General features: G+C 40.5%; 1 protein-coding gene, 1 non-coding gene and 1 pseudogene across 3 annotated transcripts; 2 read left to right on the top strand and 1 right to left on the bottom strand.

Annotated features, from left to right (window-relative positions):
• Positions 1-745: 745 nt before the first annotated feature.
• SF3B1 (splicing factor 3b subunit 1) lies at positions 746-46,765 on the top strand. 2 transcript variants are annotated; one of them, XM_024243192.3, is made up of 25 exons: positions 746-2,160; positions 14,847-15,013; positions 17,675-17,779; positions 18,270-18,384; positions 20,223-20,302; positions 21,882-22,052; positions 28,654-28,891; positions 30,087-30,299; positions 30,553-30,674; positions 33,225-33,422; positions 33,520-33,621; positions 34,970-35,149; positions 35,699-35,785; positions 35,912-36,182; positions 36,609-36,754; positions 36,846-36,992; positions 37,206-37,331; positions 37,795-38,016; positions 38,297-38,479; positions 38,565-38,676; positions 40,158-40,278; positions 40,623-40,754; positions 42,412-42,684; positions 45,557-45,773; positions 46,278-46,765. In XM_024243192.3, the coding sequence occupies exons 1-25, from the start codon at positions 1,668-1,670 to the stop codon at positions 46,434-46,436; spliced, it is 4,380 nt and encodes a 1,459-aa protein (XP_024098960.2). In that variant the 5' UTR covers positions 746-1,667; the 3' UTR covers positions 46,437-46,765. The 2 variants fall into 2 exon arrangements, 1 of the variants encoding a protein (XP_024098960.2); XR_010136070.1 differs by lacking the exons at positions 42,412-42,684; positions 45,557-45,773; positions 46,278-46,765 and adding an exon at positions 39,701-39,770 and having other exon boundaries at positions 2,051-2,160; positions 40,623-40,700.
• LOC112132476 (small nucleolar RNA SNORA4) lies at positions 33,841-33,977 on the bottom strand. Its single transcript, XR_002914242.1, has one exon. It is a non-coding gene; the product is annotated as a small nucleolar RNA SNORA4 (small nucleolar RNA).
• An 11,656-nt stretch (positions 46,766-58,421) lies between the features above and the next one.
• On the top strand, positions 58,422-59,395 carry LOC100446039 (nucleophosmin-like; annotated as a pseudogene).
• Positions 59,396-60,675: the final 1,280 nt, after the last annotated feature.

The following is a 60,675-nucleotide window of genomic DNA, read 5'->3' as shown; positions in this document are numbered from 1 at the left end:
GAGGGCGGATCTTCCCCACCTTGCCCACTTGTCCTCACACGCTAATCTCTGGAAACACTCATACAGACACACCACAAAATAGCTTTACCAGGTTTCTAGGTATTCCTTAATCCAGTCAAGTTGACACTTAAAATTAACCATCACATCTTTTTTTTTTTTTTTTTTGAGACGGAGTCTCGCTCTGTTGCCCAGGCTGGAGTGCAGTGGTGCGATCTCCGCTCACAGCAACCTCCGCCTCCTGGGTTCAAGCGATTCTCTTGCCTCAGCCTCCTGAGTAGCTGGGATTATAGGCACATGCCACCATGCCCGGCTAAGTTTTGTGTTTTTACAAGAGATGGGGTTTCACCGTGTTGGTCAGGCTAGTTTTGAACTCCTGACCTCGTGATCCGCCTGCCTCAGCCTCCCAAAGTGCTGGGATTACAGGCATGAGCTACCACGCCTGGCCAAAAATTTTAATTTATCAAATTTATTCTTTTACTGATGCTAATAAAAATCTGTGGTGGCTCATGCCTGTAATCCCAGCACTTTGGGAGGCTGAGGCAGGAGGAGTGCTTGAGGCCAAGAGTTTGAGACCACCCTGGGGAATACAGTAAGATCTCATTCTACAAAAAATAAAAATTAGCTGGGTATGGTGGCCCATGTTGGTGGTACTAGCTACTCTGGAGACTGAGGCAGGAGAGTCTCTTGAATCTTAAAGTCGAAGTTAGGGTCAGCTGTGATCGCACCACTGCCCTCCAGCTTGGGCAACAAACCAAGACTCTGTGTCAACAAAACAGAAAAAAAATCGTTTGTGTCACCTGATCCGAAGAAGGGAGGGAGTCTGGTGAGAGGGAAAGAGGGAGCAAGGCTGCAGGTCAGGAGTCACCAGGGACAGGTTATCTAAGCTCTCAGTCCAGTGCCATTGTGCATATATCTTCCACCTACCCCTAGCCTCAGGAAAATGGCTCCTCACTTTACCCAAAGTAGATGGGGTCTTCCTGCAAGAGGAATACACCCATACCATTTCCCTCCCTTCAAACGACCATACTGACCCATGGTATGGTTAGTATTTGGGTTGCAGGTTTATCACATAGCGAGGTACTCCTTTCTTTGTGATGGCTCTAACCTTGATAACTACCTGTTTTCCTGGGCTGCTTTCGGGACCCATCTTTCTGAGCCTTTCTTTCTTTTTCATCGTCGAAGTCCAAGACCAGTGTGACAGTACAAGGTTATATAATAATTGATACCTAGGAAAACAGACTGCCGTATTCTGATCTATTAAAATTCCTGATTTAGGAATACCGTCTAGGATTTAAGAGAAACATCTAATGAATGTTAATAATGACGATAAGTGGTTTTCTAAGAACCCATGAAGTAAAAGGCTTTAAAAGGGTGACAAGATTCTCACTGTGCAACTCAGTAACGATTTGTGAGGCTCAACGAAATTCCTACCCAAATTATTTGCAATTATTAAACAGAAAGAATGAAAAATGACCTTGAATTACAGGGCGAAAGATAAGACTGTTAAGACTGTCTTCGTAACTAAGCACTGTAAAGACTGAGGCAGCTGCAAGGGAAAGTTTTCCTCGAGCTCTTCCGGTCAATTTTGGGAAAAGGGATTGAATGTCTGAGGTCTCTTCCAGCTCTGAAACCGCAGTGTTTCGTACAGTGTTCATTTTTTTTTTTTTATGGGAGGGGTCTCGGGGTCTTGCTCTGTCGCCCGGTCTGGAGGCTTGAGTACAGTGGCGCGACACGATTACGGCTCACGGCTGCCTCGAACTCCTGGGCTCAAGCGATGCTCCCGCCTCAGCCTCCAGAGTTGCTGGGACTCAGTGTCTGTTCTTAACTCCCCTCGTAGAATCCACTTTCCTCCAGGGCAAAGTTACTCACTTAAGGACCTTACGGCTCGGCTCGGGGATTTCCTGGGTCACCACGCAGGCGGCTTCAGGGCCCAACCGTGTCTCCTCCCCCACCCACAATGCACCTCGCGGTTCCCTCTAGGTGGCAGCTCTGTCACGTGTCACCCGACGGAGCGCGCTCCTGTTTCGCGCACGCGCAGAGTGCAGCCCCCCCCGCTATTTTTCTCCGTGGCGGCGGCGACGAGCGGAAGTTCTTGGGAGCGCCAGTTCCGTCTGTGTGTTCGAGTGGACAAAATGGCGAAGATCGCCAAGACTCACGAAGGTAAGCGGTCTTTCCTTACTTACGTGTTTTCTTCGTTGCTAGCCTAATAAAAGCCTTTCTTCCTAGGATTCTGCCTTTTCCTATGGTTTCTTTCGTAGGAGCCGAGCCCGCGTTTCGGGGCCAAGGGTCGTCTCTTCCGCGCCAGCGGCGCAGGCCACTGCCCCGCGTAATGGCGTCCTCCTCTTACACCTCCGACAGGCGCTTTGTTCAGTATTTGGGACCTGCTACTTCAGAGTAGCTTCTCTTCTCTGACCAGAGGGCCTCGTTTAAGCGGCTTCCTCAGTAGGAGTCGTGGGCAAGGGATCGGGGAAGCGGGCATGGGGAGAAAGTCTCACTCGCCTCTCGACACTGTCGTCCGCATAGTTTGTGCAGAAGAGGGTCAGAAAAGCACTGAAATACGGCAGCCGCTTTTCCAGCAGACTGAATCGAATTTGGTTAAACCGAGATTCCGTTACTCCTACCCTTGTGTGTCTTCAAGCGTCAGTTACTTGCTTATTTTACTTGCACGAAACGATTTGGGGATAAAATCTGGTAGTTGTTTTCCCTCCCTTAGTCACTTTTAGTATAATATTGATCTTTTTCTTTGGAGACTGGTTATTGGAGGAGCAGATGGAAGAGGAAAAGATAAATTACTTTCATTAATGGCCGAAGCTTTCAAGCTAGTTGATCGTTTTATGGAATACAGAGTGTGCAAATTAGGAAAACGTTGGGAATAGACTGGAGTTCATTAGGAAGTATCCAGAGATGACAGAAAATGGGATCACTTTTCAGAAAAGACGAGGCATGAGAAGTTGGAACTGCATTCTTTGATTTCTGACTTGGAATCCGAGATTTTCACTGAGAACGAGACTTCTAAGTCACTTTTGTTTCATATGTTCTTTCTGGGTATGTGGCTCGGTATTAGTCTGTGAGAGGTAACAGACTGAGGCCATCCAAAATTTTACAGTCTGATAGGGGAAACAGATGTGTATGTCCTCATTCTCTCATGAGGCCAAATGCATGCTTAAGTAGAAGAACAAGCAACATGTTCTGGGAACCTGGGTAACGGAATGATTATGCTTAGTGTTATTTCACTGAGGAGGTTACATGTCCCTGTTTTAAAAGGATCAGTCAGTTTTAAATCGGGAAGGACATCTGAGCCTGAGAACATCTTGTAACAAGGTATTGAATCGTGAAAGGTGTGTTTGAGTAGCAGTCCACTGTAGCAGGAACAGAGGGTGCAAAGAGAGAAGAAATAAATGAATCTGGAAAGGTTGGATTAGGACCAGAATGTGAATGGCTTTGAATAGTTGGGTCACCCAGAGGACCTGAAGTCCAGCTTTCTGCTATTTATCAAACATGCTAATGAATTGGCAATGACTTTAATATTAGTATACTATTTTAGGTATTTAGGATTTAAATGCTCTCTTAGTATTCTTAGGCCTAATTTAGACTATCTCAAATATAACCTTTGCAAATTAAATAGAAAATATAAAGATGTGCCGTTTTTGTTCATTCAGGAGGTTATTCATTTGGGGATATTGAAATTATAGCTTTGATACTTACTTATTGGTAACTTCAGTATAAGATGCCCTCAGACAGGAAAATCAAAATTCTGATCAGTTTTCCTGAATTTTTTAGAAACCCAGCTAAAAGCTTTGGTCTATTGCTATTCATTGGCCAAACTTGTTATTTTTGAGATTATTCTATCAATGTGAATTAAGTGATGCCATAAGAAAATAGCAGAACATTCAATACTTGAGCACTGTCTGTGCTCATCCCTATGGGATATGTCAGGGGATGATAAATGTTTAGTAGAAATACACATAATACTGACATAGCTTGTTGCTTCCTTCCTAATGGAACTCTGGTTCTTCATGGTCCATCACTGTTTTCTCTTGTTAAGCCGTTTTTGATAAACTGAAGCAGAATTAATGCTTTTTGGGGCAGCGCCGCTATAGCACTCAGTATAAATGTTATATTGCTTAGAATAGTCTATTGTGTTAAGATTTTCTCTTCTCCTTAGCTCCAAGATTGAGATAAACTGGTAACTATTTATTTATTTATTTTGCTGTCATATTCCTTTCAAACATTTCTTTTTTTATTTTTTATTTTTTTTTGAGATAGAGTCTTGTTCTGTTGCCCAGGCTGAAGTGCAGTGGTGCAATCTCGGCTCACAGCAACCTCTGCCTTTTAGGTTCAAGCGATTCTCCTGCTTCAGGCTCCCGAGTACTGGTATCACAGGCATATGCCACCACAGCCAACTAATTTTTGTATTTTTAGAGACAGGGTTTCGCCATGTTGGCCAGGCTGGTCTCAAAACTTCTGACCACAAGTGATCCTCCCACCTTGGCCTCCCAAAGTGCTGGGATTACTGGCATGAGCCACCATGCCTGAACCCTTTCAAACATTTCTATTAGGATCAGGCTTCACATCCTCTTTAACCAATTTGATTATATTTTACCCTGGCCAATGTGGCTTATGCTTTCCAGGATTGAAATATAAAAAGAACTGGAATTACTCAAATCAGATAATCTTTTAGATCTTTCCGCATATTAAATTATGTCAGGTGTATGGTTATGAATATGCATTATCTTGCCATCCAGCAGTTCTTCAGATACTGCTGACTTTGGCAAACAGGGAACACACATTCTTCTCTGTTTTGTAAGGGGAAAATGGTTTAACCAGAAATCCTGTATATCAGCTTGTTTTGCCACTAATCCTTTGAATTAGATTTTTTGGGACATCACAAAGCTGAAAAAGTTTTTTCCCTAATTCTTTGCTTGATAAATGGCTGGAATAGTTATAGTTTTGTTATTGTGTATCTTGCTGATATATATATTTTTTCCTGTGTTTATTTTTGAGACCGGGTCTTGCCCTGTTGCCCAGGTTGGAGTGCAGTGGCGTGATCATAGCTCACTTAACCTACAATTGCTGGGCTCAAGTGATCCTCCCATTTCAGCCTCCTGAGTAGCTACAACTACAGGCGTGTGCCACCATGCCTGGCTAATTTTTACAATTTTTTTTTAGAGATGGGATCTCGCTATGTTACCCAGGCTGATCTGGAACTCCTGGGCTCAAGCAGTCCTCCTGCCTTGGCCTCCCACCGTGCTAGGATTACAGGTGTGAGCCACGATGCCTGGCCTTGAAATTTTTTTTCAATAGAATTAATCATTTAGGAATCAATTTATCAGTATTGTTTGTAGTGTTCAGTAAAATGATTTATATTATAGTTAGTTGTCCTATTGGAGTTTTGTTTAATGAAAAAGTTGAGGGTTGGGATTCAGAATATACTTCCTGTTTTTCTGTGATGTCTTTTAGAAGTCTTGTATTTGGGAAATATTTGTTCACCAGTTACATCTGGCTGAAGGAGAGTAGATATCACTTAGGGACCAGACTGAAAGGTGTACATGAGACATTAACATCTGAGGGCAGTATCTCTGTAACATGTAATGAGCAGTGATTAGAACACTGAAAATAATCCAGACGAAAAATGAAAAATAAAAATCGAGGAAGAAGTGCTACAAGTTGGGTTTAGCAGGATCTAAGGCTTAGAAAGAAGAAAAGGGCTAGGCACGGTGTCTCACACCTATAATCCCAGCACTTTGGGAGGCTGAGGTGGGCAGATCACCCAAGGTCAGGAGTTCTAGACCAGCCTGGCCAACATGGCAAAACCCCCTCTCTACTAAAAGTACAAAAAAATTAACCGGGCATGGTGGCATGCGCCTGTGATCCCAGCTCCTCGGGAGGCTGAGGCAGGAGAATCGCTTGAACCCAGGAGGCGGAGGTTGCAGTGAGCTGAGATCATGCCACTGCACTCCAGCCTGGGCGACTGAGTGAAACTCTGTCTCAAAAAAAAAAGAAGAAGAAGAAAAGGCACAGGAGGGGAAATCAGAGGGACAGAATTGGTGGGGAGCAGTTAAATAGTTTTATCAGGTATGAATTGTTTTTCTAAAGAGTTTGATATGTAGGTCTGAGTTTTAAAATACAGGAGGCCAGGAGTTGCTGACGCATACAATCCCAGCATTTTGGGAAGTCAAGACAGGAGGATTGCTTGAGACTGCAAACATACAGAAAAGTAGAGCGGCTGGCACTGTACTCCAGCCTGGGCAACAGAGCAGGACTCTGTCTCAAAAAAACAAAACAACAGGCCGGGCACAGTGTGTGAAGACAGGTTTTAATAACACTAGGGTAGGCTGGGCACGGTGGCTTACGCCTGTAATCCCAGCACTTTGGGAGGCTGATGTGGATGGATCACCAGAGGTCAGGAGTTTGAGACCAGCTTGACCAACATGGTGAAACCCCGTCTCTACTAAAAATACAAAAATTAGCTGGGCTTGGTGGTGCGTGCCTGTAATCCCACCTGCTTGGGAGGCTCAGGCAGGAGAATCTCTTGAACCAGGAGGTGGAGGTTGCAGTGAGCTGAGATCGTGCCACTGCACTTCAGCCAGGGCAACAGAGTGAGACTTCGTCTCAAAACAAAATAACAAAACGAAAAAGTACCGTGAGTAGTAAAATGAACCCCTCATATACTTATCACCTAGCTTCAACAGTTACAAGCTTAGGCCAACTTTGTTTAATTTGTACACTGGTCCCTTCTACTCTTCCCATTATTTTGAAGCAGATCTTAGACATACCACTTTATCCATAAATATTTCAGTGTGTATTTCTATGTAAGGACTTAAAAAGATAATACCATGATTACACCTAAAATTAAAATAATAAAATATCTAGTCAGTGTTCTGTTTTACCTATTCTTTTAAACTTTGTTTTTCAGTTTCAGTCAGGCTTCCAAGAAAACTGATAACATTTTGATTGGTTGGTTTCTCTTATATCTTTTTCATTTCACAGTACATTGTGATTGAATGATTTATCTCTTAAATCTTTTTCAGTTCATAGGTTCCTCTTGTCTCTTTCTTTTTCCTTGCACTTCATTTGTTGCAGAACCTTTGTCCTGTGGTTTCCCACAGTCTGGAGGAATTGGGGAAAGTGGCTGTCAAAACTGGATCCCGCCTTCCCATTACTGCTGCAATTAAGATGTTAGGGGGCCCACAAGCAATGGAAGCACCCAGAAAATTATTGGCTCTAAGTATGAGCATAGTTCTGAAATCATACTTCAGGTTTAGGTTGTGCTAGTCATGGGAAGGAAATTTTTTTTTTTTTTTTTTTTTTGAGACAGAGTCTTGCTCTGTTGTCCAGGCTGGAGCGCAATGGCATGATCTCAACTCACTGCAACCTTTGCCCCCCGGGTTCAAGTGATTCTCTTGCCTCAGCCTCCTGAGTAGGTGGGACTACAGGCACCTGATACCATGCTCAGCTGATTTTTGTATTTTTAGTAGAGACAGTGTTTCGCCATGTTGGCCAGGCTGATCTTGAACTCCTCACCTCAGGTGGTTCACCCACCTCAGTCTACCAAAGTGCTGGGATTGTAGGCGTGAGCTACCATGCCCGGCCAGGAAGGAAATCTTTTTTTTTCTTCATTTTTTTTTTTTCTTTTTGAGACGGAGTCTCACTCTGTCGACCAGACTGGAGTGCAGTGGCACGATCTTGGCTCATGCAAGCTCCTCCTCCCGGGTTCATGCCATTCTCCTGCCTATGCCTCCTGAGTAGCTGGGACTACAGGTGCCAGCCACCATGCCTGGCTAATTTTTTTGTATTTTTAATAGAGACGGGGTTTCACCGTGTTAGCCAGGATGGTCTCGAGCTCCTGACCTTGTGATCCGCCTGCCTTGGCCTCCCAAAGTCCTGGGATTACAGGCGTGAGCCATCGCGCCTGGCCCTGGGAAGGAAATCTTAAAAAGGATTTGCACATTCTGGTTCTCCCCCCACCGTAATTTTAGTGGCAATAAATATACTCTTCAGTTTTCTTTTCTTTCTTTCTTTTTTTTTGAGACGGAGTTTCGCTCTTGTTGCCCAGGCTGGAGTGCAATGGCGTGATCTTGGCTCACTGCAAGCTCTGCCTCCTGGGTTCAAGCGATTCTCCTGCCTCAGCCTCTGGAGTAGCTGGAATTATAGGCATGCGCCACCACGCCCGGCTAATTTTGTATTTTTAGTAGAGATGGGGTTTCTCCATGTTGGTCAGGCTGGTCTTGAACTCCCGACCTCAGGTGATCTGCCTGCTTCGGCTTCCCGAAGTGCTGGGATTGCAGGCATGAGCCACCATGCCCGGCCTACCCTTCATTTTTCTAACAAGCCTAACTGCTACCTGTTTTGTATGACACACAGTTATACACATATATTGAAAATAAGATGACCAATTTAAGAAAAACCTTATTCTTGGCAATATACCATCAAGGCTTTTCCTTTAGCATGGCTCTTTGGTAAATACAAGTCTGATATACACTTCACTAAGTGCTTTGATCTCTTGTCTAAGACATTTTTAAAAACTACAGTTGGATATGACAACTCAGGATTTTAAGGACTACCTGTAACTTCAGTTTTAGGATACTAAATATACCGTCAAGATAGGGAATCACTTCTTTTTAAGATTTCAGAATCAATAGCCAAGAGTCCTAGCATATATCCCTACCCTACCCCCAGTGAGTGGGTTTTACTAAAGATGGAGGTAGGGGAGAGGTTGAGGCAGGGAACAGAAATGTGGCTTTCCTCTAGAAAATCAGGTAGTTTAGGTAATCCATATCACCTATTTCTACCCCGTACTCCTTTTTCTGCTACTACATAATTGGAATTTTACTAACCTCACTTGTCCCAGCTTCTCTTTATCTTACTTGTTCCCTTAATCTCTATCCTCCATTTCATCTCTCAGAATTCTTCTTTTTCTGTTACACATTCTGCTCTCCTCTGCTCTTAAACTTGCAGAAGTAAACCCATCAAAAAGGCTTTCTAAGTTTCTTATAAAGGTAAACACTTATTTACTATAGGATCCAGCAATCCCATTCGTAGGTATAGATGTTTACCCTAGTGTTTTTTTGTTTTTGTTTTTGAGACAGAGTCTCGCTCTGTTCAGGCTGGAGTGCAGTCGCACAATCTCGGCTCACTGCAAGCTCCGCCTCCTGGGTTCAAGCGATACTTCTGCCTCAACCTCCCGAGTAGCTGGGACTACAGACGCGTGCCATCACACCCAGCTAATTTTTGTATTTTTAGTAGGGATGGGGTTTCACCATATTGGCCAGACTGGTCTCGAACTCCTGACCTCAGGTGATCCATCCACATCGGCCTCCCAGAGTGCTGGGATTACAGGCGTGAGCCACCGTGCCCGGCCTACCCTAGTGTTATTAAAACCTGTCTTCACACAAAAACCTCTAAACAAATGTTTACAGTAGCCTTACTTGTAATTACTGCAAACAGCTCGATGTACTTCAACTAGAGACAGGATAAACACACTGTAGTACAGTGGAATACTACCCAGTAATAAAAAGGCAGAAACTATTGATATGCACAACAGTGTGGAAATTGGAATATTTAAGGGTTTAAATGTGTTAAAGAGTGCCAGCTTTTGGCAGTTTTGTGTGGCCAATAGGAGGTCCTAGTTTCTTCTTGCTTAGTCACTAGCAGACAGTATCCCTTTTTTCTTTGTCTTCACATCTGAATGTATTGAACTGTGAGTCCAAATTGGGAAGGGATTAGGCTGGAACAGGATTTGTTCATGTTGGTCATAATTGAAGTTGGAAGAGATTATTAGCATAGACGTTTCTTTGCCTCAAGTCTTCATTGTTTTTGACCTCTGGTTACTCATTTTGGTATGTTCTCTCATTTTTTATTTTCATAGTTGCCAACCGCCCCCCCCCCTTTTTTTTTGAGGTGGAGTTTCACTGTGTTGTCCAGGCTGGAGTGCAGTGGCGTGATCTTGGCTCACTGCAACCTCTGCCTCCCGGACTCAAGTGATTCTCTTGTTGCCCAGGCCAGAGTGCAGTGCTGTGATCTCGGCTCACTGCAACCTCCACCTCCCAGGTTCAAGCGATTCTCATGCCTCAGCCTTCTGAGTAGCTGGGATTACAGGCGTGCCACCACCATGCCTGGCTAATTTTTGTATTTTTAGTGAAGACAGGGTTTCACCATGTTGGCCAGGCTGGCTTTGAACTCCTGATCTCAAGTGATTCAACTGCCTTGACTTCTCAAAGTGCTGGGATTACAGGTGTCAGCCACTGTGCTCAGCCAGTTGCCAAGCAGTTTTATGCATTGATCATTTGTTGTCAGAAATGATCTATTTGCACATTTTTAGTCAGTTTATATTTAAGAAATTATAGGAATACTTACACACCAGGCTGTAACTTAGTGTTGGCTTTGAAAATACGGAGTTAGAGACAACATTGTCATTCCCAGAGATACAAAATTTGAAGTGGAATTTTACAAACCTTGGCTGGCATGGATAGGGGAGAGAAAAATTTGGAAAATTACTTTTAATTACTTCTACAGGTTACCTATTTATTTATTTACTTATTTAGAGACAAGGCCTGGCTCTAACACCCAGGCTAGAGTGCAGTGGTGTGATCTCAGCTCACTGCAACCCCTGCCTCCTGGGCTCAAGCCATCCTCTGACCTCAGCCTCCTGAGTATCTGGGACTACAGGTGTGCACCTGTAGTGACTAATTTTTGTATTTTTGTCTAATTTTTGTAGAGACAGGGTTTCGTCATATTGCTTAGGCTGGCCTTGAACTTGTGAACTCAAGTGATCTGCCTGCGTGGGCATCCCAAAGTGCCCAGCCTTATTACCTTTTTATTAATTAATTAATCTATTTATTTATTTGAGATGGAGTCTTGCTCTGTCGCCTAGGTTGGAGTGCAGTGGTACGATCTCGGCTCACTGCATCCTCTCCCTCTGGGGTTCAAGCAGTTCTCTGACTCAGCCTCCCAAGTAGCTGGGATTCCAGGCACCCGCCACCATGCCTGGCTAATTTTTATATTTTTAGTAGAGACGGGGTTTCACCATCTTGGCCAGGCTGGTCCTGAACTCCTGACCTCGTGATCCACCCGCCTCGGCCTCCCAAAGTGCTGGGATTACAGGCGTGAGCCACCATGCCTGGCCCAGATTACCTTTTATGAAATATTTTAACATACAGAAGAGAATAGGACAAAATATAATGAACACTAACCCACTGCTCAGCTTTATCAGTTCTTCATTTTCTGCCGTATTTTTTCCCACCTTTTTATTTATTTATTTTGAAAATGAAACCTCAGATACAAAGTTACCTTATTTATGAATGTCATGGTAATAATTTGTTTGCTCATAAATATTTGGGTGTATTATGTTTGGTATTTTGGCACATAGTTTATTAAGAAATTTCTGAGTTTTTAGTTCTCTGAATTGCATAATAAGCTGCTGAGTTTTATGGAATCTGATATCTTAATTTTATGGATCGCATGGTGTATGTGTAAATGTGCTGCAGTTTGCAGTGTGTTAACAAAGCCCATTAGCTTTTTGGACTTTATATCCAGTTTCCAGCAGACAGAAAACAATACCTCATTTGCATATAAACATTTAATTGTACTGCCTATAAGAAGTTCAGTAATAAACTCCCCTTAGGATTAATTAACTACAAACAGCTGCATAGCCCCAGGAGATTTTGGGCTGGGTAATTTTACTAAATTTTAATAAGAACCTAGTCATGATTTACACAGATTTCATACCAACACTATTTAAGTATTTTATGAACCTTTGTAATTGGAAAACTCTGATGCTAATCAGCAGGTACATAAAATCAATAGGTAAAATTCAGTAGCTGAAATTAGTTCCTGAATAAGTGTTATCCAAATGAGGAACTAGTTGCTGAAACTTTAGGTTGGAAAAGTTCTTTAGACGGAAAATAAGAGAGATGCTTGATAAGGGGGAAAAAGCAAGTTGCACAATATGTGTAGTGTGCAGTTTTTATAAAACAGCACCCCTTTCCTATTTTTTAGTTGTGTATGAGGTAGAGAAAAGTATAAAATGATGCTCTAAATTGGAAAATTTGGTAGGGGGTGGGCTGGGGTTGGAAATGGGAGAGATGAAGGGCCAGGTAAAATAGTTTCCTAGGGTGTTTGTTAATGATGCAGAATCCTGGGCTCAGCCTGAGTTGGAGGTTCGGAGTTAATGTATCCAGGACCTAGGATTCCACCTTTGTAACAGATGCACCAGGTCATTTCTTTGTAGGTGGTCCTTAGACTAATGCTGTAGAGGAGATTGCAGACTGTTTGTCCTGATTCACCCATTTGTTTCTTACCTAAATCCTTGTGGAAGTAGCATTTGTGGTTCTTTAACAAAAACCTGTTTAGGTAAAAGTGATAAATGCACCTGTGGTTTAAAAAAAAAGCCTGAAGCTGGGCGTGGTGGTGGGCATCTGTAATCCCAACTATTTGGGAGGCTGAGGCAGGAGAATGGCTTGAACTTGGGAGGCGGAGGTTGGCAGTGAGCCGAGATCGAGCCACTGCACTCCAGCCTGGGCAACAAGAGCAAAACTCCGCCTCAAAAAAAGAAAAAAAAAGAAAATGCCCAAAGGGGGTGGGAGTGGGGCAAATGTAGATTAAATTTTTCAAAATATAAAACTACAAACAGAAATAAAAGTAGAGATCATAGTAAAAAGAACCACCCTGCTCGTGTGAGGATATTTCTGGCTGCCTGGGCTGCTGTAATGGTTTGGGGACAAAGTAACATCTGTGCACATGTAGTGGTGCTGTGTAACACAACACACTATAATAATTTTGAGATCCGATCACAAATGGGGCTGCTAAATTCAGCATTAAAACTATTCTATCATTTTGAGTTTCTTTCTTTCTGTTTCTTTGTTTCTGAGACAGTCTCTCTCTCATCCAGACTGGAGTGCAGTGGCAGCAATCGTGGCTCACTGCAGCCTTGACCTCCGGGGCTCAAACAGTCCTCCCACCTCAGCCCCCTAAGTGGCAGGGGACTATAGGTTTGCCAGCATACCTGGCTATTAGTATTTTTTGTAGAGATAGGGTTTTGCCATGTCGCCCAGGCTGGTTTTGAACTCCTGGGCTCAAGTGATCCGCCCACCTCAGCCTTCCAAAGTGTTTGGATGACATGCGTGAGTTACCGTGTCTTGCCTCCAGTTTCTGAGACCTGCTCCTGTTCCTTTCTTACGTGGAAATGTGACCCAGCTGTGCCTTAGACTAGATAAGGACATTTTGTTATCCTGCACATCTATCTTGAGGAACTATAGAGGGCTTTCTCCCTTAGCTGGGGGGTGGGAGGTTTTGCAAATACAGGATGCTATTTGAATCTTTATCTTTTGATTCATGCAGCTAGCAATTGAGCTTTTTTATTTTTTATTTTTATTTATTTATTTATCTATTTATTTTTTGAGACGGAGTTTTGCTTTTGTCGCCCAGGCTGGAGTGCAATGGCGTGATCTCGGCTTACTGCAACCTCCGCCTTCCGGGTTCAAGCGATTCTCCTGCCTCAGCCTCCCGAGTAGCTGGGATTACAGGCGCCTGCCACCATGCCCGGCTAATTTTTGTATTTTTAGTAGAGATGGGGTTTTACCACATTGGCCAGGCTGGTCTTGAACTCCTGACCTCAGGTGATCTGCCTGCCTCGGCCTCCTGAAGTGCTGGGATTGCAGGTGTGAGCCACTGCGCCTGGCCTAATTTTTATTTATATATTTATTTATTTATTTGAGATGAGTTTTGCTCTTTGCCCAGGCTAAAGTGCAGTGGCATGTGATCTCGGCTCACTGCAACCTTGGCCTCCTGGGTTCAAGCACTTCTCCTGCCTCAGCCTCCTGAGTAGCTGGGACTACAGGCGTGCGCCATTACACCTGGCTAACTTTGTATTTTTACTAGAGAGGAGGTTTCACCATCTTGGCCAGGCTGGTCTCGAACGCCTGACTTCAGGTGATCCGTCTGCCTTGGCCTCCCAAAGTGCTGGGATTATAGGCGTGGACTACCACGCCCAGCTAGCAAGTAAGCTTTTTAAAAGTGCCTGGTGTCAAAGGGCTTAATTCAGCATGGGCTGGCAAGAATTTAAACAGCTATTTGTCAGGCCATAGAAATCTTTTGCAATCGAAACTATTTCTTTATACATCTATGTATTATTTAGATTATTAAAACAAAACATTACTTTGCAAAATTAACCTGGTGTCAGGAAAGACTACAAAATGGAAGACTAGTCTGTATTTAAAGAAGAGCAAAGAGAGTGACAACTAAATGGAGTATATGGTGCTTGATTGGATCATGGGTTAAAAAAGAACATCTATAAAGGCTGTTACTAGGGCAACTGGGGAAATTTGAAGCTGGGTTATATGTTAGATGATATTTTGTCACGGTTTTTTTTTTTTTTTTTTGAGAGATAGAGTCTTGCTCTGTCACCCAGGTTAGAGTGCAGTGGTGTGATCTCGGCTCACTGCAACCTCTGCCTCCTGGGTTAAAGTGATTCTCCTGCCTCAGCTTCCCAAATACCTGGGACTACAGGTGCATGCCCCCATGCCCACCTACTTTTTGTATTTTTTAGTAGAGCCGGGCTTTTGCTATATGTTGGCCAGGCTGGTCTCGAACTCCTGACCTCAAGTGATCCACCCACCTCGTCCTCCCAAAGTGTTGGGATTATAGGCGTGAGCCACGCGCCCAGCCTATCATGGTTTAATTTCTAGAGCATGCTTACTGTTGTGATTACTGGTCTCTTATATGGTGCAATTATTGTACATTTTCTGTATTTAAGAGAGTATTTTGATAATTACCTGGTAAAGAAATGCATTGTGTTGGGAGTTCTTTTGGAAAGTGAAATTAAGAAAGTCTGTATTATCTTTTTATAGATATTGAAGCACAGATTCGAGAAATTCAAGGCAAGAAGGCAGCTCTTGATGAAGCTCAAGGAGTGGGCCTCGATTCTACAGGTTATTATGACCAGGAAATTTATGGTGGAAGTGACAGCAGATTTGCTGGATATGTGACATCAATTGCTGCAACTGAACTTGAAGATGTAAGTTACAAATTATGTACAAGAGTCAGTTATTTTTTTGATAGAGCAAGAAATATGAATAACTTTTGTTTCAGCCATCTGGTTTAATCTGGAGAAACATTTTTGGGATCTTTTAGAGGATAAAACTACTGGAGGTATCCTCTCTAAGGTTCAGAAACTTCACTGGAAATGCTTTGTTCTGAGAATTTATGGTAAAGACTAGTTTGTTTATCCAGTGAAGTACCTGCCAGCCATTAACGTTATAAAGTAAAGAGTAAAGTAAATCCCTACTGTTACTTATCAGCTCTATCTAGAGTAGCCTGTGTGAGAAGTGACTTAATTGTAAATAGCCATTTGTCCTTGTGATTTGATTACTGACTTGTACTTGATACTGTTTTTCTCCTGTTGGTATCTTAATGTGAATGGATTTTCTTTTCTTGTTTTTTTTTTTTTGAGACAGTCTCGCCCTATCATCCAGGCTTGAGTGCAGTGGACTGCAACCTCTGCCTCCTGGGTTCAAGTGATTCTCCTGCCTCAGCCTCCCAAGTAGCTGGGATTACAGGCGCCTGCTACCATGCCTGGCTAATTTTTGTATTTTTAGTAGAGATGGGGTTTCGCCATGTTGGCCAGGCTGGTCTTGAACTCATGCCTTCAGGTGATCCATCTGCCTTGACCTCCCAAAGTGCTGCAGTTACAGGCTTGAGCCACTGCGCCCGGCCTAGAATTTTTCTTAGTACTGATATTCATGAGCTTTTCATGTCTGTTTGAATTCCTATGGAGGAGGACTGCCTTTCATTTTGAAATCTGTTCCCTCAAAGCATTTTTTATGTATTCCAGGTAGCTTATATTTTATCAGACCATTCCAAACTCCAAATTTGGTGATTCAGTTACAGATAAACTTTATTTTGTGTATATAGATTATCAAACTGTTTTTTTTTTTTCGTCTCACTCTGTTGCCCAGGCTGGAATGCAGTCTCGGCTTACTGCATGCTCTGCTTCCAGGGTTCATAGCATTCTCTGCCTCAGCCTCCCAAGTAGCTGGGACTACAGATGCCTGCCACCATGTCCGGCTAATTTTTTGTATTTTTAGTAGAGATGGGGTTTCACCATGTTAGCCAGGATGGTCTCGATCTCCTGAGCTTGTGATCCACCTGCCTCGGCCTTCCAGAGTGCTGGCATTACAGGCGTGAGCCACCGCGCCCGGTTATTTTTTATTTTTTTAAATTTTTGGATAGGTGATGTATATATTTTTTTTTTTATTATTATGCTTTAAATTCTAGGGTACATGTGCACAACGTGCAGGTTACGTATATATACATGTGCCATATTGGTGTGCTGCACCCATTAACTTGTCATTTATGTTAGGTGTATCTCCTAATGCTATCCCTCCCCCCTCCCCCTACCCCATGACAGGCCCCGGTGTGTGATGTTCCCCATCCTGTGTCCAGGTGTTCTCATTGTTCAGTTCCCACCTATGAGTGAGAACATGCGGTGCCAAACTGGTTATTTTTAAGAAATTCAAGTCACATTTTACTTTATAGTTGGCTCTCTTCCTCTTTTTTTTCTTGAGAGAAATTTAAAAGTCCCAAAAGGTGAAATTTCTAGAAGCCAGTCATGGACTAGTTAGCGCTTTATTTGGGGGTCTCATACCCTAATTGTAAAAGAAAGTGATAGCTATATGTTTCAGAAGCTGAGGGGGAAATTGTCACTTTATCTTTAAATAAAATAAGTGAGGTGTTAAGATCTGGAGAATTACCCCGTGTTGCACTTTTTATTTCTTATTTATTTTTATTACAATAGAGAAGAGATCTCACTATGTATGTGGTTTTGTTTTTTGGAGACAAAGTCTTGCTGTGTTGCCCAGACTGAAGGCAGTGGCCAGATCATGCCTCACTGCAGCCTTTGCCTCCCGAGTTCAAGCAATTTTCCCACCTCAGCCTCCTGAGTAGCTGGGACTACATATGCACACCACCACACCTGGCTAATTTTTGTATTTTTTTGGTAGAGACAGAGTTTCACCATGTTGCCCAGTCTGGTCTTGAACTCCTGGGCCCAATTAGTCCCTCTCCTCGGCCTCCCAAAGTGTTGGGATTATAGATGTGAGCCACCTTGCCCAGCCGGGTCTCTGTTGCCTAGGCTAGTCTCAAAACTCCTACACTCAAGCCATTCTCCCACCTTGGCCTCCCAAACAGTTGTACTTTTTATACTAGAAAAGTAGCAGTATAACATTGTTCTGTTTAAACATACTACTAGGGGCAAATACATTTAAAATTAAATATTTGTTTCTATGGTTGTTAAATTGTGTTAAAAAACATGAGTTAGAAAAAGAAAGTAGAAAGTTCTAAAATAAGCTGTAGTTATCAAATTGAAAAAACATTTTGTCTTCTGTGAAAAAATTAAATGCACAGGTTTTTCTAGTCCATACCTACTTTATCTTAATTGACGTCTATAGAAAATATTCCTTGCTTAATCATATTAAAAGTAAAGATAACTTTACTGAATTGAATTTAATAGGTTTTTGAAGTGAAAGAAGACCAATTGTGTTTCTAAGTTTTATGAAGGAGGTCTTAGACATCACACTGTCAATAGATCTTTTGATTTCATGTTGAATCTTTGCATATTCTTTCTAATTTTTAAGTTCTAACATTTTGTTTGTGGCTTTTTGGGGGGTTTTCATTGCAGGATGACGATGACTATTCATCATCTACGAGTTTGCTTGGTCAGAAGAAGCCAGGATATCATGCCCCTGTGGCATTGCTTAATGATATACCACAGTCAACAGAACAGGTGACCTTTTATTTTAAAAGCATAGTTTATTCAGCTAAAGAAAAGTGAATGTCTGAGTTCCCATAGAAACCCATAAATTTTAGGATGCTTTAAGGATAATTATAAATAATAACTTATTTTGTAAAGGTGTAATCTTTTTTTTTTTTTTTTGACACAAGGTCTTGTTGTCTTGCTCAGGCTGGTCCCAAACTCCTGGGCTCAAGCATTCCTCCTGTCTCAACCTCCCAAGTAGTTGAGATTATACACACAGGCCATCATGCCTGGCTGTAATCATTTAATGAAGCATTGAACTATGGAAATGTGGATATGTATATTACCTTGTTTCCGTGTGCCTTATTTTTTTATATTAACATTTATCTGTGAAATGGTACAGAATATTAGTAGGCGTGTATTAAACGTTTGTGCTTTACAGTGTTCTGATTTTTGTTTATGATATTCTGCTTTGTTATTTTAATAAAGTGGATATTAAGTGAGACATACCTCTTTTCAGTATGATCCATTTGCTGAGCACCGACCTCCAAAGATTGCAGACCGGGAAGATGAATACAAAAAGCATAGGCGGACCATGATAATTTCCCCAGAGCGTCTTGATCCTTTTGCAGATGGTAATTCTTTCCCACTTTTCTATAAGTATTCAGAAATTTATTTGTATTAAGTTGTCTTTAGCCCTTTGATTTTTTTTGGCATGCTTCTGAATTTGCTTTTCTTTTTAAAAATCCCCCTTACTATAGATTTGTATAGATGTGGTTGAAGTCACAGATGCCATATTCTTCATCTTTATAATGCAAGTTTTCTTTCCAGGTAGAAGGACAAGAAAAAAATGAGCCAATGCCATAGAAACGCAAAGGGTTAAAGGTTTTACTTTTACTTTTGTTTTGGGTACGCTTTCTATACTTGGAACAAATGTATTTTTCTGCTCAAAATACTTTCAAATTATTGAAAGTTTTCATTCCAAATCCTAGATTTTTAGGATTGTTACCCTTGAGAAACTGTTTCTCACACTAGAGCTCCCCCCATAGTGCTCTAAATATAGCTTAGTAAAGGCACCTACTTTGCTCTAAGCATACTTAAAGTTAAAACAAAAGTATTTATACAAAGAGTTTGATATTTTTAATAGTTGGAGTCTGTTTTGCTAATTTTAGTGTGCAAGTCAGCACAAGGGGCATAGTGAGCCTGATGGAAGCTTTCCTCAGGTGAGTGAGTTTCAAAATCAAAATTAGGTGCCTGTTTCTTAAAATTAGATTCTGCTGCAGGTTTACATACTAGACTTTCAGCCTGCATGAATTAGTAGGGATATTCTTTTTTTACTTGCATAATTGTAATTGATTTAAACATGTATGCCAGAATTCACAGGCCCATACTAACTGTCCTTAATTTCTTTCCTACAGCAGTACTGCTATATGCCAGTCCTGTCTGCATTCTTAAGGGTGCAGTTCAACACATCCTCTCTAGATTATGGTGAAAAAGTATTCCAAAGGAAGTCTTATCAGAGCTAGTGTCAGAAAGAATGACACTACCAATTGGGCATGATCTTCAGCATAGGAAATGTCTTAGAATTTTATTATTTTTTCCTAAATTGTGATGCTATACTACTTGTATAGCTAGTTACCACATTTCTAAAGCATAGTGTGCCTCTGTGAATCTTGTTATATACTGTTTGGGCTTCTGTAAGATATTTTGAAGTTTGAAAAGCAAATACTGAAACTTTAACCAAGAGACTGACACATCTCTTTGTACACCACGTTGCTTCTGTGTGCATCATAATAACTGGTAGAAGTAATATATTTAAAGTAATATGTTTCCAGTTTTAATTTATGCTTTCTAAGAAATACAAATATGTTTTCTGGGTCAACAAAACTTAAAGCATGAAGCCCTTTTTAGTAACGTGACATCAGAATAAGATTATAGGTATATTTTTAAAATCAGATTTTCTAAACTACAATTGTTTTAGAACACTGTATGAAGAACTTATCTAGTCATAGTTATTTGTAGTCAGGATTTTAACAGCTTGCAACAGGTAATGTTTTGAATATAAATATCTTTCCAAAGTGTTACTAATGGTAAAGAGATAATTTTCTAGGCTTCTATTCTGCTGCTTGAAGTCAGAACTGCTGATGGAGACAAAGGCACGAAAGTGTACGTATTCCGGATTAGCAACCCAGGAACCCATCACTTCTGAAGACTCTAAACTGTGCTGTCATTTTGTTTTTATATGCATTAAAATATTTGTTTTAAACTGCTGTAGATGTTTGTGTTCAAACAGGTTAAATTGATCAGCAAACTCAATAAAAAGTAAGATGTATAATTATTAAAGTTTTCCATCAAAAAATAATTTAAATGATTATGGAATAACATAATATTTAGAGCAGGGCAGATAAATCAGTTGAACCTGATTATTTTTTATTTATTGTACTCTTTTTCCTGTTGCTGTTCTTTTCTGCAGGAGGGAAGACCCCTGATCCTAAAATGAATGCTAGGACTTACATGGATGTAATGCGAGAACAACACTTGACTAAAGAAGAAGTATGTAAACCTGTTTCCTGTTTTAATGGTTGTGAAAGAATGTAAATACAGTTGTGATTGAGAGGCTGATAGGTTTCTTTTTTGCTATTTGCTGCACAAATATTTTAATAGTATTAATAAAAATTAACTGAGAAAGAATCTTACCCCCAAATTATACCACCTTCCAAGTAAAACTTTTCATTTCTATATCCTTTTCTAGTCCTGGGCCCCTTGGCTGTATATGTATGTATGTATGTGTCTCACAAGGGGTTTTTTTTTTTTGACACAGAGTCTCACTCTGTCATCCAGGCTAGAGTGCAGTGGCGTGATCTCGTCTCACTGCAATCTCTGCTTCCCAGGTTCAAGTTACCCTCCCACTTCAGCCTCCTGAGTAGCTGGGAACACAAGCGTGTGTCACCATGCCTAGCTAATTTTTGTATTTTTAGTAGAGATGGGGTTTCACCATGTTGGCCAGGCTGGTCTCGAACTCCTGACCTCAGGTGATCTGCCTGTCTCGGCCTCCCAAAGTGCTGGGATTACAGGTGTGAGCCACTGTGCCTGGCCATTACAGGGGTGGTTTCTGTGCGGAGAAGGTTGATGGTGTGTATCTGAACCCAGTATGTTAGGGAAAAGTCAAAGAGTTCAGTGTGAGATTCTGTAAGTTTCAGTTTGGATGTAAGTGGAGAATTTTGAATAATTCCTTTTGGCCTACAGAGATTATGCCATTTTGTCTAATAACTGCTTACTTTTTGTTTGTTTGTTTTGAGCGGAGTCTTGCTTTGTTGCCCAGGCTGAAGTGCAGTGGTGTGATTTCAGCTTACTGCACCCTCTGCCTCCCGGGTCCAAGCGATTCTCCTGCCACAGCCTCCCAAGTTTCTGGGATTGCAGGTGTGCGCCGCCATGCCTGGCTAATTTTCGTATTTCTTTTTTTTTTTTTTTTTAAAGTAGAGGTGGTGTTTCGTTATGTTGGCAAGGCTGGTCTCGAACTCCTGACCTCAGGTGATCTGCCTGCCGTAACCTCCCAAAGTGCTGGGATTACACGTGTGAGCCACCGTACCCAGCCTCCTCCATTACTATTATGAATATATAATAGATTTTATATGTTGAATGAGTTAAATGGGATGGTAAAACCCCATTTTAATAGTACAGAGTGAATTAAATGTGCATCCATTATCACTATGCATATTTACATAATTTGTCAGTATAAATCAATTTTATTATTTTTATCTTTTACCATTTTTCTATCTTGTTCCATAGTCTTAATTGCTATTTATATGAATTTTGAAGAAAACCCTATTTTTCAGTGGAAGCATTATGGTTCTCCATTGTTGACTGAAGATTTTACTTCACCTCCAGTATATAAACTACAGTGTGCTATGTTACAAATTCTGAACTTGCTTATATTTTGTTTAGAAAGGCATTATGTAAAACGAAATAAAGACACACAGGCTATGGAACCAGCTAGCATAGAAAGGAGATCACCAGTACCATAGAAAGGAGAATGAGCAAAGTATAAAATAGGATGTTAAGTGGAAATGATTGCGCTAATGGTAGAAAAATATATTGAAAGCATTTTAAAGGTAAATACTGTTTTTTTCAGCGAGAAATTAGGCAACAGCTAGCAGAAAAAGCTAAAGCTGGAGAACTAAAAGTCGTCAATGGAGCAGCAGCGTCCCAGCCTCCATCAAAACGAAAACGGCGTTGGGATCAAACAGCTGATCAGACTCCTGGTGCCACTCCCAAAAAACTATCAAGTTGGGATCAGGCAGAGGTAATTTCTTTTTGTTTTTTGTTATTACTGTTAAAAATTTTTTTTCTGTTATGGACTGTATTAGTCTGCTTGGGTTGCCATAACAAGATACTACAGACTGGGTGCCTTAAACAACAGACATTGATTTTTTTCGCAGTTCTGGAGGCTTGAAATCCAAGATCAGAGTGCCAACAGGGTTGGTGTTTGTTGAGGGCTCTCTTGCTGTGTCCTCACATGGCCTTTCTCTGTGCCAGCAAGCTCTGTTGTCCCTGCTCTTCCTATGAGGACATCAGTCTTATTAGATTAGGGCCCCCACCCTCATGGCCTCATTTGACCTTAATTTACCTCCCTAAAGGCCCAGTCTCCAAATACAGTCACACTGGGGGTTAGGACTTCAACATACAAATTTTGAGGGGCATGCAATTTAGTCCATATCATGGAATAAGGAAAGTTCTTTTTAGAATATTAAATACAGACCTGTAGGTATGTTACATTGTGGAGGTTGAGTATGATATAGTGGTCTTCCTTATCTTCTAGATAGATAACTTAAGCCCCTCACTACAGGCAGCATATAGTCAATGCTACTCCATTCCCTTGGCGAGTCTACTCTCCTACTTTTTTTTTTTTTAAACATTTGTTTTGGAGGCTGAATGCATTGGCTCATGCCTATAATCTCAGCACTTTGGGGGTCCAGGTGGGAGGATTGGTTGAGCTCAAGGAGTTTGAGAGCAGCTTGGGCAACAGAGGGAGACCCTGTCTTTATTAAAAAAAAAAAAAAAAAAAATTAGCTGGGCATAGTGGTGCATGCCTGTAGTCCCAGCTACTGGGGTATGGGGGGTGGTGGGGGCTGAGGTGGGAGGATCCCTTGATTCCAGGAGGTAGAGGTTGCAGTGAGCTATGATCGTGCCACTGCATTCCAGCCTGGTGACAGAGTAAGATGCTGTCTCAAAAAAACAAAACAATGGAGTCTGTAAAATCTTTCTTAGAAATGTATTTCCTAGTTCTTTAGAAATGGTTGTATTAGATGTTTTCTATCATTTAATAATATACTTGCAGACTAAAAGATATAAGTGCTGCATAAAAGTAGCTAATTATGTTAAACTGTCATATGTGCCTTTATTATGTTTGTCATTATCCTGAATAGAAAGGTCTTTAAAATTGACTTTTTAGAAAGCACCTGAAAATATTTAATCATTGCTAGAAAAATAAAGTGGCTGGGTGCGGTGGCTCACGCCTGTAATCCCAGCATTTTGGGAGGCCAAGGCAGGCGGATATTGAGGTCAGGAGTTCAAGACCAGCCTGGCCAACGTAGTGAAACCCCGTCTCTACTAAAAATACAAAAAAATTAGCTGGGCATGGTGGCCTGTGCCTGTAGTCCCAGCTATTTGGGAGGCTGAGACAGGAGAATCGCTTGAACCCGGGAGGTGGAGGTTGTAGTGAGCTGAGATTACGCCACTGTGCTCCAGCTTGGGCAACAGAGTGAGACTTTGTCTCAAAATAAATAAATTATTAAAGCTACTCTTTTGCTTATGCACCATTTCCCTTCCCCTCTTGGAGACTCTCATCATGTACCATTAATTTTTTTCTCCATACTAGATTATCAGCAGCAGCAAACATGTTTTACCATGCTTTGTCTTAATAGCAACAAAAAACCTGCAGAAAACATCTCAACCCTCATTCATATCCTCATTCAGCTACAATCCTGTTTCTGTATCTTTTTAGAACAAAGTGCTTTGTTCTTTTTTTCTTGAGGTAGGGTCTCATTCTGTTGCCAAGGTTGGAGTGCAGGGGCGCAATAATAGCTCACTGCAGCCTCCACCTCCTGGGCTCAAATGATCCTCCCACCTCAACCCCTCAAGTAGATGGGACTATAGACACGTACCACCATGCCTGGCTAGTTTTTTATTTTTTGTAGAAACAGGGTTCTCACCGTGTTGTCCAGGCTGGTCTTAAACTCCTGGGCTTAAGCAGTCCATCTGCCTCAGCCTTGCAAAGTGCTGGGATTACAGGCATGAGCCACAGATGCCTTGAATGAGTTGTTTGTACTTGCTTTCTCTGCTTACATAGTTCTAGTCTTACGTAATTTCTAGTCTTTTTACGTAGTTCTAGTCTACTCCACCTAAAATCTCTTGTCAAGGTCACTTGGCCCCTAATTGATAAATTTAAAAAGTGTATTTTCATTTCTCATATGACTTAGCATATCAAGAACATTTGACATTTCTTCATACCCTTTTCTCTCTCAGTCTGTGGGTTTTACTCTTTCTTGCTTCCCCTCAAAATCTCAGTGGCTACTACTCCTTAGTCTTGTTTGCTGGATCTTCATTCTTCTTACCTCTGAACTTTGGGGTGTTATAGTAGTGCTGAGTCTTTTGGACTTTTCCATCTGTGCTCAATCCCTAGGATCTCATTCTTGTCTTTCTATACCATTTGTATAAGATAGCTCCCAAACTTATAAATCTGTCCTCTGCTTCTGTTCCACAGACTTGCGTATTTGTTCAGCCTGACATATTTATTTGGCTGTTCAATGGGCATTTCAAAATCAGTATTTCTAAAAGAAAATTATTGATTTCCTTCGCATACATCTCTTCTCAATCCTGCTCCCCTGGTCTTTCCTGTGTCTGTTTGGCTCAAGCAAAACATTTAGGGCTGGGTGCAGTGGCTCATGCCTGTAATCCCAGCACTTTGGGAGGCCAAGGTGGGTGGATCATTTGAGGTCAGGAGTTCAAGACCAGCTTGGCCAATATGGTGAAACCCCGACTCTAGTTAAAATACAAAAATTAGCCCGGCATGTTGGCGGGCGCCTGTAATCCCAGCTACTTGGGAGGCTGAGGCAAGAGAATCACTTGAACCCGGGAGGTGGAGGTTGCAGTGAGCGGAGATCGTGCCACTACACTTCCGTCTTGCGACAGAGCGAGACTCTGTCTCAAAAACAAAAACAAGAACAACAATAACAAAAAAAACATTTAGGGAGTCATCCTATACTCCTTATTCTCTTACCCCATATCCTACCCATATGCATTTTCTTGGCATCACCTTTAAATATATTAAGGAGCTAGCCACTTTTCCTGATCTCTGCCTTTACCATCCTAGTCTAAATCACTATTAGCTCTAGCCTAGACTGCTATAGATTTAACTTACAAACCAAGAAAAAACCTATCAGATCATGCAGTATTTTCCCAAACCCAGAATTGCGATATGTAAAACCTAATACATAATTTCTAAACAATTTAGTTTAAGGTGAAGACTTCTCATTTGCTTGGTTATATGTAGGAGGGATTTGGTTCTGCTCAATATAAGTAGCTACTAGCTTTATTTTTAATTTTAATTTTAATTTTTGAGACAGAGTCTTGCTCTGTCACCCATGGGTAGCTGGAGTACATTGGTGCAATCTCAGCTCATTGCAATCTGTGCCTCCCAGACTCAAGTGACTCTTGTGCCTCAGCCTCCCAAGTAGCTGGGATTATAGGCATGTGCCATCACGCCCAGCTAATTTTTGTATTTTTAGTAGAGACAGGGTTTCTCCATGTTGGCCAGGCTGGTCTTGAACCCCTGGCCTCAAGTGATCCCCCCACCTTGGCCTCCCAAAGTGCTGGGATTACAGTTATGAGCCACCATGTCCAGCCAAGTAACTAGTAACTTTAATTCTATGGATGACATTCAGTACTAAGTTTGAGAAAGAGAAAGAAGTTTGTCCTCCTGGTAATTGTTTAACTGTATGCACGTAACTAGACACAAGAGCTGATATCTTTCTTTCTTTTTTTTTTTTTTTTTTGAGACAGAGTCTTGCTCTGTCACCCAGACTAGAGTGATGATTTCGGTCCCTTGCAGCCTCCGCCTCCCGGGTTCAAGCGATTCTCCTGCTTCAGCCTCCCAAGTAGCTGGGATTACAGGTGCCTGCCACCACGCCTGGCTAATTTTTAGTAGAGACAGGGTTTCACCATGTTGGCCAGGCTGGTCTCAAACTCCCCACCTCAGGTGACCCACCCGCCTCGGCCTCCCAAAGTGCTGGGATTACACATGTGAGCCACTGCGCCTGGCATGAGAGCTGATATGCTGATATCTTTCTTATAAAAGCTACAGAGACTTGGCCAGGCACGGTGGCTCACGCCTGTAATCCCAGCACTTTGGGAGGCCAAGCGGGCAGATCACCTGAGGTTGAGAGGTCGAGACCATCCTGGCCAACATGGTGAAACCCTGTCTCTACTAAAAATACAAAAAATTAGCCAGGCGTGGTGGCAGGCACCTGTAATCCCAGCTACTCAGGAGGCTGAGTCAGGAGAATCGCTTGAACCCGGGAGACAGAGGTTGCAGGGAGCCGAGATCGTGCCCTTGCACTCTGGCCCGAGTGACAGAGTGAGACTCTGTCTCAAAAAAATAAATAAATAAATAAATCAGAGACTCGGACTTTTTAAAAAATTCTGTTCATTTAATACAACTGTACCCTAATCATAATTATAGGAATTACAATAGATAATAGAATAATAGTAAAATCTTTTTTTTTTTTTTTTTTTGAGACAGAGTCTCATTCTCACCCAGGCTGGAGTGCAGTGGCGTGATCTTGCCTCGTTGCAACCTCCGCCTCCTGGGTTTAGGCAATTCTCATGCCTCACCCTCCTGAGTAGCTGGAATTACAGGTGTGCGCCACCACACCCAGCTATTTTTATTTGTTTTTATTTTTTATTTTTAGTAGAGATGGGCTCTTGCCGTGTTGGCCAGGCTGGTCTCAACTCCTGACCTCAATTGATCTGCCTGCGTGGCCTCCCAAAGTGCTGGGATTACAGGCATGAATCACCATGCCCGGCCCTGAGTAGTATGTTTTTAAGGGAAAAACTATTGAGTCTTAAACTTGTTTAATGGTACCATGCAAATTTGCAAACATAGAGGTAGATGAAGTCGTTGTGTCTATAAGAGCTCCCAACTTTCTCAACTTTTTTTCTTTTTTTTTGAGACGGGGTCTCGCTCTGTCGCCCAGGCTGGAGTGCAGTGGTGCTATCTCGGCTCACTGCAAACTCCGCCTCCCGGTTTCACGCCATTCTCCTGCCTCAGCCTCCCGAGTAGCTGGGACTACAGGCACCCGCCACAACGCCTGGCTAATTTTTTTTGTATTTTTAGTAGAGACAGGGTTTCACCATGTTAGCCAGGATGGTCTCTATCTCCTGACCTTGTGATCCACCCGCCTTGGCCTCCCAAAGTGCTGGGATTACGGGCGTGAGCCACCGTGCCCGACCAAGAGCTCCCAACTTTAAAACAAATATATAAAGTACATTACACATCCTATGGAATACTTATGAGGCAGTATATAAGTACAAATTTTATTTTCTTTACACTCAACTCTATGCTACTTTGATATGATACTATCTTTATTGGTGGAGATTCTTTTGCTATTACATGCAGTCAGTTGTCTAAATATTACTCTCTGTTTGAACCACTGTGGAACCGTTGATGTTACTTAAACCCACCTCTCAGCCTGGGCAGCATAGTAAGACTCTTATCTCTCCAAGAAATAAAAAATTAACTGGGTGCGGTGGTGTGCACCTGTATGTAGTCTCAGCTACTCAGGAGGCTGACATGGGAGGATTGCTTGAGCCTGGTAGGTGGAGACTGCAGTGAGCCGTGATTGTGCCACTGCACTCAACCTGGGCAACAGAGTGAGACCCTGTGTCAAAAAACAAATGAAAATCCACCTCTCATCTTTTTTCATTAATCTTGCCAGCATCAGCTAGGGTAATATTATTTGGTACACATGTAACCGTACATACAAACTGATCTCAAGATTGAAATCATGTGACGGTATCTGGTTATAATTACATAGGTGGGGCCTGGTGCAGTGGCTCACGCCTGTAATCCCAGCACTTTGGGAGGCCGAGGTGGGTGGATCACAAGGTCAGGAGTTCGAGACCAGCCTGACCAACGTGGAGAAACGCTGTTTCTACTAAAAATACAAAAATTAGCCAGGTGTGGTGGCAGGCACCTGTAATCCCAGCTACTCAGGAGGCTGAGGCAGGAGAATCACTTGAACCTGGGAGGCAGAGGTTGCCGTGAGATCACGCCACGGCACTCCAGCCTGGGTGACAGAGCGAGACTCTGTCTCAAAAAAAAAAAAAAAAAAAAAGAAAAAAATTACATAGGTGATCTAAAGCATGCTTATATTAATTAAACATACACAATTAAACAAAACATCATCAGGACTATTTTCTTAGAACACATGAATTCCTTCTCCCCTAAATATGTCTCTAAGCCCCACTTTGAGAAGTACTAATGTAATTAGAGCTGAAAGCCTTCGATTACAGATCTAGACAGAGAAACCTCAGTGATTTCCCCCAAAGTCACAGAGCTGTTAATGGCATATCAAAGATTCATACTGATAATATTTTGTTTTTTTAAGCTGGGACTTTTGTCAGTGCTTTGGATTGAAACTTTACATTGTTTTTAATCATAAACATTTGCTAGAAAGTAGGTATCTTTTCCTATAAGTATCTTTTCCTATAAGTGTCTTCTAACTTTTAATTAATTATAGTGCATAGAACTAAAACATTTTTCGTTTAAAGTTTTTTATTTTATGGAAATTTTCTAATTATTTCTATGTGGGTGTGTGAAATAAATTTTTTTTTGCTTTTTTAAGACCCCTGGGCATACTCCTTCCTTAAGATGGGATGAGACACCAGGTCGTGCAAAGGGAAGTGAGACTCCTGGAGCAACCCCAGGCTCAAAAATATGGGATCCTACACCTAGCCACACACCAGCGGGAGCTGCTACTCCTGGACGAGGCGATACACCAGGCCATGCGACACCAGGCCATGGAGGCGCAACTTCCAGTGCTCGTAAAAACAGATGGGATGAAACCCCGAAAACGGAGAGAGGTACTTCTAGTGGAGTATGGGTGTGTGGGTGAAATGTTGAGTGGTATGTTTACAGACTGAAATGTGTTCTGTTTATTCCTGGGTGGACACGTATAAATAACCAGCTGCTTTTGGGGGACAGATTAAGAATAGAACAGATCATATGCCTAATTTTTTTCACTTCTTGAAGAGGTTTAAGATTTAAGGAAGAACCTTAGGTAAAAGTAAAGTTAGTAGGCCGTAACCTTTGATTTTGTGTGTTTCTTTAGAGATAGGGTCTTGCTCACTGTAGCCTTGACATCCTAGGCTCAAGTGATCTTCCCACCTCAGCCTTCTGAGTAGCTGAGACTATAGGGGCATGCCACCATGCCTGGCTAATTTTTTTTTTTTTTTTTTGAGATGTAGTTTTGCTCTTGTTGCCCAGGCTGGAATGCAATGGCGCGATCTCGGCTCACTGCAACCTCTGCCTCCCAGATTCAGGCGATTCTCCTGCCTCAGCCTTCCTGAGTAGCTGGGATTACAGGCATGTGCCACCAAGCCCGGCTAATTTTGTATTTTTAGTAGAGACGGGGTTTCTCTATGCTGGCCAGGTGGGTCTCGAACTCCCGACCTCAGATGATCTGCCCCCTTCGGCCTTCTGAAATGCTGGGATTACAGGTGTGAGCCACCGCTTCCGGTCCCTGGCTAATTTTTAAATTTTTTTGTAGAGACAATGTCTTGCTTCGTTGCCCAGCCTGGTCTTGAACTCCTGGTTTCAAGTGATCTCCTGCCAAAGTGTTGGAATTACAGGCATGAACCACTGTGCCTGACTTACCCTTTGTTTTTTATTATGGAAAAATGTACATAACATCAAATTTACTTTTTTTGTTGTTGTTGAGACGGAGTCTTGCTCTGTCACCCAAGCTAGAGTGCAGTGGTGCGCTCTCGGCTGACTGCAACCTCTGCCTCCCGGGTTCAAGCGATTCTTTTGCTTCAGCCTCCTGAGTAGCTGGGATTACAAGCGCCCACCACCACACCTGGCTACTTTTTGTATTTTTAGTAGAGATGGAGTTTCATCATGTTGGTCAGGCTGGTCTCAAACAACTTTAAACGGGTCACCATTTTAGGAATATTCTATTTTAGAACTTGATAGTTTTGAGTATAACTGTTTGAGAATAAAGAATATTATTTTAACAGTGATTAAAATTGTGGTTTTACTCACTCTTTCTTTTTAAAGATACTCCTGGGCATGGAAGTGGATGGGCTGAGACTCCTCGAACAGATCGAGGTGGAGATTCTATTGGTGAAACACCGACTCCTGGAGCCAGTAAAAGAAAATCACGGTGGGATGAAACACCAGCTAGTCAGATGGGTGGAAGCACTCCAGTTCTGACCCCTGGAAAGACACCAATTGGCACACCAGCCATGAACATGGCTACCCCTACTCCAGGTAGAACTCTCTCATTGGAAATAATTGTTTTTTTCTCTATAAATTATTTAATTTTTTCCTTTGTGGTATTCTGTGTGCTATTAATGTCAACTTCTAGCAAGAATAAGGAGATACACAAATTTAAGTCTCGGTTTGCATTTATAATATAAAAGCAAATAAATAATTGGGTTGATCTTAACTCTCTTTTATCTCAATGTATGTAATAATACAGTCTTGTACTATAGATTATATAAAAATTTGCTTTTCTTGGTAGGTCACATAATGAGTATGACTCCTGAACAGCTTCAGGCTTGGCGGTGGGAAAGAGAAATTGATGAGAGAAATCGCCCACTTTCCGATGAGGAATTAGATGCTATGTTCCCAGAAGGATATAAGGTAGTACATCAAATTTGAATGAGGTGGTATTTAGGATATACATTTATTTTAAATAGTGAAAAAATTGATGAAGCTTGCATTGGCTTTGCCCAAATTTACTAGTGTCATTCCATTCTCTTAGCTATTTCCAGGTATATTTCAGTTCCAAATAGAGATGAAAAGAAATGAACAACATGAAACTTTTATTACTTTTTGAAAGACATCTCAAAGACTTGTGTACGGGTCTATTGGTTATACTTTGAGAACTGCTGGTGCTTCAGTTTTCTAGCAGTCCCAGGAATAAGCTCATTTAGATTGTGGTTATTTTACTTGGTGCTTCACCAAGATTTTATGTACTTAAGTTTATGGATTGTCAGTGGACACAAAGAATATTCTTTTTTTTTTTTTTTTTAAGATGGAGTCTCACTCTGTCGCCCAGGCTGGAGTGCAGTGGCATGATTTCGGCTCATTGCAACCTCCACCTCCCAGGTTCAAGCGATTCTCTTGCCTGAGTCTCCCAGGTAGCTGGGATTACAGGCGTCTACCACCACGCCCAGCTGATCTTTGTATTTCTAGTAGAGACAGGGTTTTGCCATGTTGGCCAGGCTGATCTTGAACTCTTGACCTCAAGTGATGCGTCCCTCTCAGCCTCCCAAAGTGCTGGGATTACAGGCGTGAGTTACCGTGCCTGGCCTTCTTTTTACCATATCAACCTAAAATTTATTTTGAACTATAAAATTTTCTAGGTACCTGGTACTCAGGGAGTATTTGTTAGTCTGAAGATAGTCTGTGGTCATATAGCTGACATCATAACCAGGGGGAACCAGATAACTTTGTAAGTCATCTGATGGCCTTTACAGAGCTTTTTCTGTTAATGACTATTGATTTTTAACAGTTCTTGAGTATGTTTTTTGTTGTTTTGTTTTGTTTTAGAGACAGGGTCTCACTGTGTTGCCTGTACTGGAGAGCAGTGGCGCTGACATAGCTCACTGCAGCCTTGAACTCCTGGGCTCAAGTGATCCTCCTGCCTCAGCCTTCTGAGTAGCTGGGGCTACAGGCATGCACTACCATACCTGGCTAATTTTTTTATTTTTTGTAGATATGGAGTCTCACTGTGTTGCCAGGCTGGTCTCAAACTCCTAGGCTCAAAGTATCCTCCCATATTGGCCTCCCAGACTGCTGGGGATTATAGGCATGAGCCACTGTGTCCAGCCTTGTTTTGTTTTTGATCCCCTGTTGTTTGTGTTAGAGTATTTGTTTCAAGTTTGCATGAAGTTTTGCCTTAAAGCTTTTTGTAGCCTCCACATAATGCTGTGGGTATAGATAGAACTGTGGATATAGATAGACAGAACTTACTGTTGACTGCCTGCATGTCTTTCTCAGTCGTAGTCATTGATTTCCTTAGTGTCACTATGAGGAAAAGTCTCCCTTAGTGAATCCTGCTAATAAGCAACATCCTTACTAGTGAATATAAAAATATAGTAGACCTTTAAATCCTTAATGGCAAGTGATGCCTGTGGACTTGACATTGATTTCCCTAGGCCTCACATCTTTAGAGTATCCACTTTATCCAAAATGCTTAGTGGTCTGTGCTGGTGCAGACATTAACTAGCAACAAAAAATATCTGTACAAAGTACAGATAGCATCAATATAAATTTAACATAATTTAATCTTTAATAGACACAACAATTTTAGGCTCACTGGAGAAGACGTGTATAAGTTTATTGACCTCCCCAAGAAGTTGTTATTTTTTTTCTTTTACTATATATTAAATTATATAAAATAGAGATGGGGTCTTGCCATGTTGCCAAGGCTGTTCTCAAACTCCTGGGCTCAAGCGTTCCTCCCATCTCAGCCTCCCAAAGTGCTGGGATTACAGGCATGACACTGAACCTGGCCTGTCCAGAAGTTTTTTTTTTTTTTTTTTTTCTGAAGTCTTACCAGCTTTAAAAAAAAAAAAAAATTCTTTGTGATTTTCAGCCTGCATTTTTTGAAATTTTACTCGTTTTGCAAAAGGTTTGATAAGGTGGTGTGTATTTTATAGGGCTTTGGCAAACATTTTGGTTTTAGTTTTTATGCATTTAACTAATTTTTGTAGAGTTTTACACTTAAAAGATTTTATAGTGTAAAAATTTATGTGATATTTTAATACTAAAATACAATTTTTTATGTTATATGCCCCATATGAGCTTATTTCCATTTTATATAAATCTTATGAAACATTATTTGCTGAACTAGAGCATTTTTTGGAATTGCTGACTCAGATTTTATAATTTTCAAATTTTTAATAATTTGACATTTTGACCCACAACATGTTTGAATGTGATTAGTATTTTCTAAGCTCTTCTCTTGTATTTCCTCAGTTCCCTACACCACTGATATAATCAGTTAGTGGATGAGAAGTATATATTTTAAGTTTCTAATTAAGATAGAAAAGCAAGATAGATGTTGTCTCCAAGCAAATAAAAACCTTATTAGCTAATAAACTAAAATATTTTAAGTGCAAATATTGTTCATTATGCTGTTTTTTAAGTTAAGAAAATCCTAAACTGTCTTATAACTTTTATTAGGTACTTCCTCCTCCAGCTGGTTATGTTCCTATTCGAACTCCAGCTCGAAAGCTGACAGCTACTCCAACACCTTTGGGTGGTATGACTGGTTTCCACATGCAAACTGAAGATCGAACTATGAAAAGTGTTAATGACCAGCCATCTGGAAATCTTCCATTTTTAAAACCTGATGATATTCAGTACTTTGATAAACTATTGGTAAGTGATACTAGCAGAAATAAACTATTAATTGTGTTCCAGAATTATAAATCATAACATTTCAACTTCCCTTAACATTTTTTTCTTTTTACTATAGGTTGATGTTGATGAATCAACACTTAGTCCAGAAGAGCAAAAAGAGAGAAAAATAATGAAGTTGCTTTTAAAAATTAAGAATGGAACACCACCAATGAGAAAAGTAAGTCTCAGTTTGTTAAATTGTCATGTTTGTTGCTTATTTATTTAATTAAAAAATTTGTAGTTTTTGTAGAGACAGGGTTTTGCCATGTTGCCCAGGCTGGTCTCAAGTGATACTCCTGCTTTGGCCTACCTCCCAAAGTGCTGGGATTACAGGTGTGAGGCACTGCACCTGGCCATGTTTATATTTTTAAAAATGTTTTTAATTTTTTCACCAGGAAATGTAGACCACAAAATAGTAGTGAACTATTGGTATAGCCCGCTGTGGAGTGTGGTCTTTCCTTTACTCTCCCAAATAGCCCAAATTGGTAAAGGTTATTTAGAAAGCCTTGCCCGTAAAAAATTAACTTTTGGTAGTGTTATATTTTTGTATTTAGGAATTTATAATTACTATCTTCATCTTTATCAAGGACATAGCATGAGGGGAAAAAATTTATGTAGTGTGAAGGATTTAACTTTTTTGCTTGTTTTTATTATTAATATTATATATATATTTTTGAGACAGGGTCTTGCTCTCTTGCCCAGGCTGGAGTGCAGTGGTGCAGTCTTGGCTCACTACAACCTCCGCCTCTTGGGTTCAAGCAATTCTCCTGCCTCAGCCTCCCAAGTAGCTGGGACTACAGGCGTGTACCACCACGCCCTGCTAATTTCTGTATTTTTAGTAGAGACGGGGTTTCACCATGTTGGCCAAGCTGGTCTTGAACTCCTGGCCTCAAATGATTAACCTGCCTCGGTCTCCCAAAGTGCTGGGATTACAGGCGTGAACCACCATGCCCAGCCGTTTGTTTTTATTATTATTTAAATACTCCTGGGCTCAAGAGATCCTCCTGCCTCAGTCTCCGAAAGTGTTGGGATTACAGGGTGAGCCACCGTTCCCAGCTGGAGTTAGCACAAAATTCTTTGGTTAAAAAAGATGCTTTGGTTAAAAAAAAAATTATTTGGTTAATAAAGATGCTGAAAAATGAGATTCTCCTTTTTGTTCTCAAGGCCTTTAAAATATGCTTAAAGCTTGAAGATAACTAGTGAAATTATGTGAGAGATTATGTTAACACTATATGTGCCTTGGAAATGGAAGATACTTTAGGGGAAATGAAGGCATTTAGTACATACCTCTGTGGTTCTTTTGTTCTATTAAATTACTCTTTTGAATTAACATAAAATTTCTATCACAGGAATTGAAATTCCAGAGTAATTTGGATGGAAATGAACTCATGCTGTCTATGTAAAATGTGTGTAAAAGTAAACACTAAAATATTAAATTATGGAAAATCTTCTTTGAGTAATTTGCTCATTCAAAATGTTTGATTATAAAGAAACCACCGCACCTATTACTCTGCTCTTTTTCCCAGGCTGCATTGCGTCAGATTACTGATAAAGCTCGTGAATTTGGAGCTGGTCCTTTGTTTAATCAGATTCTTCCTTTACTGATGTCTCCTACACTTGAGGATCAAGAGCGTCATTTACTTGTGAAAGTTATTGATAGGATACTGTACAAACTTGATGACTTAGTTCGTCCATATGTGCATAAGGTTTGTTCTCCTTAATAGTGTTTCTGATAGTTTAAAGTTTTAACTTTTTCAGTTAATCAGTGTTAAATTTACATATTCTCCTAGACCTTTTCCTTTGCACAAGTACACACCATACATGTACAAATATAGTTTTATACAGATGTACAGATGTTAGTTTTTGTCATCTTTGCCATAAGAGGTTCATATTATTTAATTTTTTCATTTGCTTTTATTGAAATTAGATTAGGATGAGAACATATGAGAACTAACGCCAGTTAGTATTAAGAACCAGTTTTTTCACCGATGGTAATTATGGTGCAGTATGTTCATAGGGTGTATAAGTTATTTCTTTAAAAAATATTGAATATTAGTGTGTCACTAATAGCTCTCTTAAATTTTCATCTGTCTGGAGTTTGAACTTGTATAATTAAAATTCTTAAACAGTTTGTCCCTTGATTAACAAAAGTCCTGATAATTCTAAATTTCTTATGTATGTTTAATTCTGTACATGAGCATTTCATCAGTAATTGATGTGAAAGTGTAGCTTCTTCTCTTTTTTCTCTTTTTCAGATCCTTGTGGTCATTGAACCGCTATTGATTGATGAAGATTACTATGCTAGAGTGGAAGGTCGAGAGATCATTTCTAATTTGGCAAAGGTATTTACATTTAATTTCTAGAGAAGAAAATTTATATCTGTTTATGGAATTATTTGATTATGGAAGGAAATGGTTGAAGATTAATATTACCAACTCATGACTGTCCTTTCTTTGTTTACTTTTTAGGCTGCTGGTCTGGCTACTATGATCTCTACCATGAGACCTGATATAGATAACATGGATGAGTATGTCCGTAACACAACAGCTAGAGCTTTTGCTGTTGTAGCCTCTGCCCTGGGCATTCCTTCTTTATTGCCCTTCTTAAAAGCTGTGTGCAAAAGCAAGAAGTCCTGGCAAGCGAGACACACTGGTATTAAGATTGTACAACAGATAGCTATTCTTATGGGCTGTGCCATCTTGCCACATCTTAGAAGTTTAGTTGAAATCATTGAACATGGTAAGTTGTAATGTAACTTTGTCTTTTTTTTTTTTTCTTTAGGAGACAGGGCCTTACTATGTTGCCCAGACTGGACTCAAACCTTTGGGCTCAAGTGATCCTCCTGCTCAGCTTCCTTAGTAGTTGGGACTAGAGGTACACACACAGCCTGTCCATGTTTAATAGGACGGCTGTCCTAAAATTTGGGCTACGGATTTGGGGAGATAAATGGAAAGGCATAGCTACACAAACTATAGATTTTATGATGGGTTTGTAATATTATCTACTGACAGGCTATGGTTTGTATTTTGCTTTTACCTAATTTTGTTTAATGTGAACATATTCTGCAGTTTGGCTAAATAGTTGATAATATTGCGAGAATCTGGATGATATTGTGTAACTTAGGTAATGTTGGGGCATAGTTAAAACCGGTGTTTGATTTTGTAGGTCTTGTGGATGAGCAGCAGAAAGTTCGGACCATCAGTGCTTTGGCCATTGCTGCCTTGGCTGAAGCAGCAACTCCTTATGGTATCGAATCTTTTGATTCTGTGTTAAAGCCTTTATGGAAGGGTATCCGCCAACACAGAGGAAAGGTAAATCCACCAATTACCTTTTGATTTATCTTCATTAAAGTTAAGGCGACATTAAATTATTAAAGTACATTTATTTTTTATTTAAAAATAGGGTTTGGCTGCTTTCTTGAAGGCTATTGGGTATCTTATTCCTCTTATGGATGCAGAATATGCCAACTACTATACTAGAGAAGTGATGTTAATCCTTATTCGAGAATTCCAATCTCCTGATGAGGAAATGAAGAAAATTGTGCTGAAGGTAATTATTCCAGATTTGTTAATGTAAACTGGATTTGTTTCATGGTTCTAACAGAATTTTAAAGTGTTTTTAAAAAACAACAAAAAAAACTGTATATTACACGAGTACTGTTTGATTTGTTTTTAAATTTTATTTTTTAAAATCACGTAATCAGCAATGAGTATTCTCTTCATTTCAGGTCTGTTGATTTATTATTATTTCTTAACCTTTTAGGTGGTAAAACAGTGTTGTGGGACAGATGGTGTAGAAGCAAACTACATTAAAACAGAGATTCTTCCTCCCTTTTTTAAACACTTCTGGCAGCACAGGATGGCTTTGGATAGAAGAAATTACCGACAGGTAAGCTTTTATTGTAAAAGAATATTCTCAAAAGTCTTTTCAACTCATTTTTTAGTCAACTTGAATGCATGTTATATATTATTTTTTTGCCTTGATTATCTCACAGTTTATATGTGCTTGATTATGAAAGGAGATGGATTTTAGTCAGCCAGTTAACTTCCATTTTGATTTTGGTTTCAAGGATTAATACTAACTGTGAATTGATGTTTTTGTCTGGTAAATTCAGTGCTTTATCTGGCTAGATGAAACATGGACACAGTTTTACCTTGAATCATGTTAACTTATACTCATTTTTTGATGTTTGGTCACTTTTCTCTTCAACTTTAATAAGTAGCAATGAATCATTCTTACCATGTTTATTAGCTAAATAAGTAGTATATTTAGAGTATTTGGTTTTCATGATGTTGCTTTATTTCCTTGGAAGAGCAGTCTAAAAGGTTTTTTGTTTTTCTGTTCTTTTTAGTTAGTTGATACTACTGTGGAGTTGGCGAACAAAGTAGGTGCAGCAGAAATTATATCCAGGATTGTGGATGATCTGAAAGATGAAGCTGAACAGTACAGAAAAATGGTGATGGAGACAATTGAGAAAATTATGGGCAATTTGGGAGCAGCAGATATTGATCATAAACTTGAAGAACAACTGATTGATGGTATTCTTTATGCTTTCCAAGAACAGACTACAGAGGTAATGAAAACTATTATGGCACATTGCTACTGACTTTAATATTTGTAGAAAAGCATATTAGTTGTCAAGCAAATTTTTCTAGAATGCAATTGAATTTGAAGTAATTTTTAAAATGCTCAGTGGGTTACCAAAAAATATTATTCTACCTCAAGTTTTAAGATTTGATGTAAAAAAACAACAACAGATGTTTGGGTGGTTAGAAAAGGTTGACTATTAGTATATTTCAACTGTGCAGTCATAAACCAAATGAATATGTCTTTTTTTAAAATTTATTTTTTAGGACTCAGTAATGTTGAACGGCTTTGGCACAGTGGTTAATGCTCTTGGTAAACGAGTCAAACCATACTTGCCTCAGATCTGTGGTACAGTTTTGTGGCGTTTAAATAACAAATCTGCAAAAGTTAGGCAACAGGCAGCTGACTTGATTTCTCGAACTGCTGTTGTCATGAAGACTTGTCAAGAGGTAAACTTTTGTATCAAATTCTTACTTCTTCCCCAAATAGTTTAATGTAAATAGTAACATTTTAACATTATTTGTTTTATTATAGGAAAAATTGATGGGACACTTGGGTGTTGTATTGTATGAGTATTTGGGTGAAGAGTACCCTGAAGTATTGGGCAGCATTCTTGGAGCACTGAAGGCCATTGTAAATGTCATAGGTATGGAATTTGCTGATTACATAAGACTTTTTCTTGTTTTAACTTTCTTTCTCTTTTTTTTTGTAAGTAAGATCTTATTTAGGAGTTGGGAGGTTTTTGTTAGTTTTTTAAAAGCACTTCAAGATTGTAGTTAAGTCGGGGGATGTCACAAAAGTCTTGTTTCCCAAAACCCATTTATATTTTACTTTAAAGAGGAAAAAAAGGGTAAGTTTAGGACCTACATGAGAGGTGGGAGTAGTCACAGCTCAAAAAGCTTTGCAGTCATGGAATACAGGACCCTAGTGTAAATAGTGTGTCAGGTGAAATATATTCTGCCATGTTCTGCTGCGGGGTGAAAAGGCAATCCTAAAGTTTTAATTTAGTTTTAGAACTATATATATATATATATTTAAACCTTGAATTAGTGATTATGACAGGTTTTTTGCTTGTGATCAGTTTCAAGGAATATAATCAGAGAGAAAAGTGAACTGATCAAATTATTGTCTTTATTTACATACCCAAGTTTTAAATACTGTCCATTCAGTTTTCTAACCCATAACACAGCTGTATTACAAATGGTCTTGGATATGGAGCGCAAAGTTTTTATTCTGTTAGGGCAGTATGACAAAGAAAACATATGGTTTCTTGTATTTAATCTTTTTTTAAAATTGATTATAACTGTTGCCAAATGTAACTCCTGCAGAGTTTAGAGGCTCTGATAACCTAGCAGAAGTCAAAATAGCTGACTGTGAGAGAGCCACTGTTTGTTTTTCCTCATTTTGTAAGAGGTATTTATGCGATACACATTTTTAAACTATTGTATTTGCATATAATCTCCAATGCAACCCAGTCCTCTATACTTGAAGATAGCTACTTGCCAGAAATCATTTACATGGCCACTTGCAGGGCTCTGGTTTTCAGGGAGTTTTAAACCATATTGTTTGTCAGAGAGGCATGGGAAGAGCAATGGAGAGAGAATCAGAGCAAGTGATTCTAGTTAGAGCAAGAGCCCCTGCCAGCTGCCTCCTTTTTTCTCTCTTCGTAGGTGTAAATACCATCCAAGTATGCCCTGCATTGCAGGGAGACTGGAGATCTGTTTGTTTTGCAGTTAAAGGGTAAGGGGGCCCTTTCTGGAAATTTTTGCTTTATTTACATGTTTACCTCTGGCTTATATTGTTGTGTACGGCCGGAACATAAGCTGTCCCCATATTTAAATGTCAGTGCACAAATACATTTCAGAATCAAACAAAACTTTTTTGTTATTGAGTATCCATCATCCTTTAAATCACTTCACTGATTTCTTTCATTTCTATACATAATCAAAAATTGTTAATAAAAGTTAAAAACGATTCTGAGTCTGGTCAGAATCCGGGGCTTTCTCTTTTCCTAGGCAGCTGTAAGTTTATATTTATGCATAGTCATATATGACATTGCTAAGTAAAAGGAAAGTGAACAAAAGTTGCAATTCAAATGTTGATAGTTTATTGACTTCTATTAAATAGGTATGCATAAGATGACTCCACCAATTAAAGATCTGCTGCCTAGACTCACCCCCATCTTAAAGAACAGACATGAAAAAGTACAAGAGAATTGTATTGATCTTGTTGGTCGTATTGCCGACAGGTAAGCAGATTACCCACACATTTTTATAAGCAGTATCAATTTTCAAATTTGGCCACTTTGTATTCAATTAGCAAAATTTCCTTAATGTCACTAATATAAGTGTATAAGATTAGGCTATCCAGTATTAGTATTTTCAGTCAAATTTCAATTTGGATGGTAATGGGGGTGGCAATGTAATTTTAGGACTATACCTGTAAGACTAACTCTTCAGCCTTTCTGAAGAGTAGTAAGTTTTATTTAATGCTTAAAATGAGTTAATCAAGTTTTTAGAACTGAATTTGCAAATTTATCCTTAAAACTTTTCTTAATGTCACAATAATTAATACGTGTATTTTTTAAATTAGGGGAGCTGAATATGTATCTGCAAGAGAGTGGATGAGGATTTGCTTTGAGCTTTTAGAGCTCTTAAAAGCCCACAAAAAGGCTATTCGTAGAGCCACAGTCAACACATTTGGTTATATTGCAAAGGCCATTGGGTGAGTGTTATTTACTTCCATTAAAAAAAATTACTTTATAATAAATCCATTGTGGTATTGGAAAATACTTCCATGTAGAAATCTCGTTTGAGGCATGGTCTGACTAATGCAGTTGAGAAAGCTCTTCATTTAACCACTGACCTTCTGATTATTGGAATGTGTTGTTAAATTTAATTTTTTTTTTTTTTTTTTTTTGAGACGGAGTCTCGCTTTGTCACCCAGGCTGGAATGCAGTGATTCAATCTTGGCTCACTGCAACCACCGCCTCCTGGGTGCAGGTGATTCTCCTGCCTCAGCCTCCCCAGTAGCTGGGACTACAGGCATGCACCATCACGCCCAGGTAATTTTTGTATTTTTTAGTAGAGATGAGGTTTCACCATGTGGGCCAGGCTGTTCTCGAACTCCTGGCCTCAAGTGAGCCACCTATCTTGGCCTCCAAAAGTGCTGAGATTACAGGTGTGAGCTACCACGCCCATCCTGTAGTCTTAAATTCTTAATTAAAATAGATGGAAGGGTTTAAGATTTACTTTAATTACACTTTAGGTGTTTTCAGGGAGGGAAACAGTACCATTTTCAGAAAAATTTAAAATGTGTGCTGGTCTTCTAGGATATTGCTTAAACTATTAAGGCAAGTTTTTAGTCTCACAGCATAATTTAAGTTTCATATTAATGCTTTATATGTTTTAAAAATCTTATTATGGATTGTTTGAGCCCAGGAGTTCAAGGTTACAGTGAGCTGTGATTGTGCCACTGCACTCCAACCTGGGCACCTGGGCGACAGGGCAAGACCCTGTCTCTAAAAAAAACAACAAAAATGCTATTCTAACATTACTCCACAGATTTAACTGAATTATAGCTGCTTTGTGAGATAATCTGTGGTTGTTTGCTTCCACTCCATCACAACTAAAATAGGAAAAAACTGTCATTGTAGAAAACGAGACACCACATGTCCATGTGGCTTAAGAAAATGTTTTCAAGGAATATGACATGTGAATGTCTGATTAATTAGGTAGAATTAACCAGACAACACCCCCTCCCCTAACACATACTCATTCCTTTCCTATTTTGGTAGCATAATATTTATTTCATTGGTGATGGAGTCAAGACATTTGCAAAATAGCTGTTGTGCAAGCTTTTAGCCCCAATGTCCCTCTAAGTTTATGTCAAAGAAGAGGCAAATAGATGCAGCAAATTGTGTGGGAGGAAAGATAAAAGGAAAAGAGATTTTATATGGTTTATAATGGGAGACTACAATTCGGATATTCCCCTCACCACTCCTACCTAGTTCTAGTGCCTATTTTGACAACTCAGAGAATTACTCACTTTAAACATTTAGTTAAATTTCTTTATATTTCAGAAAGTTTAAAAACTGAAAATTACATTTGAAAATTAATTTGAGTTAACTTAAAATTTTTAGAATTTGTACAGCTGTGACCTCTGATCTTCTCAGAGTTAACTTTTTTAAACTGACCTTTTAATTTATGTGAAATTTTTATATAGAAACAATGCCAGTGACTTGAAACTATTGCATTTTATAAAATTACTGAGTTCCCTGTAATTATTAATACTTAAAAGTTTTCATCTTTATGCATTTTTTTCCTTCCATAAATTTTTGACTTATAATGTAACAGCTTGTTGACCGATTTGTTTTTTTCAGCCCTCATGATGTATTGGCTACACTTCTAAACAACCTCAAAGTTCAAGAAAGGCAGAACAGAGTTTGTACCACTGTAGCAATAGCTATTGTTGCAGAAACATGTTCACCCTTCACAGTACTCCCTGCCTTAATGAATGAATACAGAGTTCCTGAACTGAATGTTCAAAATGGAGTGTTAAAATCGCTTTCCTTCTTGTTTGAATATATTGGTGAAATGGGAAAAGACTACATTTATGCCGTAACACCGTTACTTGAAGATGCTTTAATGGATAGGTAAGTGACTTGAACTAAACACAAGAAAATAATTATATCTCTTCCTTCATTTTAGAACATCCTGAAATAGTTATTAGATGACTTTTTACTGTAACATAGTTAAAGAAAAAAATGCTAGCCTGGAGTCTTAGGACTTTGTAAATATGACTTATTATTTTAAAATAATGTGCACGCTGTAGTGATTCCCCAGACTTTCTTTCAAGTTCCTCCACCCCCTTTAAATCTCTTTTCATATCTATTGAACTAAATAAATTTTGAAAAGGGTTGATTGATAATCTTTTGTTTTCAAAATCGGTCAAATATAGTTAGAGGACATCATGAGCAGAAGCTAATGGGCAGAGACCTGATCTTTTTAGCTTTTTGTTGCAGGTAAAGGACAGGTTTCTCTTAAACCTTTGAATTACTGAACAGTAGCCTGCCAGAGCTGTACTCTTCCTATTGCAGGTGCCTGGTGTTTCAGATGGTGACCACCAGTACAGTACTGTTCGAGTTATTTGACAGATTGCTAATACCTTTTACCATCTAGACTGACATACAGCCTTAAACACAGAAGTAACTGAAGAAAGTGCAAAGGAAAGTGCAAGCGTAGTAAGGGGAAGAACTGTTTCACTGGCTCTTTATTTTTCAGGAGAGATAAGTTACTTAAATCAGAGCCCATTCAAATACTTTTGTGTACAGATTAAAGTTACTCATTAATAACCTTCTGAAAGGGAGACTTAACTGGACTCGACAAGTTACCAGAACGTATATATGCAAGACATGGAGACAAAGTAAGAATTGTGCTCTGTAAAGGCCTGGCTGCCCAGGGCTAAAAAAAATGAGGGTAAATCACCCTTGCTCCGTATTCCTCAGTGAGAAGTGCCTGAGCACCATAGTGCAGTCATTAATGTGTGTCACCTGCAGTTAAAAACTTTGTTCTGTGTACTAAGAAGTTGAGGGAGTAATTCCATTGAAAATTACTAAATGAAAAGAATACTTCAGTTGGAAATTTTATTAATGAGGAATACTGCTTCATTCTTATGCTGAATGACATTATTAAAATAAATAGGAAAAACAAGAATATTAGTAAATACAAGTATTTTTCTCTTTTCTCTTTGATATGGTCTGTGTTACTATCTTTGGAGCAAAGTGTGGAAACTCTTTTTTTTTTTAGACGGAGTTTCGCTGTGTTGCCCAGGCTGGAGTGCAGTGGCATGATCTTGGCGTACTGCAACCTCTGCCTCCCGGGTTCAAGTGATTCTCCTGCCTCAGCCTCCCAAATAGCTGGGACTACAGGCGTATGCCACCATGCCCGGCTAATTTTTTGTATTTTTGGCAAAGATAGGGTTTCACCGTGTTAGCCAGGATGGTCTCCATCTCCTGACCTCGTGATCCACCCGCGTTGGCCTCCCAAAGTGCTGGGATTACAGGCGTGAGCCACCGCGCCCAGCCTGGAAACTCATTTTCATACCCGTTGCAAATCCCATTGTGTTAGCTAGTGAGCTCATACTTGGTTGAATAATTGTGGAATGAATAACTCATTGATTTTTCATGAACATAAATTCAGTTAACATAGGAGATGATAGTTATTTCTGTAGGTTTGAAAAAATTATTGATCTTTTGTTCCTCTCCCCAAATTGAGTTATTGAATGAAACTTAAACTTTACGTGAGAAGGGAATTTAATTTTAATTTAGTTACCTATTATATACCAGTATCTGAAATACTAGTAAAGATTTAAGTTTATAATCAAGAGTTTAAAATGATTTGGGAGGCCAAAGTGGGAGGATCGCTTGACCCCAGGAGCTCAAGACCAGCTTGGGCAATATAGCAAGGCCTTCCCTATCTCTAACAATAAAAATAAAAAAGAAAAATAATTTTTCTTTTTATTTTGAGACAGAGTTTCACTCTGGTTGCCTAGGCTGGAGTGCAGTGGCACAATCTCGGCTCACTGCAACCTCCGCCCCCCAGGTTCAAGTGATTCTCCTGCCTCAGCCTCCCGAGTAGCTGGGATTACAGGCGTGTGCCAAAACGCCCTACTAATTTTTGTATGTTTAGTAGAGACGGGGTTTCGCCACGTTGGCCAGGCTGTCTTGATCTCCTGATCTCAGGTGATCCATCTGCCTCGGCCTCCCAAAGCGCTAGGATTGCAGGCATGAGCCACTGTGTCTGGCCTGAAAAATAATTTTAAAAAAGAGAAAAAAGTTTAAAATAACATATTACTGTTTATTATTCATATGTTAGAATCACATGCCTTCTCTTTAGCAGCATAATAAAGCCAAGACTTCACAGAGCCCTCCTGCTCATATTCCTTTTAAAAGTTAATTAGAAGGCCAGGCGCGGTGGCTCATGCCTGTAATCCCAGTACTTTGGGAGGCTGAGGCGGGCAGATCACAAGGTCAAGAGATCGAGACCATCCTGGCCAACATGGTGAAACCCTGTCTCTACTAAAAATACAAAAATTAGGCAGGCGTGGTGGCACACGCCTGTAATTCCAGCTACTCAGGAGGCCGAGGCAGGAGAATTGCTTGAACCTGGGAGGCAGAGGTTGCAGTGAGCCAAGATCACACCACTGCACACCAGTCTGGGCGACAGAGTAAGACTCCGTCTCAAAAAAAAAAAAAAAAGTTAATTAGAAAATACGGCTTAATTGTTGAGCCATAGTGAAGCTTGAGTTATTAAAGCAAAAGTCCTCAAGTGGAAGCTATTCTAAAGGATATATTACATACATGAAATGTTAGGATGACTTCACATGTATTCAGTGCACTGAATTAGTAATTTAGTTTCTAATGGGCCGGTGAATATTTCCTGTAAAACTAAGACCGTATCTTTAAGGATTTTTTCCCCTTTCTTATAAGACCGTATCTTAAAGGACTTTTTTCCCTTCCCTTATAGAGACCTTGTACACAGACAGACGGCTAGTGCAGTGGTACAGCACATGTCACTTGGGGTTTATGGATTTGGTTGTGAAGATTCGCTGAATCACTTGTTGAACTATGTATGGCCCAATGTGTTTGAGACATCTCCTCATGTAATTCAGGCAGTTATGGGAGCCCTAGAGGGCCTGAGAGTTGCTATTGGACCATGTAGAATGTTGCAATATTGTTTACAGGTAAGTTAAAGATCTTTTTTTTTATCGGTGATTTTTTTTTTTTTTTTTAAACAATACTTTAAGTTCTGGGATACTTGGGCTGAACGTGCAGGTTTGTTACATAGGTATATATGTGCCATGGTGGTTTGCTGCACCTATCAACCCGTCATCTAGGTTTTAAGCCCTGCATGCATTAGGTATTTGGCCTAATGCTCTCCCTCCCCTTTCCCCGCACTCCCTGTAAGTTAAAGATTTTAAAAAGATTACTTAGCAAGAAAAGTAGTGTATTGAATTAAGTTACTTTTCCTGATTATCAATAGGGTATATTGTGCCATATGGTAGAACAATTGTGTGGTGAGGGGGGAGTGAGTTTTGTCTCTTCCGTTGCAGCTTTGTGTAATTACTAGGTCCCCCCCAACTCCCCAAGGGAAATAATTTTGAATCATATCTTTATGATTTGTTAATTTTGTTAAGGTTATGTATGTTCTTGAAAATTGAAATAATGTAACTGTTCAATTATTTTAGGGTCTGTTTCACCCAGCCCGGAAAGTCAGAGATGTATATTGGAAAATTTACAACTCCATCTACATTGGTTCCCAGGACGCTCTCATAGCACATTACCCAAGAATCTACAACGATGATAAGAACACCTATATTCGTTATGAACTCGACTATATCTTATAATTTTATTGTTTATTTTGTGTTTAATGCACAGCTACTTCACACCTTAAACTTGCTTTGATTTGGTGATGTAAACTTTTAAACATTGCAGATCAGTGTAGAACTGGTCATAGAGGAAGAGCTAGAAATCCAGTAGCATGATTTTTAAATAACCTGTCTTTGTTTTTGATGTTAAACAGTAAATGCCAGTAGTGACCAAGAACACAGTGATTACATACACTATACTGGAGGGATTTCATTTTTAATTCATCTTTATGAAGATTTAGAACTCATTCCTTGTGTTTAAAGGGAATGTTTAATTGAGAAATAAACATTTGTGTACAAAATGCTAATTTGTGTGTGTTTTTTGAACATGACTTGTAAAATGCGGAACTTTGATAAAGTATTGATTTATGTGGAATAAGTGGCTTAATTTCATTTTCTGTCACTTGGTTTATAGAAAGTAGTTAGCCAAATAAAAACTATATAAAGTGATGGCATCTTTGTCAAAATTCCATTGTTGTGTTAATAATGACAGCAAGAAGAGTAGCCTCAGGGGGTGTTCCCCTCAAACTAGCACAACCATTCCGTCATCGTAGAAAAGTAGCACTTTTGCTAAACTGTCTTGAATATTTTGTACTTACATAGCGCCTTTCATCTCATGATTTCTCAAAATGCTTTATGAACACATTTAAAGGAAGTGATTTAAGTCTTGTCCAACGCTTGACAGGTCTGCTGTGTTTAGCAAGTGAGGAATTTAACTTTACTTCAAAACTGCTTTCTGCCTATTAGGAGTGAGGATACCTAAGTAATGCTGATAGAACAGGACAATGTTGGGCTTTTCTCCATGTTATAAGCCACTACTCAGCAATGCATCAGTAAATACCTATTCAGCACCCACTGTGTGCCAGCCACTGTGCTTATATGCAGGGGATGCAAAGGTGCATGAGACCTGCCCTCTACCTTTAAGAACAGTATAATGGAGAAGGGGAGAAAAACCTTGTTACAGATTCCTTATGTACTGTGATAATATACAGTGGCAGCAGCTAAAATGTCTAGGTTTGCTTAGCTTTGTATTCAGTAATAAGTTGATCTAAGAGTTCAGCATAAACGGAATGAAATGCCATTTAATGGTAGAGGAACCAAGCATTAAGGCAGTACTAGACTTAATTTTTTAAGCAAATATGTAAAGTATATTTTCAAACTTTTCTAATGTTATGGCCCCAAATTTCTTAGTTTTGGCCTTTTTACTACCTATACTATTTTTACTGTTTTGTTTTGTCTCCATGTGGTAGTACTTCTGCGAACTCTAAAGGGAAAATAAATTCTGCAAGCAGCATTAGTATATAACTACTGCTGTAAGTAAAACTGCCTGTTGACACTTCAGGAGTTCCTGCTTCAGAAGCTTAGTTAAGAAACAGCTTGTGGCCGGGCGTGGTGGCTCATGCCTGTAATCCCAGCACTTTGGGAGGCCGAGGCGGGCGGATCACGAGGTCAGGAGATCGAGACCATCCTGGCTAACGCGGTGAAATCCCGTCTACTAAAAATACAAAAAATTAGCCGGGCGTGGTGGCGGGCACCTGTAGTCCCAGCTACCAGGGAGGCTGAGGCAGGAGAATGGCATGAACCTGGGAGGCAGAGCTTGCAGTGAGCCGAGATTGCGCTGCTACACTCCAGCCTGGGCGACAGAGACTCCATCTCAAAAAAAAAAAAAAAAAAAAAAATTGACTTTCAACAAATTGATACTGAGCATTAAGGGTTTCCAAGTTGGATTTGTAACTCCTCATCATTCCTTGTATGACGACTTTCTGAAAATGTCACTTTGTAGTAAAATTAAACACTCCAAACTCATCTTTCTGTTAGAAGTTTTCAGCAGTACTTCCATGCAACTTTAAATCTCACTGCTGTCTATGGTTGATGTCAAATGACCTTCAGTAATGACTGAGAATTGAATACAAATAGATTACAAAGCCAAAATTTGATGTTAAATGACTCAGGAAATTTTAGTTGTATTTTCACTTCAAGTACTTAGTAGCCTACGTTTGCTTGGCCTCTGGTTCTTTATGGAAAGTAGGCTTTGTAGTGGCAGTGTGGAGCAAAGGAGACTGTTACACCTTAATTAACTTTTTTTACTGATGCAAATAATTTGAGGATAGAGAGGAGGGAAGTAGTGAAAGCTATGACCTAAAAAATTGGGACTAAATAGAGGCTCACAGATATTTGGATTATTTTCTGTGCTTATTATTAAATAAGGAAAGCATTTTGTGATATGTGGAAGACGCTATGTGAAGTTTTACCTATCTTCTCAAAGACCTTTTCTTTTGTATTTTCTTTTGGTGTTTCTTAAAGCCAAACTAAGAAAGAAATGTTCTTAAGGAGACAGGGTGGGTTTTTCTGTGGGCCATCGCCCTCTAATGGAATTGATCTCTGGCTGTTTGATTTTTTTCATATTGTATTTTTAAAATTTGTTGTACAGTGCCCTGTGAGCACCAAGTACCACTAGATGAATAAAACGTATTATATCTAAAGTCTTAGTAGACCAATTTTTAATCTTAGTTGACTCTGTATTGTTATCACACTGCACTCTGTTGTGGTTGTGCCATTTTTGCAAAATTGAGCTCTTTCGGTTGTTTTCAAAATAAGGGAACTTAGTGTTGAAAAACCAGAGAACTTTTTCTTTAATAAGAAACTAAAAAAGTTGCAGCCACATAGGTTCAGTTTGGCTCTTTGGTTTCCAGTGGCCTTCAAATCCCCTAAGGTTAAAAGAAAACACTACAGCTACCCTAGGGTTTCTCAACCTTGGCATTATTGACATCTTGCATCAAGTAAGTCATTATTGTGGGGGTGCTGTCCTGTGCCTTGCAGAATATTGAGCAGTGTTCCTGACCTCTACCTATTGAGATGCCAGCAGCACACCCCCGCCCAGTGTTATAACCAAAAATGCCTCCAGACATTGTCTCATGTCCCTTGGAGAGCAAAATCTCCGTAGGGTGAGAACCACTGAGACCATTGTTTAAGCAGGACTTAAACATGTTTAATAAAATTAGCATGATATATAAAGCATTTGATTTTAGGCAGCAGTTGTCTAGGAAGTAACTAGAAATACAACTTAGCAAATACTTAAATGCCTACCTTGGGGTAAAGCTCCGCTTAAGTCCTGGGGAGAGTAAGCTGTGAAAATGTGTAAGATGACCCCGCACTGATCCTCAGAGCATCTTGTGACGGGAGCGAGGTGGGCAGCTTGGGCAGGAGTGCTGGAGGTGGCTTGGTGCTCCACTTGGGATGCTGGTCTTCAAGCGTTGGGTTCTCACCTGTGAGCTGGCGATAGGTGGGTTATATGGTACGGCTGGAAGAGGAGGGCAGGCAGGGCACAGAAACCCCTTCCTCCCCTTTTAAAAAATTTGGCTAGGAAGCCATGGAGGGAATTTAATGTGACTTGATAGAGAATTTAGGTTTGCAAGGCAGTCAAGATTTGTAGGCAGGAGGGAATAAGTCAGTAAACCACAGTGAGTGTAGTCAGTGACATCTCTAGTGTTCTTGCTAGAATAACTAAGTTTTAAAATTTATTTTGTGGATTCTAAAAAGATTTTAAAAGGACATGCTTGGGCCTTGGACAGTTACTTTTTTATAGCCTGGCTGATTAATGAAGTTCTGGAAGGAAATTTTAACATGTTAGCTGAGAGGCTGGCGAGGGGATTTAATCTAAATAGGTTTGTGCTAGGAAAAAATTTGTAAATAGAAGAAATTGTTTTTGTAACTCTGCCCAAACTTTGAAAAAAGTTGAAAGACTATTACAATGAGCAACTGTATATTTTCCATTTAAATTCAACAATTAAAATTTTGCTATTTTGCTTTTATATGTTTATTTTAAATAGTGAATTTCTTGAGACAATTTTCAAGCAGTACTGCTGAAGAGAAGTTTGGACTAGATAAAATAGAGGAGGAGGCTAATGAGCTAAACAAAGTGGGTGACTGCTTGAATGAATGAATGATGAGGCGGAGAAGGGTGGAAATCAAGCACAGATGGAAGGGTTTTCCTGAAGAGGGGGAGCAACATCTTTCCCTGAGTCCATAAGGAAAACGATATGGTGGGCTATAGGCATGAAAAGTTCATCTATGGCACGTCAGAATTTCAAAACAGTTTTCTTGGTGCTTTAGAAACAAGTAGACATAGTGAGGAAAATAAGACGTGTAAAAAATTCATGCAAAAAGCTGGTAAAGTTTAACACTCAGACACTCCGGTGTCTATAGTATGTATAATGTGTAATGTATAAACTGATGCTTTACATAGTTTTGCTCACAGAAGCAGAATATAGTTTATACATTTGGGAAGAAAAGCACTTAGCACCAAGATGATCACCAAGGAAGAACTGTTCACATGCCACATATCTAGGCCATTGTTACTCAAGCGTGGTCTGGAGATTGGCATCAATGTCACATGGGGATTTTAGAAATATGCTTGTAGGCTCCATCCGGAACCTGAATAAGAAGCTGCATCTTTGGGCTGGGCTTGGTGGCTTCGCCTGTAATTCCAGCACTTTGAGAGGGTGAGGCAGGCGGATGACCTGAGGTCAGGAGTTAAAGACCTGCCTGACCAACATGGAGAAACCCCATTTCTACTAAAAATACAAAATTAGCCGGGTGTGGTGGTGCATGCCTGTAATCCCAGCTACTTGGGAGGCTGAGGCTGGAGAATTGCTTGAACCCGGGAGGCAGAGGTTGTGGTGAGCCGAGATCGCGCCATTGCGCTCCAGCCTGTGTAACGAATGAAACTCCGTCTCAAAAAAAAAACAAAAACAAAAACAAAAAAGCTGCATTTTTATAAGATACCCAAGTGATTCATATGCCATTAAAATTCAGAAGCACTAGACTAGGACACCACTCCATTCTCAATGTGGCAATAACAGTAAAAAAAGGAGGGAAGTACCTATTTGGGTGTGGAAGCAAGTGGGCCTTAGACACAGCCAAGAGGTTATCAAAACACTTCCAGGAAGGTACTTTGCTGGAACCTGGGTGAAATTAAAAGAGAGAGTGCAGGAAGCCTTTTTTATTTTAATAAAATCCATTGCTTTTTCCAATAAAGCAGGTCAGCGTAATGTAGTTAATAAAACTCATAGGTGTATCTCCGTATTGCTTCTGCTGCTTACTAGTTGACTGACATTGGTTGTTGGAGAGGCTTGGACTGGAAGAGGAGAGCTCACTGTCTTGACACTGGTATGAGGTCGCCTGGGGGAGCCAGGTAGCCTTTGGGAATCCTGGCTCTGACCTTACTGTACCCTGACAGAAGAGTGGAACAGGAAGGCAACACCGTATAGGTTTAACAGTTGGCTCTGCAGTTAGTCCTGGATTTGTAACCTGGCTATGCCATTAACTGGTTATGTGACCTTGGGCAAGTTTTTTAACCTTTCTATCCTTCAGCTTTTTAATTTGTAGAATGGGGATAATAATAGTACCTACCTCAGTAAGTGGTGGTCCTTGTAAAGATTAGCTAAGATAATGTATATAAAGCAAAATGCCTAAGCACAGCACTTAATAAATGTAATGGCTGCTGCTGTTGATATGGTTATTTTATTATTATTATAGAGATGGGATCTCACTATATTGCCCAGGCTTGTCTAAACTCCTAGGTTCAAGCAAATCCTCCTACCTTGGCCTCCCAAAGTGCTGGGATTTGCAAGTGTGAGTCATTGCTCCTGGCCTGTTATCATGAGGGAAAAGACCTCTGTTATTGCTGACATTAGAAGGGATGGAAATTGGCAGGTGGCTTGAGGAGCAAGCACTTTGGAAATAACTCTTGAGGAAATAGAAGGCACTCATCAGGGATGTTTAGATTGTCTGGGAATCCCAAGGGATTGCAAGGTATTCTTTAGTATTGCTCAACAGTCCAGCTGGCTAGAGAAGGTATTTGGTTGGACTGACCTGCAGGCGCAGCAGAAGGAAAGAGAGAATTAGGGGATTGTTGTGAGTTCGCTTGAAGACTTAAAAGAATAGATTTGGGCCGGGCATGGTGGCTTACACCTGTATTCCCAGCACTTTGGGAAGCCAAGGCGGGTGGATCATTTGAGATTAGAAGTTTGAGACCAGCCTGACCAACATGGTGAAACCTTGTCTCTACTAAAAAGGCAAAAAAATTAGCTGGGCATGGTGCGCACGCCTGTAGTCCCAGCTAATCAGGAGTCTGAGGCAAGAGAATCGCTTGAACTCGGGAGGCAGAGGCTGCAGTGAGCCAGGATCACGCCACTGCACTCCAGCCTGGGTGACAGAGCAAGACTCCGTCTCAAAAACAAAGTATAGATTTGCTCTTTAAATCTTCAAATCATTTTAGATGTAACTAGTGTCATTCAGTGGTTAGAAGCACCTGAGAAGCACATCCCTCAAGTTTTATTTCTCTGGGAATAGTGACATGATTCTACCACGAATGCTAAACCAATGAGATATATAGTTCAATACATTTCATTTTCTAATGGGGATTTTTACATTTTTTTCTTTAATTAATTTATTTGAGACAGTGTCTTGCTGTGTTGCCCAGGCTGGGGCACAATGGCATAATCTAAGCTCACTGTAACCTCTGCTTCCTAGGTTCAAGCGATCCTCCCACCTCAGCCTCTAAAGTAGCTGGGACTACAGGCGCATGCCACCACACCAGGCTAAGTTTTGTATTTTTTGTAGAGATGGGGTTTTGCCATGTTGCCCAGGCTGGTCTTGAACTCCTGAGCTCAAGTGGTCTGCCCGCCTCGGCCTTCCAAAGTGCTGGGATTACAGGCATGAGCCACTGTGCCTGGCCTATTTATTTATTTATAGAGCTGCGGTTTTGCTATGTTGCCCAGGCTGGTCTTGAACTCCTAGGCTTAAGTGATCCTCTTGCCTCAGTTTCCCAAAGTGCTAGGATTACAGGTGTGAGCCACTGTGCCCAGCCATATATTTTAATTGCATTGAGTAATCATGAACAAATGATCTACTTGGATTTTGAGTTCGTGAGATGATAACTTTAAGGAGGTTTGAGAAATGTTTCTCAGGGACGTAAACACAGTATCTACAATTTAAATCACGAGGACTTCATTCACTTATTTGGCAAATATTTACTACGTGCCAGCTATCTACAAGGCATTTACTATTAATACTATAAACATAGTTGAAAAGGTCCTTTACTGTAAGGTGCTGGAAAAACTTCCTTCACCTGGGAGCTTCCTTCACGTGGGAGGAGGGAAAGTGAGATTAGATGGGAGTTTCAGGAGAAGGGTGTACTTTTTAGGGAAAAGTTAGAATTGCATAAATGGTATTGAAAGGGACAATGAAGAGCCTTGGCAAAATAGTGGAACCGGGAAAGCTTGGGTTGTATCTAAGAAAATAGGGTGGGGGGAGAGCCCAAATGATAAGAAATAGTGGAAGATCAGATGTAGCCCCAAGAATTCAGGGCCAGTATCTGCTATGTCTGTTCAAATCTGAACCTCTAGCACCCAGTACCATACTTCCCTTCCTAGACACCCAATATATATTTATTGAACAAATGAATGGATGAGAGGTATTTTGGATTCAGATTACAGAATGTCTCTGTATTAGTCTGTTCTTACATTGCTATAAAGAAATACTTGAGACTAGGTAATTTATAAAGAAAAGAGGTTTAATTGGCTCATGGTTTTGCAGGCTGTGCAGGAAACATGATGCTAGCATCTGTTTGGGTTCTGGGGAGGCCTCAGGAAACATAATCACGGCAGAAGGCAAAGGGGAAGCAGGCACAGTCACATGGCCAGAGCAGGAGCAAGAGAGAGAGAGGAGGGAGGTGCCACACACTTTTAAACAACCAGATCTGGCAGGGACTCACTCACTATCACGAGAACAGCACCAAGAAGATGATGGGGCTAAACCATTCGGTAGAAATTCACCCCTGTGATCCAATCACCTCTCACCAGGCTTTACCTCTAACACTGGGGATTGCAGTTATACATGAGATTTGGGTGGAGGCACAGATCCAAACTATATTATCACTCTCTAAAGGCCATTCTTAAACTTTATCTTATAGGCAATGGGTAACCACTGACTATTCAACATTCACTTATTCCACAAGTATTTATTGAAGATTTTAAAGTAGGGAAATGGCATGAATTGAACCGTGCTTGCAGGAAGATCAATATCTCTAGTTCATTTCCTTGATCCAGATCATAGATATATAAAGAGCTTATCCAGCAAATGTTCTCAGAGCTGAATTAGTTCAAAGATGCTCAGACTAAGTCATGGTCCCCACCCAGATGCTTTCCTCCCACCTCCTTAACTGTGATACTGTGGCCCCTGCTGGTCGCTGCCTCAAAGCTAGACAACCACTGCCCAAGAGCTGGGACAATTGTGGAAGGGAATGGTATCAAACTAGTTTTGTGTTCTTCGGATTACTTGCTTGTTTGCTTCTTTCCTTAAGAGTTTACTTTAGAGGTCTAGAGGGTGTCAGTCACAAAAATAGCTTTTTTATACCACAAAGGGATCTAGGATATTCTGTATTTTCCAGGGGAAAATGATTTATAGAAAATCTTCCAAATGACCCTGGCTGATTGGATTTGCAGACAAACGACAGGTGGACATTTTCCACATGAGGAGTTGGGACAGGTGAGCTGTTCGTGTTGTTTCTGGAGCCTGGAGCTGCAGCACTCTGCCCAGCCACCCCAATGGATCATGTACACATGTGACAAGGCAGGGAAACAAGCAGGCAATGCTCTGAAAAGGGATGCATGACAGCTATTACTTAATATTGTCTTGGAGAAAAAAGAACAAGAAGGAAAACCCTTTTTGAATGCAGTGCTGTTTTCTTGTGTGCTGAAATTTACTTTTTATTTCATTTTTTGAGACAACGTCTCACTCTTTTGCCCAGGCTAAAGTGCAGTGGCATGATCACAGCTCTCTGCAGCCCCAGCCTCTCAGACTTAAGTGATTCTTGCACCTCAGCATCCCAAGTAGCTGAGACTACAGGCATGTACCATGCCTGGGTATTTTTTAAATTATTATTTGTAGAGATGATGGTCTCCCTATCTTGCCCAGGCTAGTCTCAAACTCCTGGACTCAAGCTATCCTTCCACCTTGGTCTCCCAAAGTGCTGGGATTACAGGTGTGAGCCACCATGCCCAGCCTAAAATTTTTGTCTTGATAGCTTTTTGTTTTTGTTTTGAGATAGGGTCTCACTCTATTGCCCAAACTGGAGTCCAGTGGTACAATCATGGCTCACTGCACCCTTCACCTCCAAAACTCAAGTGATCCCCCCACCTCAGCCTCCCAAGTAGCTGGGACTACAGGTGTATGCCACCGCACCCAGCTAATTTTTGTATTTTTAGTAGAGACGGGGTTTCACCATGTTGCCCAGGCTGGTCTTGAGCTCCTGGGCTCAAAGGATCTGCCTGCCTCAGCCTCCCAAAGTCTTGGGATTACAGACATGAGCCACCATGCCCTGCTTATCTTGTTAGTTTTAACAAGAATCAATTAACTGGGGCCTAGCAAAGAAGAAAATCATTCCTGATTTTGGTGAGATGTGTGCAAATACATAATGTCTAAAAAAGAATGTCATCATTAGAACTTTTGTGTTCAAAGGAAAAATTATAAAACCTACATTCATTCAATAAGTAATTTAAGAACATGCTTTACATCCGATTAGTGCTTTATAATTTCCAAATGCATTAGCATTCATTCGCTCACTTATTTCTCACAGCACCTTTAAGAAGTAGACACTTCTTATGTCAACTGCACAGATGAGAAAATTAAGGCTCAGAGAGGTTAACTGATGGTGCGGTTATTTTAAGCATGGCTGGTCTGACTCCAAGCTGATGCTCTTGCCACTGATGCATGTATTCTCTGTTATTTTCAGCTTTTTTTTTTTTTTTTTTTTTTTGAGACGGAGTCTCGCTCTGTCACCCAGGCTGGAGTGCAGTGACATGATCTTGGCTCACTGAAAGCTCCGCCTCCCGGGTTCACGCCATTCTCCTGCCTCAGCCTCCCGAGTAGCTGGGCCTACAGGCACCCGCCACCACGCCCGGCTAATTTTTTTTTGTATTTTTAGTAGAGACGGGGTTTCACCGTGTTAGCCAGGATGGTCTCGATCTCCTGACCTCGTGATCCGCCCGCCTCGGCCTCCCAAAGTGCTGGAATTACAAGCGTGAGCCACCGCGCCCAGGTATTTTCAGCTATTTTAACTATCAAAATTAGTTTTTAACACTGTTGTTCTGAACTAATGAGAAGTGTATGATTTTTTTGAGGGGTATCATTTTCTTACCAAAATCCATTAGGACTGATAAAGTCAAAGTCACCAGGAGAACAGGAGGATGGAAAACATTATTATAGAGTATAGAAATAAATGAATATTTAATGTTTGATAGAGAATGAATTACAGGGACATAAAAAAATGGAAAAATTTTGCCAAAACCCTGTTCAAAGGGAGAACGTATGACTCATTGAAAGATGAAGCACTAAATGGAAATGAGATAAATAATGGAAAACTGTAAATAATTCATGTCTTGGCATATGTGTGTACTCTGATAAAGACAAAATTTTCTTTTGTCACTTAGTTAACTGGTTTCATGAGGTGAAACAACTTCAGCACTGAGGGGAAATAGTTTTTTTTTATATTATTCTCCAATTTAAAACTTTTAATTAAAAAGTAAACTTTAATGTTGAAAATGCAAACTTGGGGAGGGCAGAAATATCACACATAAGGCTGTCACTTCACACTTGGAGGGTTGCACAGCGGCCGGGCAGAGGTGCTTCTCACTTCCCAGATGGTGGGCAGCCGGGCAGAGGAAATAGTTTCATGAGCAATCAATTTAGGTGTTTCCTGGAGGTAGAGTTTTCAAATCCCACAGATGATCACTGTTTACTCCCCGCTTGGTGTTTCCTTGTGTCATTTTGTGAACAATAGTTCTGATTATGTACAAATCTCTGTTGGCTGTTTAGTGGTCCCCTTTCTCTTCAGGTTTTGAGATAGAGTCCTCAGTTAGATAGCACACACACACACACACACACACACACACACGTATATATTTTGAGACAAGTTCTCGCTCTGTTGCTCAGGCTGGAGTGCAGTGGCGTGATCTCGGCTCACTGCAGCCTCAACCTCCTGGGCTCGGTCGGGCGATCCTCCCACCTCAGCCTCCTGAGTAGGTGGGACTACACATACCACAATGCCCGGGTAATTTTTGTGTTTTTTTAGAGATGGGGTTTTGCCATGTTGGCCAGGCTGGTCTCGAACTCCTGGGCTCAAGTGATCCACCTACCTCAGCCACCTAAAGTGCTGGGATTACAGGCGTAAGCCACTGTGCACGGCCAGATAGCAAAATATTTGAACTCTTGTGGATGTGGATAGAATGCACACAGAACATCCCTGGTGTGATTCCGTCCTGTGCGGCTGTTCTCTGGAGCAGCGTTCGTTTATCTCCGTCCTCCTTCTCTCCCACCTAAGTGCGTGCCGCCACCTGATGGAAGATTCGATGGACATGGACATGAGCACCCTGAGGCCCCAGAACTATCTTTTCGGTTGTGAACTAAAGGCCGACAAAGATGATCACTTTAAGGTGGATAATGATGAAAATGAGACCGGTTATCTTTAAGAATGGTCAGTTTAGGGGCTGGTGCAAAGGATGAATTGTACATTGTTGAAGCAGAGGCAATGAATTACGAAGGCAGTCCAATTAAAGTAACACTGGCAACTTTGAAAATGTCTGTGGTGACTCACGCCTGTAATCCCTGCACTTTGGGAGGCCGAGCCGAGGTTGACAGATCACAAGGTCAGGAAATCGAGACCATCCTGGCTAACATGGTGAAACCCTGTCTCTACTAAAAATACAAAAAAAATTAGCCGGGCATCGCGGCAGGCGCCCGTAGTCCCAGCTACTCGGGAGGCTGAGGCAGGAGAATGGTGTGAACCTGGGAGGTGGAGCTTGCAGTGAGCCGAGATTGCGCTATTGCACTCCAGCCTGCGCAACAGAGCGAGACTCCATCTAAAACAAACAAAAAAAAAAAAAAAAAAAAAGAAAAAAGAAAATGTCTGTACAGCCAATGGTTTCCCTTGGAGGCTTTGAAATAACATCACCAGTGGTCTTAAGGTTCAAGTGTGATTCAGGGCCAGTGCATATCAGTGGACAGCACTTAGTAGCTGTGGAGGAAGATGCAAAGTCAGAAGATGAGAGGAGGAGGATGTGTAACTCTTACGTATATCAGGAAAATGGTCTGAGGTGGTAGCAAGCTTCCACAGAGAAAAGTAAAACTTGCTGCTGATGAAGATGATGATGATGATGATGAGGAAGATCATGATGATGAAGATGATGATGATGACTTTGATGATCAGGAAGCTGAAGAAAAAGTGCCAGTGAAGAAATCTATTCAAGATACTCGAGCCAAAAATGCACAAAAGTCAAATCAGAATGGAAAAGACTCAAAACCATCATCAACACCAAGATCAAAAGGACAAGAATCCTTCAAAAAACAGGAAAAAACTCCTAAAACACCTAAAAGGACCTAGTTCTGTAGAAGACATTAAAGCAAAAATGCAAGCAAGTATAGAAAAATGTGGTTCTCTTCCCAAAGTGGAAGCCAAGTTCATCAGTTATGTGAAGAATTGCTTCTGGATGACAGAGCAGGAGGCTATTCAAGATCTCTGGCAGTAGAGGAAGTCTCTTTAAGAAAACAGTTTAAACAATTTGTTAAAAAATTTCCATCTTATTTAATTTCTGTAACAGTTGATATCTGGCTGTCCTTTTTATAATGCAGAGTGAGAACTTTCCCTACCGTGTTTGATAAATGTTGTCCAGGTTCCATTGCCAAGAATGTGTTGTCCAAAATGCCTGTTTAGTTTTTAAAGATGGAACTCCACCCTTTGCTTGGTTTTAAGTATGTATGGAATGTTATGATAGGACATAGTAGTATTGGTGGTCAGACGTGGAAATGGTGGGGAGACAAAAATATACATGTGAAATAAAACTCAGTATTTTAATAAAGTAAAAAAAAAAAAAAAAGAATGCAGGCAGAACACAAGGCAACTGCCAGCACTTTAGTGTGCCTTGGATCTCCCTCCGGGGCCCTTTTGCTTGCCTTTGTCTTGGCCTCTGACCTGGCCATACACTGAGGCGATGGGAGATGAAGTGGCCCGGGGACCAGAAGTTGCCAGGCAGCGGAGTAGCAGCTGGGGCACTCAGAGTATAATTCAGTCCCCTCTTGCTATTGCCAGAACTTACCACCCTCTTCCAGGGGCCTCTGCCTTGGCACATGTAGTTGCCACTATCCAGAAAAGCCCTTTGCTTCCCCTTCAGCTGGCTGGTCCCCGCTAGTTCTTTGAGAATGGACTCCTTCGACTTCATTATGACCCCCCTGGCGAAGGTGCTTCATTGACGTGTTCCCCCAGCACTTGGGGCGCACACACTTCTCCCTCACTCTACGACGTGGAAGTCATCTGTTCACTCGTCTTCCCCGATGGTCTGTGAACAGTATGACGACGTGGAATGGATATACAACTCACGCCCCCAGCACCCATCTACCGCTCCCTGTACATGTGCAGACGGACTCAGTGAATGACAGCCGCTGCCTGAATTATTTCAGACAGGTTATTACTGCTGGGAGTTGTGCAAGAACTTCTAGGTAGCCAAGCAAGTAGGCATATTTTTAAGCAAATAATTCAATGGTCTTCATTCACAAGGTGGGAGAGTATTCTATTTCATCACCTGATAGAGCGTAAAACTGCTGTTCTGTGAAAACCTTTGTTCAAAATATTCTATGTCCTGTAACATTCTTAGCTTCTGACAGGGGGCAGCAGAGCCTAGGAAAACAAAGGCTGGCACCGGTTAACTGGTGGCTTGCACACCTTTGGAGCCAGACCTTTAATGATTTTCAGGAGAAACCAGCCCTTGGTATCTGACAAACCTCACTGTTGAATAAAGACTTTAAGGTAAAGGCTGGCTTTTATTAACTGAACATTCTTTGAAGGCACCGCAAACAACTAACTGTTTTTATAAAAGTAAAAAAAAAGACAAAAAATAAGGCAAATAACCATCTTTCTCATTTTATTACAGTCTTTAAATAAGATGGATGCTTATTTTTTGCCAGCAACTTGTAAAACGATGCTAGAGCATGAAATATTTCCAGCTGGTGTTAGGGAGAATGTCGAGATTTACAAATTATGACCAGATGCTGGGGCTATTGTCTCCTCACCCCCATCATCCTGGAAAAAAAAAAGACATAGTAAATAATAATAATTATTAAAAAAAAAAACCTAGGCCAGGCATGGTGGCTCACTCCTGTAATC

The sequence above is a fragment of the Pongo abelii genome, chromosome 11 (assembly GCF_028885655.2).
Source record: "Pongo abelii isolate AG06213 chromosome 11, NHGRI_mPonAbe1-v2.0_pri, whole genome shotgun sequence".
Classification (NCBI taxonomy): Eukaryota; Metazoa; Chordata; class Mammalia; order Primates; family Hominidae; genus Pongo; species Pongo abelii.
Note: the sequence above shows the minus strand (reverse complement) of the source record. Positions and strands in the feature narration are given on the sequence as shown.

Bases quoted from the DNA above. Each gene is read 5' to 3' on its own strand.
- SF3B1 (XM_024243192.3), top strand. From the start codon at position 1,668: ATGGGAGGGGTCTCGGGGTCTTGCTCTGTCGCCCGGTCTGGAGGCTTG. The intron at 15,014-17,674 runs GTAAGTTACAAA...TTTTCATTGCAG, and splicing joins CTGCAACTGAACTTGAAGAT to GATGACGATGACTATTCATC. The intron at 36,755-36,845 runs GTAAATCCACCA...ATTTAAAAATAG, and splicing joins TCCGCCAACACAGAGGAAAG to GGTTTGGCTGCTTTCTTGAA.